The following is a 72,089-nucleotide window of genomic DNA, read 5'->3' as shown; positions in this document are numbered from 1 at the left end:
AAATAGACAGTGAAGAAGGGCAAGTTTCTTATTAAGGCTATTCTAGAGGGGAATTACACTCTTAGCCTTTTAGATTCATAGCATTAAATAATAGTAGGATAAGGCACAACACAAAACAACTAAGAAGGGAGGTAAGCTGCACAGACACACTTACTATCTTGCATACAGACCTCAAGAATCCCTTTTTTCCATCATGCAACTCACTTAGTCTTCCTCTTTTATACTTACTGAGAGCTTAGAGAGTCCCATGATGCTGTAAATCCATAAGAAGGAACCCCAGCGGCCTAGGATAGGTAGTAGTAGACTGAGAGGGAACTCAAAGTCTTTCCTAAACCCTCCTTAGCCATAGGAAAGTCCTTCTCATATTCTTACAAACCAAGTGACAACCTCTCGAGCCTCTTTTATACTTATGTGATTAGGTCCTATATCATTCTTATCCATAATGAACTTTATCAATTCAACTTATCATACAGAAGTCCAATTTTATCCTTATTACTTCTTAACTGTGCCAGACTTATCAGTTTCTCATCAAATATAGTGTTCCCTAGTCAGTTTCTCAGCACGGTAGGCATGATATATATACTTTTAGAGCCAAATAAAACAACAACATATCCAATAATGCTAAATCTACCTTAAGTAAGCAACATCATTTTCAAAGTAGAGGCATAACAATTCAAGGAACAAACACACATTTACAGGGGAAATATTGGTCGAAACTAATGGCATGTTTAGGATTCAAGATAGGGTATTTAACATTATCACAATGCCTAATCTATTTTGAGACTAGATTTGACTTAAACCACAAACATATTTAAGGGGGCATGATAGACTAATAACTAGCATTAGATTGCATTGATATCCCACTTTTAGCATACAGACACCCAGGCACTTCAACACATATTGGCATCTTGCTAGGCTGAACTTAAGTAGCTACCACACAGGGGAGACAACATGCATATTTGAAGATTCATCTAGTTCAGTGATTTTGTTCAACATGATCACAAAGACACGAGATTGGTTTCAACAGGGGCATACTATCTTTAACCAAGATTGATATGACAAATTTATCATATGCAGTCATGGGAGTTCAAGTTGATCTTCCTATATCAAGAGAAACCATTAAATAAATAGACATATTAAATACTAAAACCGACTTAATTGTCAAAAACCAACCAAACAAACTCTAAATTAGTTACGTGAATTTCAACAGGTCATAAATAATATTACAAATCCAATGAAATCTTCAGGTTTCCAATCAGAATATGTTTTCCCAAAATGAACAATTAATCTAAATAATTAAATATCGGGATTTGAAAAATGAAACCTTCACCCAAAGTAAACTAAATGATATCCGTTTGACTTAAAATTTTACAAGCAAATCAAAATAATTATTACGGAGCTTCTGCAATAGATGACACGCAAAAATAGAGTATCAGTTCTCTAAACAACCGATCAGGTCGTTATAATATTTGGTCATTTCAGATTTGTATTAGTATTCTTATTAGCTCTTGTGCACATGATAATTTTTATTTTATAGACTTGATTATGGATATTACTTGTTTTTCAGTTTAATATCTTCTTATTTAACTTAAAATTAATCGGTTGTTAAACTTTTTGTCTTACCTATCAGGTTAGGAATATATGCCATCACGGCTTTAGAATTAGTGTTGTGCATCGGCAATGACAGATCGGATGAGGACATATTTTGAGACCATCGTAAGTAGATAATAAGTCTTTGCCTGCGCCGTCAGGCAGAAGTCGTGCATGACAAAGTACTGTCTTGATGATCCAGTTGAAGTTGTAAAAATGCTTCGAGGCCTTTCAGCAGCTATTGCCTAAATTTCCAGTCCATCAAGCATCTCCAGAAGCCATCACCCAATATTTAGAGAAATACACTCTTTGTGTCACGATCCAAATTACTGATCGTGCGGGCACCAACCGTATTATCACAAGTAGGCAAACCTTTACCCGTTAACCTATTAATAACTAGCCAATTTCAACTTTTTTAATCATTTATACTCTAACAATCAATAAATAAGTGAATGAATAAATAGTCTGACCAAGTCATAAATAATAAATAATATAAGTGCGGAAGTCTTAACTATTACACCCCTAAAATCTGAAAGTCATCGTACAAGGACTCTAAGCAACAATGTCTAAAGAATGAAATATAGGTCAAATAAAATAATGAATAATGTCTGGAATGAAAGTAGGTATCTGGAAAGAGAGATCTTCAGGTGGCATGGCATGGGTAGAAGCTCACCCTCGGATCTGATCGAGCAAACTAACTTCAAGCTAGAGATGTAGTTTGGATGGAATCTCTAGAACACAATCTGCACTCAAAAAAGGTGCAGCAAGGTAGTATCAATACAAACACTATGTACCGGTAAGATAGGCAGTTAATACTCAAATGCAAGTCACAGAATATCCCATAACAGTGTCACAACCTAAGAAGAAGCTTCTAAACCACAAGTCTATCAAGTCTCAATAATCTCACCTGATAATCACAAGTCCAAGTTCCGTCCCTAGGTAGAGTCACTAATCCACAATTTAACTCAGTTAATGGTCGTATGGATATCACAATAGGCATTCAACATCTATATCAAAATTCGAACCAAACTAGCATATAATAAAGAAGAATAAAATGTAATGATGTGCAATACAAAATATGATAATGTGCAATGCAATGCACTGGCCAATCACTCGAACTGTACATACATGCTAACAGGTGTCATTGCCCAGTAGTCATGACCTGCAGGGGACCCATAGTGTCCATGTTCCACTCGTTCCGAATTCAATCCTCGGACTCGAGCCACATTCAAGGCCACATCCCCACCCCCGGTCAAATGTGCCTTTTCACATATATATGCCTCTTATTTCGGAATGAACCTCGGACCACGAGCTCACAACTAGGCCACATCGTCACCCCCTGTCAAATGCGCCATTTCATATACATATATCTATAAATTGTCACATCACTTTTAATGACTGATTATCAAGTACGATGAATTAAATAGTATCACAAGTTCAATAAGAAGATTATATTAACTTCTTCACTAATTTCACATCACAATGTATGTCTCAACGTATTCCAGTTCATTAGTATGGATGGACTATGAAAAATTAGCAATATCAATATCAAACACAAGGCATTATGCCACAAGTCCTTCATGAATCATTTCCGAACCATTTCCATCATGTATGAGTGTATGAATGCATAAACAACTGTAAACATGATAAATCAATGCAAACCAATAAATCATTAGTAAAGGTACAAGCCACAAGTCATAGCAACACTTAGATCAACTCAACCATGAAATGAATTATACAAACCGTCTCAACCAACATAAGAGTCTATGTCTCTCTTTACTTCCACATATAGCAAGTACGCCTCACAACTAAGTCTTGTATCGCCAAGATGCTCCATTTTTCTATTTATTATAATCAACAGTAAATCATATATCAAGTTTTCATCTACGTACTGTCATATGTTTATATCACAATTCAAGTCTAAACTTATTATCCTTTCTTTTTCCGTTGATATGCATCACAATAAGCGAGAACTGAGTACAACACGACAATTTACGTAATAAGTCGAATCACAATAGCAAGGCATCAAGACACCATCAACAACAATCAACCTAATAGAAATCCATCCCTAATCACCACAGTATGAATACAACTACACCTCATATTTCAGTACATAAAGTAATGGCGATGAGCCCACAAAATTAGAAGTCATACCAACCTAGGTAATATCCAACCAAAACACCATGTCCGAAGACCTAATCCTGCTTTTTCCCATCAATTCTACACAATACATATGTTTCGCTAATCAAAGTCTAACTAAAGTAAGCCGTAACCTACTTCGAATGTAGAACATAAGCCACGAACTACTCTACACGAGCCTTCTATTTTCAAAGTGCCTCAAAATAGTCAAAGTCTAACAATATGATGCTAAGTAAGTAACAAACCATGTATTTAAACAAGAACAACAATTCAGGGAAGAAGACCCAGTTACTTCTACCCTTTTCAATGGATGAAACCATCCTTTAATGGTGATTTTATCATAATTTCTATATTTACAATCATTAACCTTCAATTCATGGGTTTCTAATCAATTTTACTCTTTCAAACAGATTTTTGGACAAAGTTCCAATTTTTATTAGAACCCTAAGTCTCAACATGCAATTTCAGCCATAAGAAATAAAATTCTCTTCCCAGAAAGTGATAATCTATACTCCTAAATGATTAAGCAACAATAAAATCAATAACCCATCAATTATTTAAGGGTTTACTAATTCTAGGGTTCTAGAATTTTCACCCACCATTGATGGACCGTAAACTAATCATGGAACTTGAAAAAGAAAGGGAAAGGAACAAATAATGGTGGGGACTTACCCTCCAAGATGCTTTCAACAATGAACGGAATGAAGTTTGTCTCTTTCTCTCTTGAAAACTGACTTTGGGGTCTTGTGGGTAATGGTTAAGAGTTGAGATATAAAAATACGATTTTTTTCCCCCGTCGGTTGCTACGGCGGTCATCATGGCTACTGCAGCGGTCCCGCTATGGCGGCCCTGAGTCCGCTACAGTGGACCTGCTGGAACAGTCCGTACAAAAATAGTCATAACTCCCTCATACGGAGGTGAAACGCGACGATTCGTTTTTCTATAGCTTTATAATTATGATACGGATCTAATGGTTCAAACCTCACACAAAAAAAATATCATTTGATCAATGTGGAGCCCTTTCTAGTCAAAGACCTATGGAGAAAACATCGAATACAAGCGCACAAAACCCAAACCCATCTGGAACTCTTCGAAACCTCACCAAAACTTGTGGACAAGTTCAAAATCATCATATTGACTTGTCGGAACTTTCAAAAGATTGACACGGGGTCATCCTAACTCTAACACCTTAACTTAACTAGTTTCTCCACCAGTAACTCAGATCACACTCAAATCTTTTGGGAACAAAACCAATGACTTCAATAAGTCATAAATCATACTAATGGGGCTCTGGGGAAGGGTCAACAAGGATACATTGGTCAAAATCACTATAACGACCCAACGGGTAGTTACATCAGATACAAATTTACCAATTGTTTGTCCTCGAACGAAGAAGGGGAGTACAAAGGTTGGCGATAACCCAAGAACAAGCATTATAACCACATGGAAACCTCCACGGTACGAAGTGCGCCCTAATCACTATCCGTTCATCTTATCAGTCAAAACTCTTTCTAGCCTTAGCTCAAAGACCCAATTTCCATATTTCTATACTCAAACCTACCACAAGAATTGCAACAACACATATGCGTCATCTAAATATCAAAGTTTGATCATACTAATTCCAATTTATACCTCTAATGATTACAACTTCTCTAGACCCTTATGATCACCAATGCAATCAACAAATCTTTCTTAGATTAGTAAACTAATATTTCATATCTCAACACGCTTTGTCTATTCCCCCAACTCATTTACCCTTTTTCCTCGAGACTAATCCATTAGGAAACTCTTCATAACATCTCATCTTATCGGAACTGTTTAACATCTCTATATTCCTCACATTATGACATTTACTATTTATCAGGACGCCACAACAGTATATCAACTCTCAGACAAGTCTCAACTGCCATCAATTTATTAATTATTCCTCATATCTATCTTAACAAACCAGGACTCAGACACCTGCTTAACTAAGTTCATACTTAACCCTTTTTTGACTTAGTAGCAAGATGTTGTACAACTCGGGAACACCAACTAACAAACATATATTCAAGCTCAATAACCACATAGGTAATTACGAAAATATAGTACAATAAATAATATCATCTCTCACCAGCTTTAAATAACACAATAACCACTAGAGTCTTCGTTTCTGTTATCCAACCGATGTCCCCTATAGCTTATGACATACTAGAACTTACCAATTCATACATAACCCTCGAGTCGACTTCACATTGTACAACCTCAACATAACTCCCAAATTATTAGCTCTTGTTTCGCACGATCCCCCTTCTTATCCTTAATCAATCTTAGTCTAGATTACAGATTCAACCTTATGATTTACTACTGCATGAAATCCCATCTTACTATTGGCAAGACTCACCAATTAAACTAATATTTAAAGCCTATTATTCAATTCTCAATGCTAAGGTAGAAACCCATCTTCTCCAACTAGTCCCCGTACATTTGCACCATTAATTTAAGCCTAAGACGATAGACAATCATAAGACAAGATAAGGGAACTTACCCCCCAGAAGAAACAACTTCACAAACTCTTCAATTCACCCTAAATGCTCTCCAGAACTCCAGTTAATTCAAACCTCATTATTAATTTATCACTTGATGTCCTACTCGTCGAACCAGAACACCCTTAACCATTCACGCAATTTTTTTCCTTTTCATTCTATTAACTCAATCGGGAAGTAACCCCAGTAGTAGTAGGAACTAGCTGAATCATTACACAATAGGTACAAGGCTCTCAAAATCTCTCAAGTATGCTTAAAGAACTATGAAGGGAAATGACAAGGTTTTAAGGGTTTTAACTTAGGAAATATCTAGAACAACTGCCCGTCGTTCGCTACAGCGATCACCACGTCCACTGTGATGAACTCGCTGTGGCGGGTCAGGCCCTGCTATAGCGGATTTTTCCATTTCCCAGATTCCCGCTATAGTGACGTATTGTCCGCTACTACGGTCTGGCCACAGCGATCCCCCTTTAGCTGTAGCGGACCTTTCTAACCAATCACGATTTTTACTCAGTTTTCACTCCACATCCCAACTATTTATCCAAGGCCTTACAACCACAAACTAATCATACAGGTCAATGGAAAAACATGCTATGGACTCACCCATGGCCTTAGAATTCCCAGCGAAGGTCTAATTTATACGCATTTCAATCTAGTACAACTTGCACCCTTAATCTGACAAGCATGTCAGATACCAATTGTTCCCTTCCTAATAGTGGAGATTAATCTATCCAATGTTCTCTTCTTTACAAGATTAACCAAACAAAATAACCGGGTCTAAATTACAACCCATACAACTAAACTTCAAGTCACAACTGAAAACTGAACTTGGATCATGCGTCTGAATCAGGAAGACATATCTAGTACCATACCAGGCCATGCCATTACACAAACCGCTCGCATAAAAGTTTAGGAAAGGGGTTTTTACCATTCGTGGAAGAATAAGAAAAGGAAGTGCAGAAACCAACTGGAATCTTCTAGATACCAATTTGAATGAAGTAGCACAAAAGAATGAAAGAAGTGGAAGTTTCCTAAATGTCCCATAGCCTCTCGCAGATAGGTGCGGAGCTCTTCATACTGATCCGCAAGACTCAACTAGACATGTCCTTATATAACGAGATTCATAAACCAAGGCTCTGATACCAACTGTCACGATCCAAATTACCGATCGTGCAGACACCTACCTTATTATCACAAGTAGGCGAACCCTTACCCGTTAACCCATTAATCACTAGCCAATTTCAACTTCTTTAATCATTTATACTCTACTAATTAATAAATAAGTGAATGAATAAATAGTATGACCAAGTCATAAATAATAAATAATATAAGTGCGGAAGTTTTAACTATTACACCCCCAAAATTTGAAAGTCATCGTACAAGGACTCTAACCAACAATGTTTAAAGAATGAAATATATGCCAAATATAATAATAAATAATGTCTGGAATGAAAGTCGACACCTGGAAAGAGAGATCTTCAGGTGGCATGGTATGGCATGGGTAGAAGCTCACCCTCGGATCTGATCGAGCAAACTAGCTTCAAGCCAGAGATGTAGTCTGGATGGAATCTCTAGAACACCATCTGCACTCAAAAAAGGTGCATCAAGGTAGTATCAGTACAAACACTATGTACCGGTAAGAATCATAGGCCGACAAAAATTAGTTCACGTATAAAAGCATAAAATCAACAAGATAAACAAATAGGAACTTAATACTCAAATCCAAGTCAAAGAATATCCCATAACAAAGTCACAGCCTAAGATGATGCTTCTAAACCACAAGTCTATCAAGTCTCAATAATCTCACCTGATAATCAGAAGTCCAAGTTCAGTCCCTAGGTAGAGTCACTAATCCATAATTTAACTCAATCAATGGTCATATTGATATCCCAATAGGCATTCAACATCTATATCAAAATCCGAACCAAATGAGCATATAATAATGCAGAATAAAAACTAATGATGTGCAATGCAAAATATGATAATGTGCAATGCAATGCACTGGCCAATCACTCGAACTGTACATACATGCTAACTGGTGTCATTGCCCAGTAGTCATGATCGGTAAGGGACCCATGGTGTCCATGTTCCACTCGTTCCGAATTCAATCCTCGGACTCTAGCCACATTCAAGGCCACATCCCCACCCCCGGTCAAATGTGCCTTTTCACATATATATGCCTCTTATTTCGGAATGAACCTCGGACCACGAGCTCACAACTAGGCCACATCGTCACCCCCTGTCAAATGCACCATTTCATATACATATATCTATAAATTGTCACATCACTTTTAATGACTGATTATCAAGTACGATGAATTAAATAGTATCACAAGTTCAATAAGAAGATTATATTAACTTCTTCACTAATTTCACACCACAATGTAAGTCTCAACGTATTTTGGCTCATTAGTATGTATGGACTACGAACAATTAGCAATATCGATGTCATACACAAGGCATCATGCCACAAGTTTTTCATGAATCGTTTCCGAACCATTTCCATCACGTATGAGTGTATGAATGCATAAATGAGTGTAAACATGGTAAATCAATGCAAACCAATAAAGCAGCAGTGAAGGTACAAGTCACAAGCCACAAGTCATATCAAGACTTAGATAAACTCAACCATGAAATGAATCATACAAACCGTCTCAACCAACATAAGAGTCTATGTCTCTTTTTACTTCCACATATAGCAAGTACGCCTCAAAACTAAGTCTTGTGTAACCAAGATGCTCCATTTTTCTATATATTATCATCCACAGTAAATCATACATCAAGTTTTCATCTACGTACTGTCATAAGTTTATATCACAATTCAAGTTTAAACTCATTATCCTTCCTTTCTATGATGATATGTGTCACAACAAGAGAGAAATGAGTGCAACATGATAATTTAGGTAATAAGTCTAATCACAATAGCAGGGCAACAAGCCACCATCAACAAAAATCAACCTAATAGAAATCCATCCCGAATAACCACAGTATAAATAAAACTACACCTCATATTTCAGTACATAAAGTAATGGCAACGAGCCCAAAAAATCAGAAGTCATACCAACCTAGCTAATATACAACCAAAACACCATGTCCGAAGACCTAATCATGCTTTCTTCCATCAATTCTACACAATACATACGTTTCGCTAATCAAAGTCTAACTAAAGTAAGTCGTAACCTACCTCGAATGCAAAACAGGAGCCACGAACTACTCCACACGAGCCTTATATTTTGAAAGCGCCTCAAAACAGTCAAAGTCTAACAATATGATGCTAAGTAAGCAACAAATCATGTATTTAAACAAGAACAACAATTCGGGGAAGAAGACTCACTTACTTCTACCCTTTTCAATGGATGAAATAATCCTTTAATGGTGAATTTATCATAATTCTATCTCTACAATCATTAACCTTCAATTCATGGGTTTCTAATCAATTTTACCCTTTCAAACAGATTTTAGGACAAAGTTCCCATTTTTATTAGAACCCTAAGTCTCAACATGCAATTTCAACCATAATAAATCAAATTCCCTTCCTAGAAAGTGATAATCTATACTCCTAGATAATTAAGCAACAACAAAATCAATAACCCATCAATTATTTAAGGGTTTACTAATTCTAGGGTTCTAGGATTTTCACCCACCATTGATGGACCTTAACCTAATCATGGAACTTGAAGAAGAAAGGAAAAGGAACAAATACAAGTGGGGACTTACCCTCCAAGATGTTTTCACCAATGAATGGAATGAAGTTTGCCTCTTTCTCTCTTGAAAACTGACTTTGGGGTGTTGTGGGTAATGGTTCAGAGTTGAGATATAAAAATAGGGCTTTCTGCCCCCGTCGGTCGCTGCAGCTGTCATCATGGCTGCTACAACGTTCCCGCTATGGTGGCCCTGAGTTCGCTACAGCGGACCTGCTAGAACAGTCCGCACAAAAATGGCCATAACTCCCTCATACAGAGGCGAAATACGATGATTCTTTTTGCTATAGCTTTGTAATTAAGATACGGATCTAATGGTTCAAACCTCACCCAAAAAAAGGTCATTTAATCAATGTAGAGCCCTTTATAGACAAAGACCTACGGCAAAAACATCGAATACGAGCGCGACAAAACCCAAACCCATCTGGAACTTCTTGGAACCGCACCAAAACTTGTGGACAAGTTCAAAATCATCATATTAACTTGTTGGAACTTCCAAAATATTGACACGGGGTCATCCTAACCTGGAGTTGACCATAGTCAACTCTAACTCATTAACTTAACTTGTTCTTCCACCAATAACTCTGATCACACTCAAACCTTTCGGGAAGCAAACCAATGACTTCACTAAGTCATAAATCGTACTAATGGGACTCTGGGGAAGGGTCAACAAAGATACATGGGTCAAAACCACTATAACAACCCAACGGGTCATTACACTTTGTATAGAAAACTTCATAGAATTCAGAGGTCATCCAAATAATCAGTTGAAAGAATCATAGTTGTAGTTGATTCAAGTTCTTAGTTTCAGCAAAATTTACATTTTCATGACCCTTTTGGGAATTATAAATTTAGTCATTTTATGGTTCATTGTTACTCTAAGACTTGCCTGGGCAGTTATATTTAGTGTAGTTACAAGTTCTCAAGGTGATAGTACAATATGTTTTTGTAAAGTTTATAAGTGGCTCATTTGGATCTTCTGCTTAATTTTCATAATCTTAATTTTTTTTTTTAAATCAACTATCTTTATCTTCGGTAAATAAACATGCTTGTGCAAATTGAGGGAATAAGAAAACAATAAAAACTAAAGGCAATTTAGAGTTCAAGCTACATAAATGGATTAACTGATCCTATTGAGATGTGTTTATTATCGCTGTTGATTAGAATAGATGAAAGATTTCCTTAACCACTTTGAGTTATTATTTTTTATGAAGACTGCTTTGTTTTATCATTATTGACTCAACATTATTTGTGTATGATACGTTATAAGAAACTTAGCAACTACAGTAATTGTAAGACTTTCTTTCTTTTTATCATGTATAATTTCGCCAATTCTCATTACTTTATTCACGGAATGCGATCAATTGTTAGTATTCAAGATGGTTAGTATTCATGTTATAGAGTGGTTTCTTTTTACTAATTGTTTTATTTGTTACAATTGGGGTATGAAAATTTTAGAATTTTAGGGGGATAAACTGAAGACATCTTATCAAGCACACTGTACGTACCATGTTCTATGACAAGAACATCTTGCTTAATTTATTATTCTGGTAAAATAATCATTCTTCCTGTTTTGATTTAATTTAACGACCCGTTTAGTCGTTATAGTATTTGGACCCATTTAGCCTTGCTGACCCTTCCCCAAGTCCCTTTAGTATGATCTATGACTTAATGAAGTCATTGGTTTGGTTCCCGCGAGGTTCGAGTGTAAATCGAGTCATTCATGGAGAAACTAGTTAAGTTGACGAGTTAGAGTTGACCACTGTCAACTCCAGGTTAGGATGACCCCGTTTCAATACTTTTGAAGTTCCAACATGTTAATATGATGATTTTTAACTTGTCCACAAGTTTTGGTGAGGTTCCGAAGAGTTTCGGATGGGTTTGGGTTTTGTCGCGCTCGTATTCGATGTTTTCGCTGGAGGTCTGTGGATAGAAATGGCTCCATATTGAGCATCTGACCGTTTTTTAGAGAGGTCTGAACCATTAGATCCATATCGAAATTATGAAGCTATATGAAAAAGAATCGACGTGTTTGGCCTCCGGATAAGGGAGTTATGCCCGTTTTAGTACGGACTGTTCTGGCAGGTCCGCTATAGCGACCAAGAGGCCGCTATAGCGGTCTGGAGACCGCCACAGCAGCCGTCGGGGGCAGAAACCCTATGTTTAGTACTCCAACTTCCACCCATTATTTCTAAGACCCCAAAGTCAGTTTTCAAGAGAGAAAAAGGCAAAATTCATCCCATTCATTGACGAAGGCATCTTGGAGGGTAAGTCTCCACCTTTATTTGTTCCTTTTCCTTTCTTCTTCAAGTTCCATGATTGTTTTAAGGTCCTTCAATGGTGGGTGAAAATCCTAGAACCCCAGAATTAGTAAACCCTTAAATAATTGGTGGACTGTTTATTTTATTGTTGATTAATCATCGAGGGGTATAGATTATCACTTTCTAGGAAAGGAATTTGATTTCTTATGGTCAAAATTGCAGGTTGAGACTTAGGGTTCTAATAAAAAATGAAGCTTTGTCCTGAAATCTGTTTTAAGGGTAAAATTGATTAGAAACCCACGAATTGAAGGTTACTGATTGTAGAGATAGAAGTTATGATAAATTCACCATTAAAGGATGGTTTCACCAATTGAAAAGGGTAGAAGCAAGTGGGTCTTCTTTCCCAAATTGTTGTTCTTGTTTAAATACATGGTTTGTTGCTTACATAGTATCATATTGTTAGACCTTGATCGTTATGAGGCGCTTCAGAAATAGAAGGCTCGTGTGGAGTAGTTCGTGGCTCCTGTTCTGCATTCCAAGTAGGTTATGCCTTACTTGAGTTAGACTCTGATTAGCGAAACGTATGTAATGAGTAGAGTTGACGGGAGAAAGCATGATTAGGTCTTCGGACATGGTGTTGTGGTTGGATATTAGCTAGGTTGGTATGACTTCTGATTTTGTGGGTTCGTCGCCATTACTTTATGTACTGAAATATGAGGTGTAGTTGTATTCATACAGGGGCGATTCGGGATGGATTCCTGTTAGTTTGTTTGATGGAGGCTTGTTGCCTTGTTCTTGTGATTGGACTTATTACCTAAATTGTTGTGTGGTGCTACGGGTTGTACTAACTTCTATCTTATTGTGACATATATTATCAGCGAAAGGAAGGATAATGAGTTTAGGCTTGAATTGTGATATAAACTTATGACAGTACGTAGATGAAAACTTAATGTAGGATTTACTATTGACGATAATATATAGAAAAGTTGAGCTTCTTGGTGATACAAGACTTAGTAGTGCAGCGTACTTGCTACGTATGTAAGTAAAAAGTGACATAGACTATTATGTTGGTTGAGACAATTTGTATGATTCATTTCATGGCTGAGTTGTTCTAAGTCTTGATATGACTTGTGGCTTTGTGAGTTGTACCTTCACTGTTACTTTATTGGCTTGTATTGATTTACCACGTTTGCACTCATTTATGCATTCATTCACTCATGCATGATGGAAATGGTTTGGAAGAATTGTGGCATGATGCCTTGTGTTTGACGTTGATATTGCTAATTATTCATAGTCCATACATACTAATGAACTGAAATACATTGAGACATACATTGTGATGTCAAATTGTGCAGAAGTTAATATAATCTTCTTGATGAATTTGTGAAACAAATTAATGGCAATTGTGGTGAGAAGCTAATATGATCTTCTTGATGAAAATAATATACTACTTGATAATTGCTCCTTAAGAGGGATGTGACAATGTTTCTTGTATAATCGAGTGGCTCCGGGTCCGAGGCTATTTCCGGAACGGAGGGTGTATAAGCTCGAGTCCGAGGTAAATTTTAGGCGGAGGGAAATAAGTGACTCGGGTCCAAGGAGTGTTCCGGAACGAGTGATACATGATATGGATCTGTGACCGAGGTTCTTTCCGGGGCGGAGGATTTATGGCTCGGGTCCGAGGAGTGCTTCGGAACGAGTGGTACATTGACACCATGGGTCCCCTGCAAGTCATGACTACTGAGCAATGACATCAGTTAGCATGTGTGTACAGTTCGAGTGTGTATTTGGTCAGGGAATCGCATTGCACATCATCATACGTTGCATTACACATCATTACATTTTATTCTGCATTATTATATGGCTCGTTGTTTCTGATTTTGGTGTGTTTGTGGAAAACGGTTGTTGTGGTATTGATATGATCATTGACTGAGTTAAATTGTGGATTAGTGACTCTACCTAAGGAAGGAACGTGGGCATGTGCTTATCAGGTTAGATTATCGAGACTAGACAGAATTGTGGTTTAGAAGCTTCATCTTAGGTTGTGACTCTGTTATGGGATATTCTGTGACTTGGATTTGAGTATCAAGTGCCTGTCTATTTATCTTGTTGATTTTATGCTTATATACGTGAACTAATCTTAGTCGGCCTATGATGCTTACCGGTACATAGTGTTTGTACTAATACTACCTTTCTGCACCCTTTTTGAGTGCAGATTGTGTTTCAGAGATTTCATCCAGACTACATCTCTAGCTTGAAACTAGTTTGCTCGATCAGATCCGAGGGTGAGCTTCTATCCATGCCATGCCACCTGAAGATCTCTCTTTCCAAATGTCTACTTTCATCCCAGACATTATTCGTTATAATTGACATATACTTCATTCTTTAGACATTGTTAGTTAGAGTCCTTGTACGATGACTTTCAGATCTTGGGGGTGTAATAGTTAAGACTTCCGCATTTATATTATCTATTAATTATGAATTGTTTTATTTACTCATTCGTTCACTTATATATATATATATATATATATATATATATATATATATATATATATATATATATATATATATATATATATATATATATATATATATATATATATATATATATATTGTTTAGTAATTGATTAAAGAAGTTGAAATTGGCTGATGATTAATGGATAAATGGGTAAGGGTTCGCCTACTAGTGATAATAAGGTAGGTGCCCGCACGATCTGTAATTAGGGTCGTGACATTTAAACTTCAACATCTTAGATAGAGAGAAAAATTGTGTAATACAATGTCATCTTAGTTGTTCTGTTTCCAAGATTATTTTGTCACTGGTTTCAATGATTTGGTTTGGTGATTCAATATACTTGTAGCACTTTTGTGGTACTTGTGTATCTGAGTTGCATGATATCTTAAAGATATTGATTTTTTAATGGCACATTTAAATAACATTCACTCTACGAGCTATGACAAATGGTTATATTCCACCATGTGTATGCAGGGTGTTAGTCACCTTGCAAAATCTATATGTGTTCCAACTTTACCTTTTTCTTAGTGTTTAGTAAGTTTGTCCTATACAACAATTCATCAATATATATTTTATTGGAGATCAACTTAGTTATTATAAAAAAATATTAAACATCACAATTTTATTAGATTTGGAGTTATAAATATCACAATTTTATTCGATTTGGAAGAATCTTTTTGAAGAAATAAATTTATTTGTAAGGACAAAAAAATCGTTTCATATTTCAAGAATATTTTCGTTCTACCAACATTATTATTCATGTTTTTATAATAATATAGATATAGATAACAGAAAAGGGCCAAATATACCCCCCTGTACTATGAGAAACGGTTTAAATATACCCTTCGTTATACTTTAGGCCCAAATATACCCCTGTCGTTATACTATTGGATCAAATATACCCCTCCTCCTTTAAAGTTGTCCGATGTGGACATCCAATCCTGCGTGGCACCAACATTTGATGAGTTGGATGACACGTGACATGCCACCTAAGCACCCCTAACTGATTTTACCCTTCCCCGATATTTGTTCTTTCATCACTAAAATTTTTTCCCCTCCACTACTATTACCACCATTATCACCACTAAAGTTGGAGATGGAAGTAGAAATGAACCCACATTTTTTTTGGGCACGAATTGATTTTAGAGGGGGAAAAAACAATTTCGCTCAATTTCAGAGGATCCGGTTTGAGCTTCACAAATCATAGCAGCTCACAAGTCAGAATAAAGAAGAAGACGAATTGCAGTATGTTGTCAGCAAGGAAAACAATCATATATGATAAATCCTCTAAATACATTCACTGGAACTTGTCCTACGATTGTATAGGGTGAAATGAATAAATAAGAGTGTGATTTTCCACAAATTTAGCAAAACACAGAATAAATTATTGTTAGAATGAAAAGGAACATAGAAAACAACAAATCCATTCGGAAACAGTAAAAATAGAAAATAACAAAAAGAAAGAATGAGCAAAGGGGAAACTGACATGAAGAATACACGAACAAGGGATTTTCCCTTGTCATCTCTGACTTTAGTGGTGGGAATGGTGGCGGAGGGAAGAAAATTTTTGTGGTGGAAGAACAAATAGAAGAGAAGGGTAAAATAGTTAGGGGTGTTTAGGTGGCATGTCACGTGGCATCCAACTCATCGAATGTTGGTGTCACGCAGGATTGGATTTCCACATTGGACAACTTAAATGGAAGAAGGGTATATTTGATCCAATAATATAACGGAAACGGTATATTTGGACCCAAAATATAATGAAGGGTATATTTAAACCTTTTCTTATAGTACAGGAGTATATTTGGTCCTTTTCCGTATAGATAAAGATGATTCCAATTTGATAACTGAAAGAATATCCAACAATAGTTTACATTGAATTAAAGTCAAACTGGATCAGAAAATATTATACTTTGGAATAATTAGCACGAGTAATCAAATGAAATAAAAGTGTTTTGATAAGGGTTCATACCTAGATTTAGCATCATAAAATCATTAAAATTCTAGGAAAGGTTGAAATGAAGTAATTTTTCACTTGTATAATGTCGTTGGAATAAAATCTATAATAATTTGCACTAATACACGTGTAATGCACATGTCTAGTAATTAGTAAAAAGCTTGATTTCAGAAAATTGGTTGTATTTTTAAGAATATATTGAGACAAGATAGAACTAAATTTACTATTTAAAATGGTGTAAAAACTTAATACACTTATCCATATAAGTTAATTAGGTTGGATTTTTAAGAATACATGCCAAAAGAAAAATATATAATCATTCATATTCATAAAAGGAAAGAAACTAGATTACATCCTATGCAAGTCATTAAATTTGGTCATAATAATTGTCATTGATTTTGCTATAAAAACCCCTAATTGTGAACATTCTCATTCATCAATCATTGAATACTTTACTTTCAAAGAGAGAAGAAGAGTTGATAGAAGTGATCAAAATATACAATCAACATATAGTTTTAGTTCATAATGGTTGGGTTTAGTTTAGTTCTCTTCATTATTTTCAGTTATGATTTCATTTAGATTTTGCCCAATTTTTCAGTTGAAGTATTGTTTTTGTGTGTGTATTTATGGTAGATAATGAATACCATTAGTGATATTCGGCCTCCACGGGTCAAGCCAATTATTTCTTTAAGCCACCAAATTATATTCCTTTCTTGGCTTTTAGGATCTTGTTGCCCTAGATCTACCTAGAATAACTTTCGTTTAAAGCGCATAGTTTTGTGTTATCAATGAAAATTTAGTCTAGTATATATTGATTAATTTTATTACATGATATCTAGGCTCAATTTACATTGATAAAATAAAATTATGTGTTTTACACAAAAGCTATTCTAGTTAGATCTAGGGCTACCAGATCCTAAAAGTCTAGAATGAAATATAATTTGGAGGCTTAAAGAAACAATAGCAATGGAGACAAAACTGTAAGATAATATTTGCCGTAATTATTCTCATTCCTTCAATAGGTTAATATACAGCATTTACAACATAATTGTAGGCTACAAATTAGGAACTAATTTGACTAATTTAATTCTAACATATGCTATCCTAAAATAGAAGATTACAAAATATATTTGACTAAATATTTACATAATCTAACACACCCCCGCAGTCGAAGCGGTAGGTTTACGAACGGTTAGACTGTCTCGAAAATAATCAAATAGTACGCGCGGAAGACCTTTGGTGAAAATGTCGGCAATCTGATAACGGGACGGAACATGTAGGACATGAACCTCTCCACATCTAACCTTTTCACGAACAAAGTGAATGTCCATTTCAATATGCTTGGTACGTTGATGTTGTATCGGATTTCCAGACAAATAAATGGCACTCACATTGTCACAATAGACCAAAGTTGCTTTACGAATAGGACAATTGAGTTCAAGCAACAGATTACGAATCCAACAAGATTCAGAGACAACATTAGCAACCCCTCTGTATTCAGCTTCAGCACTAGACTTAGATAGAGTAGGTTGGCGCTTGGAAGACCAAGAAATCAAGTTATCCCCAAAATATACACAATAACCCGATGTGGAGCGTCGAGTGTCTGGACAACCCCCCCCCCCCCCCCCCCCCAGTCAGCAGCTGTATATGATAGTAGTGACTGTAGAGAGGTTTTGTATAAATGTGTACCAAAGTCAATCGTACCTCGAATGTAACGCAAAATGCGTTTTAATGCTTCCATATGCTCAACTTTGGGATCATGCATAAACAAGCAAACCTGTTAGACTGCGTATGATATGTCTGGCCGAGTAAATGTCAAGTATTGCAAAGCACCTGCCAGACGACGATACTTCGTAGGATCTTCATACGGGGCGCTCGAAGTAGCGTTGAGTTTGCCTTTTGTATCAACTGTAGTGGGGCAAGGCTTATATTGTGACATGCTTGCCCTATCAAGAATATCCTCTGCATAAGAACTCTGAGACATGAATAGGCTATCTTTGCCGCGGGAGACGGCAATCCCCAAAAAATAGCTTAACGGACCCAAGTCTTTCATTGCAAATTTCATAGCTAACTTGGACATAATACCGAGTCTGAGAGATTCTAAAGATGCAGTTAGAATAATATCATCCACATATAACAAAATGTAAGCAGTATCCTTTCCACAACAATAAATAAAGAGAGAGTTGTCAGATGTACTATGCGAGAAACCAATGGTTGCCACATGTTCAGCAAAATGCTGATACCATGCCCGTGGTGCCTGTTTCAAGCCATAAAAAGACTTACGCAAGAGACAAACATGAGCAGGACGAGCCGGATCCCGGAATCCTAGAGGCTGATACATATAGACGGCCTCATTCAAACTGTCATGTAAGAAAGCATTCTTTACATCAAGTTGGTGAATAGGCCAAGAGTGAGATAAAGCAATAGTAAGAACCACACGGATAGTTGCCGACTTGACCACCGGACAGAAATTCTCGTCACAATCAACACCTTCTCGTTGAGACCTGCCATCACCTACAAGACGGGCTTTCTGCCTCTCAAAAGAACCATCAGATTTCTTTTTATGCCGAAAAATCCATAAAGACCGAATAATATTAGCATTGGGAGGACAAGGGACCAACTCCCAAGTCTTACTATCAATAAGAGCATTAAATTCATCTTGCATAGCATTTTTCCAATTCGGGTCATTAAGCGCACCAACTGGATTCCGGGGAATAGGGGAGATGGAATTGTTGGTGGCACTTAAGGCTTGATTATGGTATTTCAAGTTCGGCTTAAATATCCCATGTTGACTATGTGTAGTCATGCGAGGGGTGGGTGGGGGACTGGCAGGGATGGGGCTGCTGCCGTGCTGGGACAGCGAGGGAGAAGGGGGGGTTGGCAATGGCGAGACTGCTGGTTGGGCCGCGCCAGGAGCGGGAAGGAGCTGGCGGGCAGCTGGGGCGGTGGGAGTGCCCTGCTGGACAGGCGACGAGGAAGGGGGAGGGGGGCGCATTTGCGAAGCAGTGGCCTGGTCATGCAACAAATGTATTCTCAATGGGGAATTATCATCACCCAAAAACTCATATGAGGTAGGAGATGGATTATTTATTTGTGAAAATGGAAAGGAACTTTCATCAAACCACACATGCCGGGCTATGATTATTTTTCGGCTTGATAAATCATAGCATTTGTACCCCCGATGATTGGAAGGATATCCTAGAAAAGCACACGGAGTGGACCTAGACTGGAGCTTATGAATTTGTGTGGAAGGAAAGAGAGGAAAGCATAGACAGCCAAAAACTCGGAGATGAGAGTAGGATGGATTCTTTTGATAAAGAATCTGAGTGGGTGTCTTATATGTTAAGATTTTAGAGGGGAGAAAATTGTGTAGGTAGTTGCCATGGCCAAGGCGTGATGTCAATAGGAGGGGGGCATAGATGCATGGACAAGGAGTGTACGAACAATGTTATTTATGGATTTAATTTTCCGTTCCGCCTTACCATTTTGGGGTGAAGTGTGCGGACAATAAAATCGGAAAAGCATCCCGTTTTGTTCACAAAATTTATGAAAAGGACCATTATCAAATTCACGCCCGTTGTCACATTGAAAAGTTTTGATTTCTTTTTCAAACTGAGTGCGAATGAAAATCCGGAAAGACAAGAAACAATCATAAACTTGGGACTTTGTTTTGATGGGAAAATTCCAAATAAAATTAGTATAATTGTCAAGAAATAAAACATAATATCTGTGACCAGAAGAGATAAGAACAGGTGAAGTCCATAAATCACTGTGAACAATGTCAAAAGGCATAGTAGTAGTTGAAAGAGAGTCATAAAAAGGCATTTTAATTAATTTCCCCAAAGGGAAAGAATGACAAAAATTGTTTCGAGCCTTATTACATTCAATCAAATTACTACTACGTAAAGTACTAAGAATTACATCCCCGAGATGACCTAAACGGGAGTGCCAAATATGAGGAGAAATGACAGTAAAAGCAGATGGTGCGGAAGACGAGATGACTCGATAATTTTTGAAGAATGGATAAAGATCACCCGAACTCTCACATCTCATTAGTTTGCTCCCCGTCCGTATATCCTTCACAGAAAAGCCAAAACGATCAAATTCATCAGAAACCATATTATCGATAGTAAATTTACGAACGAAAATAAGGTTTTTGATGAGTTTAGGTGCATGTAAAATATTTTTCAGGTTTAGGGAGGGATTTACTTGAAGGGATGTATGACTATAACCACGAATCAGAATCATGTTACCATTACCAACAACAATGCCATTGATTTTGCTCAATTGATAGTAAGACGAGAGAGTGCCTTGGGAGTTGGTCATGTGAGATGTGGCGCCGGTGTCCATGTACCAATTGTTGTCATCGGGTGGATTCAAAGACATTGTGTGCATAGCCTGATCAATATCCATGGGCGCATACCCACCATGTGATGACGGGGCTGCCGAATAGAACGGCTGTGGAGGACGAGCACCGAGAACGCCCTGCTGTGACGGGGCTGGACGTGGCTGTTGCCAGCAGCGAGACTGCTGCCACCCTGCGGTGGGGTAAGGGCACGGTGGGGTGGCCCACGGCTGTGGCCCCCAAGCAGCCTACGGTGGGAAAAACCAAGACAGGGCAATGGCCCCTTGGTGCTTGGACGCGGCGGGCTGGTTGGCCTGGGCGTTGTTCCGGCTGCCCCCGCCGCTGCTCTGTCCATTGCCCGCGCCACCGCGGTTGCCGCCGCTGCGACTGCGGTTGTTTTTGTTTCCACGATTGTGAGAATTTCCTCAATTATTGAAGGTATTTTCAGAATTGTTGGGCTGCCCATTACCAGAGAAATTATGAGGATTAATATTGTGGGAAACGAGAGCAGCATTTGACCCGGAGTCGTGAATGGCGTCCTCGCCATGGCTGTCTTCCTCAAGTTCGAGCATCGAACGGACAACGTCAAAAGATGGGAGAGGAGTACGGTGCTGCACCGTTGTTCGAAAAGTTTTATATTCTTCCGATAACCCACGCAGAAGACGGAGCACAAGTCGTTCGTCGGAAACTTTGTGGCCGACGTTGGCGAGATTGTCTGCAAGAACCTTTAGCCTGGTGCAGTATGCTTTCACATTCGGAAAATCCACCAATTTGGTGTTGGTGAATTTTGCATCAAGAGCAAGAGCCCTAGCCGATTTGTTGTCCTGAAAGATGAACAAGGCGATTCCAAGCCTCGGCTGTGGTGTCCTCTTGATGAATGATCGTGTTGAGAAGATCATTCGATATCGTACCATATATCCATTTCCGAACGATGTCATCTAGCCGTTCCCATAGAGCCTTTGTAGCAAGTTTCTCGGCAGCGGTTGCCGGGGGTGGCACGGTGGGGGAGGCAGGGGGTAAGATGTGGTCGATCACCAAGTTTGCTCGGCAATGGAGCTTGAAGAGGGTAGCCCAGTTATTGTATTGGCTTCCTTCATAGTCAAGAACAATAGGAATGCATGATTTGATATTGGTGACTGTAGTCGCAGGATGCAACTTGAACGTGTCAGCCATGGAGAAGAGAAGGAGGAAGAGCCGAGGAGGAGAAGAACGAAAGGGGGTGGGCGGCGGCTAGGTTGCTAGGGTTTTCGGAGAGACCTAGTCTGATACCATGTAAGATAATATTTGCTGTAATTATTCTCATTCCTTCAATAGGTTAATATACAGCATTTACAACATAATTGTAGGCTACAAATTAGGAACTAATTTGACTAATTTAATTCTAACATATGCTATCCTAAAATAGAAGATTACAAAATATATTTGACTAAATATTTACATAATCTAACAAAAACTTTCACCAACAAAATTCATGCTCTAATATATTATACACAACGAAAATACTTCAACTAGAATATTGGGAAAAATCTGTATGAAAGCACAACTGAAAATACTAAAGCAAACTACACTGAACAAAACCTAGTAGAGCAGCCATTATGAAATAAATTGCATGCTGATTTCACCACATGTATCGAGAAGGATCGGGGAGGAGTGGTTTTGATACATATTTTTTTAATTGTTAGAATGTAAACTTTGAATTTAACTAAGAGATAACTAGGTGATGGTTATTCTTATTTTTTGGGCATAGAATGCGTTAATATAATTATTAACTTGATAATATTGTAGTTATAATTTACTTGGCTAGAAAGAACTAGAATACATACTCTATTGTCAATATATATTTTAACTTATTGACCGTATATAGACAGTGTGATATTCCATTTTTTCTTTAACTCTACCCTTGTATATGAGTATTTCAGAAAGATCAAGGATATACTTAACAATTGTGTCCTCAATCTATTTAGCTGCACACACAATATGGCATTCTCCAAAAGCCCTTATTCAAGCAAAAACTTTGTGACAGCTTGGTGACTCATCGATCAAATATTGATTAACTTATGATATTTACAATGGCTTTAAAGGGTTCCTCGTCATCGACTTCCTCGCTCCATTATAAAAAAAGATAGTGACGATTATTATTTTTGCTTAATAACTCACCCAGGAAATCGGTAAGGATCTATTTTCTTTACGGAACTTCTTTTTTCCACAAAAGTCATTTTCTTTACTTTTAAGGACCTATTTTTATAGAAAATGTTTTTAAGAATAGTTAGATCAACCAATCATAAAAAATTTAAACCAATGACAATTATTGTGACCATAGAGTCATTTTGTTTTCTCTTTGAGTCAATTCACATTTTTTACGTTAGCTTTGAGTCTCTGCCTTAACTTAGTTATTATTTATTAGTTTAAATGAATTTTTAAAATTATTCAGAATATTCTCAAATAATAAGCTATATCTACATCTACATATATTAAAAGCACGAATAATTTTCGTTAAATGGTGAACGACGAAAATGTCCTCTAAATGTTGATCGATTTTTATGCCCTTAAATATTTAAGTACATTAGGATAAAAGTGTAATATTTTACCTAATACCTAGGAATTTGAATTAAACTAAAAAATTGAATCCTAAAACTCTATGGTGAACGTACCTGCCTCATGTTTTACCTTTTCTTATTGTATTTATGTAATTCTACATCAATCAAACCAACATATTCTTGAGGTTCAAATCCATAACAATTCCACATGGATAAGAATCCTTAAAGCCCACCCCTTTCATTATAAAAAAATAAAAATAAAAAATAAAAAAAAACGGTGCCTAGCTATTTAATTACAGAGATGAATTCTGAATTGCATATCAGGTGATGTTTTTACATCTTTTAGGGTTTAACAGTTTTGTTTTGTTTGCCTCTAATTTATACTGCTATGATTTATAGCTTCTTCCAGCGTTTTATCTCATGATAGTGAATTTGTCTTGCAGATGACTTTATTGAAAATTTCGTGTTCAATTCACAATGATCTCATTCAACTAAAATCATTGTGCTTGAACAAAAATAATTATCTTAGACAGGTAAAATTCTCTTTCTCTCTCTCAGAAAACACTCACATTGACGGTAGCAATGTAGCCAAAGAGTCGCTACAGCATCAAGTTGAACATATTCCGATGAATGTATGAGAAAAGTTAAGAGTTTTGTTTTTAGTCTCATGAATAAGAATATAATAATGTTTACAACATGGAATTAGAAGATTTTAGTCTTCCTAGGCGCATGTGAAAGTTTTTCCTGAATTAGCCGGCCAACACTTCAACTACTTTATCTTTCTTCGACTTGAAAATTTGATTGCCAACTTTAAGTACTGCATGCCATTTAGCATTGTACAATTTTCATGTTACTTTATCTTTCTTCGACTTGAAAGTTTTATTACCAACTTTAAGTACTGCATGCCGTTTAGCATTGTACAATTTTCATGTTAGTTTGGATGTATTCTATCAGAAAATATTCATGGTACGTATTGTAGACTGCATGAACTCTTGTTGGATCGTTTAATTTCATAATTTTATCCTAATCGTCCGGAAATATTTTTAAAAATTATCTATCTGGAAGACGAATCTTACTCCAGGGGTCTGAGTAATATCCGATCCTAACTGAAAAAGTAACTGACCGTGACTTTTTGAGTTGTAGCAATAAAAATTCTATAGTTATTATTAATCGTAAGTTAATTTTTGTTGGATAAATCCAGCCATATCAGAGCTTTTGTAATTGTAAAAGGTTCCTTGAAGGTATCAATAACTAGAGCAAAATTTATGAGTAATATTTTATATAATAATCTTTTATGAGAATAGATTAACAATTAACTAATAATAAAAGATAATCTGAGATTTGTATCACTAATAATACGTTATTATTATTCTTGTGGAACTCTGTCTCTACATCCATCCACTAATAACCGATCTCGTGTGTTTTTAAGAAAGTTTCTTTAAATTATTTTGATTTACCACTCATTGAGATAGAGAAAATAATAGATGTAAGTAGTAAAAAAATTTGACACTAGCAACAACAAAATGTGTTTATTACCATGCGTGATAAACACCATGAATAACAAGAATATGAAAAGCTATTTTTGATTTAAATAGTTAAAACCCTAATTTTACATTAACATGTGTAATTAGAAGGCCTGTGGTAAAGCTTAAAATTGTATTTGCAATATATTTTTGCCAAATAACAACCAACGAAGCTGCATCATTTATGGGAACTTCCACCTTTTTATACTTTATTTATAATTTATAATTTATAGAAATAACATAAAAGAATTTTTTTGTGACATACTTAGTAATAATATAGATTTAGATTATTAGAAGAAGAGTTGTTTAAGCGTGAACTGGAGTTAGAGAAGGAATTTAACATGACCAAATAATTTTAAAATCTACCATTACAAATGAAAAAGAACTTAACAATGATAAAGAGTATATGATTTTAAACTTTTTTTTTTAAATAATAATGGACAAAGGATATTCGTGTAATGCATGTCCTTACAAATTTAATTCAAGTCAGGATAAAATCGTAAGATAAGAGATGCCAATACCTATCAAGTTCCGACTTCTGAGTTATTTGCGAATTGCGATATGATGTCCTACTTGTGTTGAAAATTTATTCGTTCTAATCTCATAGGAACAAGAAATCCTACAAATGTTGAAATTCTAGAACCATTTCAATCCGGTAAGGACCAGAACAGTTTGAAGCTTTGTTGTCTTTATATACCTGAGGTCTCCAATTTGAGTGTGATCTTATCAATGTTGATGGTGGGGATATATTGTGTGCATTTAGTCCTATAATTTGTACACATCTAAATTCATCAACGTCTTGAAGCACAACTTACATGTTTTCTTTTTGTTCATGTTAGATATGGATGTTATTATGTGTGGTGTATGATCGGGTCATGAAAAATCAACAACTGCAATTTGATTATGGAAATTTCTTTCTCTCTCTCTCTTTTTTTTTTTTTTTTTTGAGTAAAACCACCCAAAGTGGTGGGGATTTTTTCCATCAAAATATTTACAGAAAGGAATCAAAGTATTTACGGAAGCTATCTAAAAGTGGGGAAAAGCTAATTATGATCAAAATATTAATACTACATAAACCTACATCATACTAAATAAGCCAGGGACCTTGATTTGTATCCATCTTTCACTCCATCAAGTCTCACAGGTGGAATGGACCAAATCTCTTGAAGTTAACTTCAGGTAATCCTAGATGAAGTAGAGTTCAGTTGCAGTACTTATTAATCCATGATCTTAGCTAGCATGGCATATGAACTGAGTAACAGATGCAGTTGCTGAGTCTTTTGCTTGCAACCTCATGCATCTGAATCAAATCTGATGAAGTTCCCAACCATAAATATCAATGTTTTTTAGTAGAATGAACCAAAGTTAGTACCACACACTAACAAATAAGGTTATTTTCAGTTGTATTCCCTCCCCTTCATTCATTGTATTCATGTACTATTGTTGCCATGTTGGTTGTTGAGAAACTGGTTGGTTGCTAATCTAATTCTGAAGTTTGGTATTTGACTTTTATCCATGTGGATGAATCTCCTTCCATGAGTTGGAATATCTTGAAACTGATTGTATTGAATTGTACCTGCAAAATCAAAAACCAAGTTAGTGAAATAATCTGCCACACAGTTTCCTTCTCTGAGCACATACACCACTGATACATCTTTGTCTTTCATCCATCCTTGTATACTCCTCACTGTCAAAGCAACATTCCATGGCACCTCCCAAATGCCATCCAATGTATTTTGCATTGTAAGTGAATTGGTTTCCACTATTAATGGCAATAAATCATGCAAAACACGATACTTAATCCCCTCCTCAATGGCTACAGCTTCAGCAATAAGATTTGTAGTATCAAATAACAATCTTGCCATTGCATATATAAACTCTCCTGAACTGTCTCTAATACAAAAGGCTACTGAACTGGGCCCTGGATTACCTTTAGTGGCACCATCAGTGTTGTATTTAAAGCATCCTCTCTCTGAAAAATTCTACTTCACCTATTTATAATTTCATGGCATCCTGTAGTTCTCTAAAAATTAAACCAGAATAGGCTAGCTTTTTGGCATATTCTATAGCCAAGTATATCTTTTCTGTGCTAGCATATATATGTTTATGTTGATCTCATGAATGACCTTAGTATGAGAAAATATTCCTTCATGCCTCATGGTATTCATGTCCTTCCATATTTTCCATAAAACCAAAGCAGGAATTGCTTGATATAAAGGTTTCAACCTTGCAACAGTTTGAACATTCCACCAACGCAAAACTGTCTGCTTAATCTGTAGAAAAGGGCCCAATACACCTACTGCAGCTGAAAATAATGCCATACTTTAGTTGCAAAAGGACCTGTAATGAAGATGTGATCCATGGTTTCCTGCTGAGTTTGACAACACCAACATCTTGAGACCATGTTGATTCTTATTCTCATCAGCACTTCATCTATAGGTAGCTTCCAAAACCAAGCTCTCCATAAGAAAAAAGAGATTTTGTATGGCTAACCTTTAATCCAAAATTTGTCATAAAGTGATACTTGATTCCTTTGTCTCAACTTCTCCCATGCACTCTTAACAGTGAACTTACCAGAACTTGTAAGCAGCCATCATGGCCTATCTATCTCAGTTGTTCTCGCAAAATGTCCCAGCTCCTTTCTCACATGATCAACAATATCAGCCGGTAACATATCTTGTAACTTTGCATAGTTCCATTGACTTTCACTCATCAACTCTTCAAGCTCTTCTCCTATAACATCAGTCTGTGGTTTAATAGGTATCAGATCATGCAGGGCACGTAGTTTAGACCAATTATCAAACTAGATTGAAGAAGAACCATTCTTAGGTTCCCACCAAATACAATGTTCCATTTCATCTGTAGCTTGCAGCATCATTTTCCAAGTCTGAGATCCCCCTTTTCGCTGAACCACAGTTGGCCTAAACCTCTCACAATATTTTCCACATAAATTTGGACCACAATGTACTGCTTGTCCTTAATCTCCACCAAAGCTTAGCAAACAATGCTTTGGATATGTCATATAGTGATCTGAAGCCTAACCCTCCTTCATTCTTTGGATAACATAAATTTTCCCATGAAGACTAGTGCTTGCTTCTTCCTTCTTCCTTAGTTTGCCAAAAAAATCTATCGAATAGCTTGTGTAGATCCTTAATGACACACTTTTGAGGCACCATAGCAGACATTAAATAAATTGGGATCCTTTGTAACACACTTGATATCAACACTGCTTTCCCCCCAAAGGATAATAATTTGTCTCTCCAAGCCTGCAACTTGTCCCTTACTTTCATCATCATGTCTTTATAGAACAGTTTCTATCTTCTAGTATGAAAGATAGGACATCACAAATAAGTAAATAGGAATTCTCCTTTGCTGAAACCTGTTATTTGCTCCACCTCCTGATTCAGTACAATAGCCACCTTCTTATGCATATAAAAGAAGATGTTTTCTGCATTGATCTTATGTCCAGATACTCTCTCATATTCATGCAAAATGGATATAATCATCTCTAAGGAAGCTTTATCTGCAAATGCAAATATGATAGTATCATCTGCATATGAAAGATGATTCAATTTTGCACTTCACTATGGCATTCCATATCCTATAAAGCTGTCTTTTTCAAATAAAGAATTAAGAGCCATAGACAAGACCTCAGTAGCTAGAATAAAAAGAGCAGGAGATAGAGGATCTCTCTGTTTGACCCCTCTTGTGGAATGGAAAAAACAAAATGACTGTTCATTCATGAGAATGGGATATCAATTATTAGCAATTAATCTCCATACCATGTCTACATATACTTCTGCAAATCCCCTCTTTCTGAGAACTTGTACTAGAAAACTCCAAGAAACTCTTTCATAAGCCTTTGCCATATCAAGCTTTATGATAACATGTTACGCCTCTCACTTTCTTCGTAAGAAATTCCTTGGCTACCTAGCGGTTTATACCACGGAGATCCGTACCCAGGGTTTTGAGAAAATAAGTACTTTACCAAACGTATACCGAAGTATAGGTATATGTTCCTTTGTAATACGATAGGATTAGAAGTGAAATGAATCTAATCGACGCGAGTCAGAGCAGCTCAGGGAATCTGCAGAAACCTATCCACTTTGATGAGCAAAGGGATGGGCCGTCGATGAGGCATCGTTCCCTGCCGTTCATATGCCTCAGCCTCTTAACTTTCAGGTGGCAGAACGACGAAGCAAGTCAACGAGCCATCGACCCTCTCGTCACCCCGCATCGCTGGAACCTTTTTGTTCCACTTATATATGTATACCCCTTACGTTTTATTTTCTTATTTTTCATTCCCCAACAATAGAAAACCCTAACATATTTCCTCTTAACATTTTCAATCATATTAGAGAAGTTTTAGCAAGATACGAGCACCGTGAACCCGAGCTAGTGAAAAGAGAGTTGTTCCTAGGGTTTTATTGAAATTGTTAAGTTTAGGAATTGGAGTTGAAGTTTGATTCTTTGAGTTATACTCCCTTCAAGGTATGTATATGATTCTTATCCTTGTTTTTGAGTTAATTATCATGAGTTTTAGTGATTTAAGGTGAAGAAGATGGTGTTGTGGAAGCATAACCTAGGTTGTTGATATGGTTGCCTTGTGGGCTGATTTTGATTAGATTTTTGGAGAGATTCTTACTTGTTGATGTTTCCATATGATGTTGTTGTTGTTGTTGTTGTTGTTGTTGTTGTTGTTGTTGTTGATGTTTGGGTTGAATTGGAAATTAAGGGATTGTTTAGTTTACAAAGGAGATGATGTCCGCAATTGTTAAGTTCCTTTCGTACTTGAGTTGGATAGTAAGTGATGTAAATGGTCTAATTGTGGCATATGTTATCTTGATTATAGACTTACAAGTTCGAGAAGTAGGCGCTGGTCGATTAGATATGCTTCAAGGTATGTTAAGGTCGTCCCTTTTATTCTTTTGGCATGATCCTTATCATATGAACGAACAAGCGAGTTCCAAAGACTCTACTCCTAGATGGTATAGGATTCATCGTATCCTTGATTTCTTATGTTTTATATCTATGGCTTCCAGAGATCTTATGTTGCCCAGAGTAGTCCAGAGTATTCTTCTCCGAGTCTCTTATGTATTTATATATATGTACATCTATTTTCTTACACTGTACCGCAATATGGTCGACCGGGCAGGCACGTAGTGCACACCACTACAGTGGGCAGCTTATCAGATTACCCTGGACGCGGGATGACATGACATATGGATCGGGTTGTACGTTCCACAACATCAATAGATATACTATATATATACATATGATTTTAAAAGAGAGCATGGATATCAACCGCCACAGAGGCACTCTCAGATATTGAGTTTAGCTTTCATGTTTTAGATTTCTTTCATGATTCTTATGTGCCTGTTGTTCTTATGCCTTACATACTCGGTACATTATCCATACTGACTCCCCTATTGCTCAGGGGGCTGCGTTCATGCCCGCAGGTTCAGGTAGACAGATAATCGGTTCAGCTCTGTAGGACTTCCGCTCAGCGGTGGTCAGTGCGCTCCTTTTGGTCCGGAGCTGCAGTACATTTTTGGTATGCTATTTTTGACATGTATATATAGGTATGATGGGGCCCTGTCCCGTCCTTTCTACATCTTTGTATTCCATTAGAGTTCTGTAGACTGTTGTATGTAGTTGGCATGTGATGTAGCCTTGTCGGCTCCTATTTTTGTTCTACAGTATATGTGACAGCCTAGTCGACCTGCGCTGTTATTTCAGCATATATATATATATATACACACACACACATATATAATATATATATATATATATATATATATATATATATATATATATACAGGTAGTTGTGAGTTCTTGATGCCGAGTTCATGATGTTGTTCTTGCAAGAGTCAGTATAGTTCAGTTATAAGTCATATATGGGCCACCCTGTTATACTGTGAGCTCCAGGTACGAGTATAGGGGTTGGTCAGTAGAGGTCAGGCACTCATCACGACTCATCATTTTGGGTCGTGACAGAAGTGGTATCAGAGCAGTTTCGTCCTAGGGTTGTCTACAGACCGTGTCAAGTAGAGTTCTGTTTATGGGTGTGTTGTGCATCACACTTATAGACAGGAGGCTGTAGGACATTTAGGATGTTGCCATCCTTTCTCTCTCAGATCGTGCGATAGAGCCATGTGCTAAGAGTTCGCCTTCTAATGATTTGTTCTAATTTCAGCGATGCCTCCGAAGGAAGCTACAGCTCCCCAAAAGGGCAAAAGAGTGGCTGGTGAGGCTACTAGCCGTATTCAGCGGACTACTAGGGCTAGGGCCGAGTTTCAGAGTGATACCCTGCCTGTACCAGAGAAGCTTAGAGGGGAGCCAGCCCCAGCTCCAACACCTGCCCCTGTGCCTCCAGTCACTCAGCCAGATGCACCGGGCCAAGATTTGAGGGATGCTATAAAGTTGTTGACTAGATTGGTAGTCGCTTAGGCTCAGCGTCAGAGAGTTGGTGTTGATCAGGCAGGCCGAGCTAGTAGTGCGAGGGTTAAGAATTTTCTTGGTTTAGATCCCTCAGAATTCTCTATGTGGAGGCAGAATATGGACCCCCGGGACTTTATTGATAGCATGCAAAGGACTCTGAGGGTCATGCATGCTAATGAGGTTTAGTCAGTGGGGTTGGCTTCTTATAGGCTCTGTGATGTTGCAGCGTAGTGGTACCGGGCGTAGGAGCTATCTAGGGGAGAGGATGCCCCTTCAGCCATTTGGCAAGGGTTTTCAGATGCCTTTATTCGTCATTATTTACCGCCTGAGGTTCGGCGGGCCCGAGCAGACAGGTTTTTACACATTCAGTAGGGCAGTATAAGTGTTCAGGAGTACAGTGTATATTTTGATTCGGCTAGATATGCCCGAGCTATGGTGGCTGAGATGGAGGGTTGAGTTCATCGTTTCGTGGCTGGCCTAGGGCCACATTTGATTGATGAGTGTACGATAGCTGGGTATGGATATTGTTTGTATACAGGCATATGCACAGGATATGGAGGATTGTAAGCGTCAGCAGAGGACAGAACGGGAGCGTGACCGGGGCTATGGAAAAAGGGCAAGATCTTTAGATATTGTTGGTGAGTTCAGAGGAGGACAGAGGTAGCAATATTCCCGATATCCATTCCATTCAGCAGCGAGTGCACCTCCGCGGTTTCCAGGTCAATGATTTGATCGTCCTTTTTATTTCGGAGCGGGTCAGAATGCTAGAGCTTCAGGTTCTCAATCTAGATAGGAGTCAGGTCAGATGAGTTTTCACCCTTGCCACGGTGTGCCCAGTATGGTAGATTACACTCTGGACAGTGTCGATTGGGATTAGATGCTTGTTATGCTTGTGGCCAGCCAGGTCATGTGATGAAGGAGTGTCCGCCGAGGGGTGGTGTCGGCATAGTTCAGCCTGCAGGGTCCGTAACTGGTTAGTTCGAACGGTCCTCAGAGCCGCATCTATGTATTAGCTGGTAGGCAGGATCGTGAGTCGTCTTCTGATGTTGTTACATGTATATTATCAGTTTCCTCCTATGATGTATACGCACTGATTGACCCAGGTTCCACCTTATCATATGTTACTCCATTTGTTGTTGGCAAGTTTGGGATAAAGCCTGAAGTGATTAAACCTTTTGAGGTGTCTACGCCAATGGGTGACCCAGTCATAGCTAGGCGAGTATATCGAGGTTGTGTAGTCATTGTTTGCAATCGTCGCACCATAGCAGATTTAATTGAGTTAGATATGATCGATTTTGATGTTATTATGGGTATGGATTGGTTGGCTTCTTGCTATGCTAATGTTGATTGTAGAATGAAAGTGGTTCAGTTCCAGTTTCCAGATGAGCCAATTTTAGAGTGGAAGGGTAATGCTGCTTCGCCGAGGGGTAGGTTTATTTCCTACCTTAAGGCAAGGAAGGTGATCGAAAAAGGGTATATCTATCACCTGGTTCAGAATGTACAAGCAGAGTCACCGACCCTTCAGTCTGTTCCTGTGGTTAATGAATTCCCAGAGGTGTTTCCAGATGAGCTTCCACGCGTTCCGCCAGAGCGGGAGATTGATTTTACTATTGATCTATTACTAGATACTCAGCCAGTATCCATTTCTCCTTATAGAATGGCACCTACAGAATTGAAAGAATTAAAGGAGCAATTGAGGAATCTACTTGAGAAGGGCTTCATTAGACCCAGTATATCATCGTGGGGAGCGCCAATTTTATTTGTAAGAAAGAAGGATGGCTCCTTGCGAATGTGTATTGATTACAGACAATTGAACAAAGTGACTGTAAAGAATAAGTATCCGCTTCTGAGGATTGATGATTTAATTGACCAGCTGCTGGGTGCCAGATATTTTGCAAGAATAGATTTGAGATCGGGGTATCATCAGGACAGTGTGAAGGAGGAAGACATTCTGAAGACGGCATTCAGGACTAGGTATGGGAACTATGAGTTCCGTGTTATGTCATTCGGGCTAACTAACGCTCCAGCTGTATTCATGGATTTGATGAATCGTATATTCAGACCCTTTCTAGATCTGTTCGTGTTGTGTTTATAGATGATATTCTGGTTTATTCTTCGTCAGCGGCTGAACATGTAGATCATCTACGTGCAGTACTTAGAGTTCTTCGAGATAGAGAATTATATGAAAAGTTTTCTAAGTGTGAGTTCTGGTTGAACTCTGTGGATTTTCTTGGTCACATTATTTCAGATGAAGGCATTAGGGTGGACACCCAAAAGATTGAAGCTGTGAGGAATTGTCCAAGGCCTACGACACCAACAGAGATACGTAGTTTCTTAGGTCTGGCAGGATATTATAGAAGGTTCGTAGAAGGATTTTCTTCTCTTTCAGCTCCGTTGACTAAGTTGACTCAGAAATCAGCCAAGTTTCAGTGGACAGATGCATGTGAGCGGAGTTTTCAGATATTGAAGGACAAGTTGACCTCAGCATCAGTCTTGACTTTTCCAGAGGGAACAGATGGCTATGTGATATATTGTGATGCATCAGGTATTGGATTGGGATGTGTATTGATGCAACATAGCGAGGTTGTTGCTTATGCCTCCAGATAGCTGAAGAAGCACGAAAAGAATTATCCAAACCGTGATCTTGAGTTAGTTGCAGTGATCCATGCTTTGAAAATGCGGAGGCACTACTTATACGGTGTCCACGTTGATATCTATATCGACTACAAGAGCCTCCAGTACATCTTTAAGAAGAAGGACTTAAACTTACGTCAGATGCGATGGCTAGAGTTGTTAAAAGATTATGATGTTGATATTCTGTACCATCCTGGAAAGGCTAACGTAGTAGCTGATGTTCTTAGTCGTAAATCCATGGGTAGCCTGTCATATTTGCAGCCAGAGAAGAGAGAACTAGCTTGTCAAATTTGTCGACTAGCCAGTCTTGGAGTTCGATTGATAGATTCAGGTGATACAGGAGTTACAGTTCAGGATAAATCGATGTCATCTTTGGTAGCAGAGATAAAGGAGCGTCAGTACGAGGATCCTATTTTAGTTCATTATCGAGACACGGTGCCTCAGAAAGAAAAGACACCCTTTGTGATTACAGTGGATGGAGTACTCAGGTATCAATGTATATTATGTGTTCCCAATGTTGCAGGGCTTCGTCGGCAAGATAGGGGGGAAGCCCACTATTCTCGCTATTCTATTCATCCGGGAACAACAAAAATATACCATGATATCAAGGAAGTTTACTAGTGGGATGGTATGAACAAAGACATAGCGGAGTGTGTTGCTCAATGTCCAAATTGCCAGCAAGTCAAGATAGAGCACCAGAAGCCCGGAGGCTTATTGCAGGCTACTGAGATTCCAACATGGAAATGGGAGGTAATTAATATGGATTTCATTATAGGTTTGCCCCGTGCTCCGCGGAAGTATGATTCAATATGTGTCATAGTTGATAGGCTTACAAAGTAAGCCCACTTTCTGCCTGTCAGAACTACTTATTCAGCTGAGGATTATGCGAAGCTCTACCTTAAAAAGATTGGACGACTTCATGGTGTTCCTACATCCATTATTTCAGATAGAGTGGCGTAGTTCACAGCTAACTTCTGGAGATCTTTTCAGAACGGATTGGGGACTCAGGTGAGTCTTAGTACTGCATTTCATCCGCAGACAGATGGACAAGCTGAGCGTACTCTACAGACACTCGAGGATATACTAAGAGCTTGTGTAATTGACTTCCGAGGTAGCTGGGATGATCATTTTCCTCTTATTGAGTTTGCATACAATAATAGTTACCATTCTAGTATTCAGATGAATCCCTATGAGGCTTTGTATGGGCGGAGATGTAGATCACCTATAGGGTGGTTTGATGTTGGAGAGAATCAGCTAGTAGGCCCAGATTTAACTTACCAAGCGGTTGACAAAGTGAAAGTGATTCAAGAAAGGTTACTAGCGGCACAGAGTCGACAAAAATCCTATGCAGATAATTAACGACGTAAGCTAGAATTTGAGGTAGGCAATTGGGTCTTCCAGAAGATCTCACCTATGAAGGGAGTAATGAGATTTGGCAAGAAGGGTAAGTTAAGCCCTCGATACATTGGGCCATATAGAATCATTCGTACAGTGGGTAAGGTAGCATATGAGTTAGAGTTACCTTCTGATCTAGAGTCTGTGCATCTAGTATTTCATGTGTCCATGCTCTGTAAGTGTATAGGAGATCCCTCGAGAGTTGTACTGGTCGATGATGTTCAAATGACCAAGCAATTATCATACGAGGAGACCCAGTGGATATGTTAGATAGACAAGTTCATTGATTATGAACTAAGGATGTGGCTTCCGTTAAAGTGCTATGGAGAAATAATAATACTGAAGAAGTAACATGGGAAGCATAAAATGATATGAAGACTAGATATCCACACCTATTCTCATTTTCCGAGGAGGTTCAGACTTCAGGTATGTGATATACTTATGGCTATTTATTTGGTCGTGTGAGGCCATGGTTCTTGTTTCTTTGTGTAGCCCTGTGATTGGTCGTGTGAGGCTATAATGCGGGATATTTTAGCATGTGGCCCTGTGTAGCATTATTTTGGGTTGCTATGTATAGGTTGGATTGGTATATTTACAGAGGAGACTCTGCCAAAAATTTTGTAACCCATGACTTGTATGAATATTCGAGGACGAATGTTTCTTGAGGGGGGGGGAATGTTACCCTTCTCGCTTAAGAAAGTCCTTGGCTTCTTAGCAATTTATACCCTTAGTACGGAGATCCGTACCCGGGGTTTTGAGAAAATAAGTGCTTTACCTCGCGTATACTGAAGTATAGGTATATGCTCCTTGCAATACGATAGGATTAGAAGTGAAACGAATCGAATCGACACGAGTCGCAGCAACTCAGGGAGTCTGCAGAAACCAATCCACTTTGATGAGCAAAGGGACGGGCAGTCGCTATGTCAATGAGGTGTCGTTCACCGCCGTCGACATGCCACAGCCTCTGAACTTTCAGGTGGCAGAACGACGGAGCAAGTCGGTGAGCCGTCGACCCTCTCGTCAACCCGCATCACTGGAACCTTTTTGTTCCACTTATATATATATATATACCCCTCACGTTTTATTTTTTCATTTTTCATTACCCAACCAGAGAAAACCCTAACATATTTCCTCTTAAAATTTTCCATCATATTAGAAAAGTTTTAGCAAGATCCGAGCCCCGTGAACCCGAGCTAGTGAAAGGAGAGTTGTTCCTAGGGTTTTATTTGAGCTTAGGAGTTGGAGTTGAAGTTTGATTCTTTGAGTTATAGTCCCTTCAAGGTATGTATATGATTCTTACCCTTGTTTTTGAGTTAATTATCAAGAGTTTTAGTGATTTAAGGTGAAGAAGATGGTGTTGTGGAGGCATAACCTAGGTTGTTGATATGGTTGCTTTGTGGGCTGATTTTGATTAGATTTTTGGAGAGATTCTTACTTGTTGATGTTGCCATATGATGTTGTTGTTGTTGTTGTTTTTGTTGTTGATGTTATTGTTGATGTTTGGGTTGAATTGGAAATTGAGGGATTGTTTAGTTTACAAAGGAGATGCTGTCCGAAATTGTTAAGTTCCTTTCGTACTTGAGTTGGATAGTAAGTGATGTAAATGGTCTAGTTGTGGCATATGTTATCTTGATTGTAGACTTATGAGTACGAAAAGTAGGCGTTGGACAATTAGATACGCTTCAAGGTATGTTAAGGCCGTCCCGTTTATTCTTTTGGCATGATCCTTATCATATGAACGAACAAAGTAAGCGAGCGAGTTCCAAAGACTCTACTCCTAGATGGTATATGGTTCATCGTATCCTTGGTTTCCTATGTTTTTTATCTATGGCTTCCGGAGATCTTATGTTGCCTAGAGTTGTCCAGAGTATTCTTCTCTGAGTCTCTCATGTATTTATATATATGTATATGTATTTTCTTACACCGCGCCGCATTATAGTCGGCCGGGCTGGCACGTAGATGTGCACACCACTGCAGTGGGCAGCTTATGAGATTACCTCAGATACGGGATGACATGATATATGGATCGGGCAGTACGTTCCTTAGCATCAGCAGATATACCATATATTTACATATGATTTTAAAGAGAGCATGGATATCATCGGCCGCAGAGGCACTCTCAGATATGGAGTTTAGCTTTCATATTTCAGATTTCTTTAATGATTCTTATGTACATGTTGTTCTTATGCCTTACATACTCGGTACATTATCCGTACTGACTCTCCTATTACTCGAGGGGCTGCGTTCATGCCTGCAGGTTCAGGTAGACAGACAGGTGGTTCTGCTCTGTAGGACTTCCACTCAGCGGTGGTCAGTGCACTCCTTTTGGTCCGGAGCTGCAGTCCATTTTTGGTATGCTATTTTTGACATGTATATATGGATATGATGGGGCCCTGTCCCATCCTTTCTACAGCTTTGTACTCCATTAGAGGTCTGTAGACTGTTGTATGTACTTGGCATGTAATGTAGCCTTTCGGCTCCTATTTTTGTTGTACAGTATATGTGACAGCCTAGTTGGCCTGCGCTGTTATTTTCAGCACACACACACACACACACACACACACACATATATATATATATATATATATATATATATATATATATATATATATATATATATATATATCGGTAGTTCTGAGTTCTTGATGCTGAGTTCATGATGTTGTTCTTTCAAGAGTCAGAATAGTTCAGTTATAAGTCATATATGGGCCACCCTGTTATTCTGTGAGCTCCAGGTACCAGTATAGGAGTGCTTGGTCAATAGAGGTCAGGCACTCGTCACGACTCATCGTTTTGGGTCGTGAATAACATTAGCAAGTTTCCCTCTCTTTCTAATAGCAGGAACCAATTCTTGAGTAAGCAGCACATTCTTAATAATATTTCTACCCTTCACAAATCCAGACTGATTTGGAGATATTAGAGAGGGCAAGATTACTTCTAGCTTGTCATGCAACAGTCTGGAAAAAACTTTGTTTATGAAATTGCTGAGGCTGATTAGTCTCAAGTCAGAAAAAGTTTTGATTATTTCTTTCTTAGGCAGGAGGACCAGATTTGTATGAGTTACTGCCTTTGGTAAAGTTTGTCCCTCATAAAAACTATTTATCACATTATACACATCAACACCAACTATATTCCAACACCTTTGGTAAAAGACACCAGAGAAACCATCAGGTCCACAAGCACTATCACCTGATAATGCAAAAAGCATTTTTCACCTCTTCAAGAGTTGGCGTAGCACATAAAAAAGTATTTTGCTCTTCTGATATTCTCTCATGAATGTTCACCAGTAAGTTTGAATCAACGGCACCAATCTCTTGAGAAAATTGATTCTGGTAGAATGAAATAGCTTCAGTAGCAATATCATCCATATTATCAACCCATTCTCCATCAACATTTTGTATTCTGGTAAGCAACAACCTTTTTCTTCTACCTTTTACAAGACTATGAAAATATCTTATATTTCTGTCTCCTTCTGAATACCATTGGATGCCTGCTTTTAGTCTCCAAAACTCTTCCTCAAAATGCAGATATCTTTTGAATTCAGCCTATGCCCTCTCCAACACCACTCTATTCTCTTCTGATGGATCTTCTTCAAACAGTTGTTCCTTGATCTATACAATATCCTCTCTGATTGTCAGTTGTTTGAACAAGTCTCCAACAGTATCTTTACTCCACCTAGACAATGCAACTTTTATACTTTTCATTTTTAGTTTAAAGGTGATGAAAGGATCACCTATAAACTCATTTCTCCAATGTTGTTCCAGTTCATCCATGAATGAATCATGATCCAACCATAATTTCAAAATTCTAAAGTGGTTCTGATATTGTTGAGCCTGTTCACTTGCTGCAAGCAGAAGTGAAGCATTATCTGAGCTAGTTCTTGACAAATGTTCCATGCATAAATTATTAAACCAATCCTGATATTGCTGATTAACCAAGATCCTATCCAATGTTTTGAAGATGCAATCTTGCCCAACTCTACCATTCCACCATGTAAAAGAACTTCCTCTAAATTCAACTTCAACAAGTTCACAAGAATTCATGCAAAATAAAAAATCTTCATATTCTGAAGGATACACTAGTAAACCACCTATTCTTTCCTCCTCATTCATAATGACATTGAAGTCTCCTCCTACCATCCCTGACAAATTCATAAGACTTGCCAAGGTATATATACTATCCCACAAATCTAGTCTTTCAACATAATCACACTTTGCATTCACCAAGGTGGAGATAAGATGCTTACCACTATCTTGAAAGAGAAGCTTAATAGTCACCTATTGGTCAGTGTCCATTAAGACTTCTACATCAATACCATCAGCAATAAAGTACCAAATCTTACCATTACAATTATGATTAGCAGTATTCATACCCAACCTTCTCTTATATCTGTTAATATGCCTTGATTAATGAAAAGTCTCCAATAAAGCTATGAGGACAAACTTATGATGTTTGTGCAACATTTGAACTCTATGAAAAGCCTTCTGGGTATTGACTGACCTGATATTCCAAATGAAGTTTTTCATCATTGGAAATTATATTTACTAGCAGCATTTCTCTTTGGAAAAATCCTAGATGGCTGCAAATCTCCATCACCTTTGGATCCTGGTTGAACTTTCTTTCCTTGGACTTTAGCAGACTCAAATTCTCCACCATTCTTGATCTTCCTACCTGTTTTAGACCTTTTGACTTCCTTATGAATCACATCAGCCACTTTAGATATATCAGTCTTATGCTGCTGTAAATCCTCTTCTTCTATTCTGTTAGAATCTGAATCCTTGCATGCATGATTTTTCAAAACCTTCCCTTCATTGCTTCTATCCATACTATTCAAATCATGAGAGATTAAAGCATGTAACTCTTTAATTGGAGAAGATTTTGTAGTGACAGACACCAATTTGATTGTTTTCCTTCATCACCAGAATAGCAGTATCACACATCTTGACACTGTCTTCTTTAGAAGGTGGATAACAACCAGTAGCACAAGCTTTCTCTATTGGACTTCCTTGTGACTTCTCAATGGCATCATCTGTACTTACTAGTCTATTCTCCTTCTTTACATCTACTGATACCTCATCAAAAACTTCATCATTAAAACTGGCATTTTCAACAATATGGTCATCCTTGACAAGAATAGTATTGCTATTCTCCATTCCTGTTACATCCATCATTTCATTGTCAATGTGAACTGCTGGACTACATCCTTTCATCACTACTAGATCCTTGCTCACCTCTTCATTCACTTCCTTCTGATGAAGGACTAGATCCATCCTTGAGGAAACCAAAACTTCATGTTCAGGCTCCTGTTCATCATGATTTTCTAGTTGAATCACACCTGATTCTTCTTTATCTGTTGTAATCTGATCAATAATGATCTCCTCCTCTTTCTCACCTACTTCCTTTATGGTATCAACCTCACACTCATCAGCATTTACCTTACATTCCAGTTGAGCACCATCTTCAACTTCTTGAATATCCTTCCCCCTCTCCACATCACTTGGCCCTGAAATTTGCATTGCTTGTACTGCTAAATCTTCTACCATTTCAATTGGAAAGGATGAAGAACTTTCAATAGTAGCACCCACCCCTTTCTCCTGCCCTTCACTAATAGATTGAGAACATTCAAAGATGTCTACAACCTGATTAAATTTCTTTTTCACCCAATCCTTTGTACTCACATCAGTATTTTGCACTACCTGATCATCAACACCTTCTTTAGCACCATATTCTGTATTGCAAATAAACGCTTCTGCTTCATTATTAACTTTGCTTGATTCCTCCTCCTCATTGATTATTGTTAGAACATCAAACTTGTTTGTGCTAACCACTAAATCTTGAATCTCTTCTTTGTTACCTTCAGCACCAATTTGACTACTATTTTCAACTTTGTTATCCTCCCCATTTGATTCTACATAACTCTTTGAACCGGGATAAGTCACAATCTTACCACTAGATAACACCTTAGGAACAAACTTCTGAATAGGTTTATGCCATCCTCTATATCTACGTCTATTTTCCTGACTCTTTTGCTCTTGCCTTGTTTCCTCCATCTTCTCTTTATCAATAACTTGATCAGCTGTTTTATCAACAACTTGATCAGCAGATTTGTCAATAGCAGGATGTAAAACTCGACATTCATCAGTAGAGTGACCTAGTAACAAGAATTCAGTACAATATTTGGCAAGATGATCATATTGAATTTTCACTTTAACACTGCGACTGTCCTTAGTATCTTCATCTTCCATATCCATCATCACAAACTTAGGAAGATCTGCCAATAAATTGACTTGCACTTTAACCCTAGGACAATTTTTGTTCTTGTTTTGTTAAAGTTTCCAGATCCAATTGTAAAGGTTTTCCAACAGTAGAAGCTAGAGAAAACAATGACTTCTTTAAAAAGAAAGTTGGAAGAAGATTTGAAACGAGAACCAAGACATAGCAGTCGTGGTTTCCTCATCAATCTTAAAATTTGAATCATAAATTAATGGTATCATTTGGTAAGAAAATCCATCCCTCAACTTAAGCCAAAAAGCACTCTTGGAAGAGATTGTAATGAAATCTTCCAAACGAGTACATCTTATTAAAACATGGTTGTTCCTAAAAAAACCCTACCTGACGCTTTCCTTTAGCACCACATTGAATAGGAATGATGGTTCTCAACTCTCCCAATTCAGGCCAACCATACGAGAACTTGCCAACAATAGCATATTGTAAATTCTCAATCACTTCCATTATAGAAACTTCACTTGATGTCCATTTTATGTAAGGAATACCATCAATGTATGTAATCTTCTTCAAAGGGATGGGATCACACATGCATGGACACAGCATCAGGTGCAATCAAAATATTCGCGTAGGAACTAGTAGGAACAACATGAGGAATCGGGAGAGAAGGAAGGTTATCAGGTATGGTTGGTAGAGATGGGAATTGGGATCACAAAGAGGTATCAAGAGGCTGGCCAACAGCCATTGATGGCTGGCCAGTAGGCAGCACCACCATGTGACTACGTTAGGGTTAGGGTTTGTATGAGAGAGAAGAGAGAAGAGAGCTTTTTTCTCCTTGACTGTTGGTCGTTGATTATGGAAATTTCACTTCGTTCTTGAAAAACAAAAAAGACATGAAACTAAATGGGTACTGGTTTTAAAAAGTAGGGAGTTGTTCCTATAGATGAAACACATAACTGAAAAGGACTACCATACTTGGAGTACTTTTGATTTGCAGTGAACCACTCAAGCTAACTTAAACTGCTTTTTTATTTGTTTCAAGGAACTGGTTATTAAACTTCATACTATGTATATATTCAATAGTATATGCAATAAAGTTTATTATTTTCAATAAGCATTTCTCGTGCAACGCACTTTCATAGAGATAGTTATATTAAAAGCATATACCCTTCCTACAAAATCTAATTATCCTATTCATTTTTTAAAAAAAGTTTCGTAATGACTCATGCTTAGATACAAACGGATGTGTTCTTTCTTGCTCACCAATACAAAGGAATGTGTTCCTTCCGAACAGTTCTCTAACTTAAACTACCTAATCGAGAAGCTATAATTACATGCACGATGGAGATTCACTGCCTGTTAGTATTCATATATCAAATATTCTGTGGGACCAGAACACCAAATATTAGGTGTTATCTTTTTGACTATTATAAAATATCTTGTCGGATACCAAGCCTTGGAAGAGATACGTTTTTTTAATAAAAGTTAAGCCAAGATGAGATTAAAAGATTGCTTTAAAGTGCTTGAGGGGGTATTGTTGGAAATGTGAAAAAGGGTGACCTGCAGCAAAATCTTGGTGGTGAAAGAATTATAATTCGACGCAATTTTGCAATTTTCCAATATTTCTCCCGATGATTTCTTAGAAAATTTGTACAACTATTGTCACAAGACGGCTTCCCGAGGGTATTTCTACTACTGCAAAGTATGTTATGGAGTATGATGCACTTGTACACTTTCACGTACGACCAATGATTGTACGTAATATTGTTCTTGAGAGTATACAAATGTTTAGAGTATACAAATATTTGAATCAGATTAATTACTTAACTTTTTTAAATTCAGATTAATTAACTTAATTTTCAATTCGGTGCATGATAATAAAATCTTCTTACTTTTTCCTTCCAGAAGACCGCAAATTTCAGTTGGGTTCATGCTTTTTCTCCAAACTATCACGCACTATTAGCACATATAATAAGCAATTATGTTTCCTAACAATGCGTACGGTTGTATGTATTCTATATATTCTTTGAATGCAGATTGCCCGACCACTATATACACCACTTTAATTAATAGAATAGAAAAAAAAATGCACCAAGGATATTGATGAATGAAGATGACGCATCTAATAGACTTATTATAGGTTTGCATCCAACTTTGTCTATCAGATTATTGGTATTAATAACTGTTTCCTCGGTTCACTTTTACTTGTCCGCTATACTAAAAATACATTTAGCATATCTAGAGAAAAATATATTTTTTTCCTTGTTTTATCTTTAACATTAATTACTTATTCCCCAAATCATTTTTCAAGACCTAAGACTAAATATCAATTAATATGGATATTATGGTAAAATACGCATATTAATTATTATTTCTTAAAGGATCAGCAAAGTTGGAACTAGACAAGTAAATGTAAACGAAGTATGTTTTAACATAAAATGTTTCTACCTAATTTGTCTTCCAACAAAATGCGCTTTTATTGATTGTTCTTCTTTCTGTTATTTCTCCAATCTATTACTACATGATTTGGTCCAAATTCCAATTATCCTCATTCGTGATGAAAAAGGAAAATATGTGGATATCAATGTTTTATTAATCTTGGTTCTAACTTTTCAGTCGTGCAATGGAATCATGCTATGTAACAAAAAAAAATCGGTGCTACGATTTTATTAAAACCACATATAGTAAATTATAGCACAAGGCACAAATAAAGAGTGCAATTTAGTAGTACCGTAACAACAACAACAACAATAACAACAACATACCCAGTTGAATCCCACAGTGTGAGGTCTGGGGAGGGTTAAATGTACGCAGACCTTACCCCCACCTTGGTAGGGAGGTTGTTTCCAAAAGACCCTCGGCTCAAAAGAAAACAAGAAAACAAGGGGAGAAAGTTCAGATACCGACAGCAAATCAAAGCAATGCGAAAATGAGAAGAAAAAAAAAGGGCAAAGAAGTCATGATAAAACAGCATGGAGAGACAAGACCCAACACATAAAAGCAGGAAACATAGGGCAATAAAAACTAGAGCAAAGCTACGCCTACTAGTGCGACAGAAAAGCAAGACTACCTACTAGTCTTCTACCCTAATCTGAACCCTCCACAACCTCCTATCTGAGTTCATGTCCTCGGTAATATGAAACAACACCAAGTCCTGCCTAATCACCTCTCCCCAATATTTCTTTGGTCTTCCTCTACTACTCCTAAAACCGTCCAAAGCCAACCTCTCACACCTCCGCACTGGGGCATCTATGCCTCTCCTTTTCACATGCCCAAACCATCTCAACCTCGCTTCCTGCATCTTGTACTCTACCGATGCCACTCCCACCTTGTCCCTGATGTCCTCATGCCTGATCCTATCTCTCCTAGTGTGCCCACACATCCACCACATCATTCTCATTTCCGCGACTTTCATCTTCTGCACGTGAGAGTTCTTGACTGGCCAACATTCTGCCCTGTACAATAGAGTCGGTCTAACCACCACTTTGTAGAACTTGCCCTTAAGTTTTGGTGGCACTTTCTTGTCACACAACACTCCAGAAGCGAGCCTCCATTTCAACCATCCTGCACCAATACGATGTGTGACATCATCGTCAATATCCCCATTTTCTTGTAAAATGGACCCAAGATATTTGAAACTTCCTTTCTTTTGAATGACCTGGGTACCAAGCTTCACTTCCACGTCAGCTTCCTGAGGGACACCACTGAACCTGCACTCCAAGTACTTTGTTTTGGTCCTACTCAACTTGAATCCTTTAGACTCTAACGTTTGTCTCCAATCCTCTAGCTTAGATTTGACTCCACTGCGAGTCTCGTCTATCAAGAGTATGTCATCCGCAAACAACATACACCATGGCACCTCACCTTGAATTTGTCGCGTCAATCCATCTATCACCAAGGCAAATAGAAATGGGCTAAGGGCTGATCCATGACGCAAACTCATCAGAACTGGGAAGTGCTCCGAGTCTCCTCCTATAGTCCTCACTCTGGTCTTGGCTCCATGATACATGTCCTTGATCGCTCTAATGTACGCCACAGGTACACCTTTAGCCTCTATGCATCTCCACAGAACCTCTCTTGGCACTTTATCGTAAGCTTTCTCTAGGTCGATGAATACCATGTGCAAGTCCCTTTTCCGCTCCCTATACTACTCCACCAATCTCCTAACAATATGAATGACTTCAGTAGTAGAACGCCCCGGCATGAATTCGAACTGGTTCTCTGAAATAGACACGTCTCTCCTCACCCTCATCTCTACCAACCTTTCCCACACTTTCATAGTCTGGCTTAGCAGCTTGATACCTCTATAGTTGTTACAGCTTTGAATGTCGCCCTTGTTCTTGTACAAAAGGATCATTGTACTCCACCTCCATTCTTCGGGCATCTTCGCCGTCTTGAAGCAATTTAGTAGTACAGTCTAAAAAATAAATCCAAACAACTGAATAGACAAAAATATTGAAAATATTACAATTAAGTAGATATATATTGTTTAGTGTGACTGTGTGAGTAGATGGGCAATACATCATTTTTTTGTGTGTTGTTTATTCTAAAAAAATCATTTTCTTTAGTCAAACTGTTGTATATGGGAGATTTTACTTGCTTATGGAATTACTAATGTATTTATAACTCACTCTAGATTTGACATATCTTTTCAAACAGATAATCCAATCATGATAATATTTTAAAATTAATGTTATTTCTAAATTGATAAGAAAAGAAGAACTAATAATTTGCATGGGATAGGGCAACCATCACCAAGCGTCATAAAATGGATACAATTAACAAGAGCTAATTTAAAGATATCATAGACTCAATGGACCGTTTGGTGGAAAAGTTATGCTCTTTGAGGAGACTTTTTTCGAGTAATTTTGTTTTTCTAAATCTATAAGAAGAAAGATGTTAATACAAGTTTGGTGACATCACATTTGATATGCTTAATTACGTGTTTTTACCTCATAAATTCAAAATAATTATAAAAATCACATGTATCTACTTAACTTTGTTATTCATCTTGGGAGATTGATTAGACGATATCCAATATATTGATCTCGACAAACACATCACGATGTGATGATCCACATTGACCATCATAGAAATTTTACCTAAAGCTTTGTTTTAATAATATTGACATTTCTTTAAAACGTACTATTACAAGACTTGGAATGCAGGCGCAACGCACGTATCGAGAAACTAGTTAAGCAAAAATGAATAGTGACATTTATTGTATACTAATAATCCTGTTTGGAATCAGTACTTTTTTATACCATTTTTGACGCAAGATCAATAAAATTTTATTCATACGTTTTTGCGCTCATAAATGCTGAAACCTTTGCAGTTTGTAAAACAATTTGACAGATAATAACTTCAAGAACATCCAAATACTCAAACTGGGTTGAAACAATGTTAAGCTACATATTGATCAGTGTCATTACATACAATATATCAAGTCTAAAATTACATTGATAAAATCAAAACTATGCTTGACACAAATGTTATTCTAGGTAGATTTGTGTCAAGACTCAACTAGTGGGTCGAGCAGGCACCCACACTAACCCTCCTGGTGAGCGAACCCTTCCCTTAATCAACATTCATTTAACCATACAAAAAGGAAATACAATAATTTAAGCAGTCTCAATATCATAACATAAATATCTAAGTGTGGAAGTACAAATGAATCCCCAAAAATCTAGTCAAGTACAGTACAAGAGCCACTAATAATACTCTACAAGTCTGCAATAAATACAAGTCTCATAATAGGAATACTGTCTCAGTATCAAGAAAAGACAAGTAAAACAATCTCCGGGCTGCGGGATCCATCAAGTAGCTCACCCTAGAAACTCAGCAAATAGGCCACGGGATCACTCACGAGGTCTAGAAGTAGAGCCTGTGGAAAACTCTGCACTCAGAAAAGAGTACAGCAGGGTAGTATCAGTACAAACAACTAGTACTGGTAGGTATCATAGGTCGACAACAATTAGTTCATCTATATGAAGAAAGAAATCTATAAGTAAACATGTAAGCAATCAAGAATACTCACAATCCAAGTCAACATAAGGTAAATCCAAATATCAAGAGTCAAGTACAAAGTCAAGCAATAGGAAATGTACGTAAGTGTGAATGCATATGCAATGCACCGGCCAACTGTCAATACCGTACACACATGCTAAGGACGGAAACCTCCATGTCTCAATAGTCATGACCCATGGGGGACCCGCGAAGTCCATGTACACCCTTGTCCCAGCAAGAAACCTTGGGCAGCGAGTATAACATATTCCGCTCTAGTAATAACCTCGGATCATGGATTCTCATTTCTCTATTACACGATCCGTCAAAGACCTCGAAAGTTCCTTTGTCTCACTTATCATCATCATTACCAAGTCAAAGTTCAAATCAATACATTGTATGAAATGAGAGTGTATGCCATGCAAGATATCATAATCAATAATAAATCATAATCAAGATCTCATCTGTGTATTATCATAAGCACACATCACAATTCAAGCCTAATCTCATGATTCTTTCTATTTTCGGTGAATAGTGATATAACAAGAGAGAAATGAATGCATAAACAAGTCACAACATAGAAATTAAGGGGAGAAGCCCAATCGCAACAACAAGGCGACAAGCCCACAAACAACAACAACCAACCAAATAAAATTTCACCTCAACTCCATACCCGAAGGCTTAGCATGCTTTCCTTATCAATATCTAACTCCTACATATGCTTCACTAATATAAACCGTAACCTACTGAAATATAAACCGTAACCTACCTCAATGTCGAGCGAGTGCCATGAACTATCCAACACGAGCCTTGCCTTTCCGAAGAGCTTCCGAATGATTGAAGTCTATTCAACAATGTAATATACCTTAGAAACGAAGACTATCGATACCCATATTGCTACAATACTATTCAAATAAAAAATAACCCCTTTTAAAGAGGAAATCGGGACCACAAGGGAAAAATAGGAATTTCAAGTACAAATCGATTAATCAACACTTAGAAAGTCCATTATTATCCCTCAATTACAAATTAAACCCAATTAATCAACAATTTCACCCTTTAATAAAAAAAAATACAAAGAAGCCCTAACCTTCCATATTCATAATCCAAGAAATAAAGATAGATTCAACTTAGTATCAACTTGATCTAAGTAATTCATGACTATATTAACAAGATTTTCCAATCAAAACTCACTTTCAAAATATATGATTCAAGAAGTCAAACCTAGAGTCTACAAGCTTTCTTTCCAGCTAAACCTCTTAATTCCACCATAAAATCCAAGCTTAATAATTAAATAAAACACAAGGGAATACTTACACAATGAAGATTTAACTTTAATTTCTCCTCAAATATCCTTTAGAACTCTCTAGGTTTCAATTTGGTAAATGGAAAAGGAATGGTTCAAATTGGGAAAGTATAAGGGAATTTTGTTCAGCGATCTCCGCTTACATGGAGCAAGGATCCTCTTACACGCTCCCGACTTGGCGGATAATCATCTACTGAGGTGGGCCACATTAATGACTCAGCTTCTCATGTCTACGGGCCAAGTCCAGCATAGGCGGACCCACAGAGTCGGAAACACACCCGCGGAAGCGTGACATGAGAAAAACTAGAAAATCTAGTTTTCACCAAGTTCCACCCAAAATCCCGACATCCATCCAAGACCTCTCAAATACAAACCAAATAGGCAGACACGTGTAAAAACATTCAACTCAACCGTGGCCTCGGAATTCCCAACGGAGGTAACCTTGACACGGTCAACCCCCAAACAGCCCAAATCAGGTTTCCAACCATGGGTACAAAACTCTCCCGAATGCCTCGGGAATCGAACTAACCATCCCACCAAGTCATAAAAAACCCTCCAGACCTCATGGAATTGATGGAATTCTGAAAACGGTCCGCTTATCCAAAAGTCAACTATCGATCAAACATTTTTCACTTTAAGGTTCTAACTTCCTCAAATCCTATCAAAATCCGCCTGATGACCTCGGGAACTGTGTTGCCCATCCCCGTGGGTCAAAAACATTCTAATAGGGCCAGGGGAAGGGTTAACAGGGGTAAAAGGGTCAAAATGCACATAACGACCAAATAGGCCGTTACATCAAATACCAATTAAACAACCGTTCGTCCTCGAATGGAGAAGGAAGGAACGAAGGGAAGGTACCTGAGTCAGTGAAAAGTTCGGGATATCTCTGTTGCATATCTGCCTCGGTCTCCTAAGTAGCCTCCTCAATTGGACGGTGCTTCCATTGCATCATAACTGAGAAATGTCCTAAGACCTTAACTTTCTCCCCTCCCTATCAAAAATCGCTATCGGCTTTTCCTCGAAGACCAGATTCTAATCGAACAAAACCGAATCCCAAAGAATGATATAAGAGCCGTTTCAATGATACTTCTTCAACATGTAAACATGGAATACTAGATAAACACCTAACAAATCTTGTGGGAAAGCTAACTAATAAGCCACCTCACCAACCCGATGGAGAATCTGAAAAGGACCAATAAACCTTGCGCTTAACTTTCCTTTCTTTCAAAATCACATCACACCCTTCATAGGTGAAACCTTCAACAGAACCTGCTCACCCACCTTAAACTCTAAATCACAACCTTCCGACCCACATACTCCTTTTGCCTACTTTGATTTGCCAAAAGCTTTTCCTGAACCAACTTCACCTTATCCAAGGACTCTCTCAATAAATCTGTACCCAAAGGTCTCACCTCAATAGCATCGAACTACCCCATCAGAGAATGACATCTCCTAACATACAAAGCCTCAAACAGTGCCATGTCGATACTCGAGTGATAATTGTTGGTGTACGTGAACTCTGTCAATGGTAATAAATGGTCCTAATGACCATCAAAGTCAATAACACAAGCTCTTAACCTATCCTCAAGCACCTAAATATTCCAGTCGGACTGACCATCAGTCTGTGGATGAAACGCGGTGCTAAGATCCAACTAAGTACCAAACTCCTTCTGGAAAGTCCTCCAGAACTGGGAAGTAAACTGAGTGCCACTGTCTGAAATGATGGAAATGGGCACTCCATGCAATCGGACAATCTGTCTAATGTAGATCCGTGCTAACTTCTCTAAATTGTAAGTCATCTAAACTAGGATGAAGTATGCAGACTTATTCAACCTATCCACAATAACCCAAATCGAATCAAACTTGCCCAAGGTCTTTGGAAGACCAACCATAAAATCCCTACCTATCCTCTCCCATTTGCACTCGGGAATGGGCATCCTCTGAAGCATACCACCTGGTCTCTGGTGGTAATACTTAACGTGCTAGCAATTCAAATACTGAGAAACAAAATCTGCGATGTCCCTCCTCTTCTTACCCCACAAATAATGCTGCCTTAAATCACAATACATCTTTGTAGCACCCGGATGAATAGAATATCTGGAACTTTGAGCCTCCTCCAATATCAAATGAATCAATCCACCCACACGAGGAATGCAAATTCGCCCCTTAATCCTCAAAACATTCTCACTATCAAGCATGGCCTCCTTGGCCTCACCACTCAACACCTTATCCCGAATATACAACCCAAATCGATGCGAGAAGCATCACAATATACAGTGAAATCCTTATCCTTCACGAGTAATGCCAAACTCAAGGCTGAAGTCAACAAAACCTTGAGCTTTTGGAAGCTCTCTTCACACTCGTCGGACCAATGGAAAGAAATATTCTTCTAAGTCAACTGAGTCAAATGCGAAGCAATCGATGAAAACCCATTCACAAACCGACACAAATAGCTCACAAGGCCCACGAAACTATGAATCTCAATAACTGAAGTAGGCCTCACCTAATCCCAAACAGCCTCAATCTTCTTAGGATCAACCATAATTCCGTCCTTAGAGAACATGGCCCATTTCATAGCCTAGAAATGCAACAGAACTAAACTAAAAGTCACACTTAGAAAACTTGGCATACGACTTCTTTTCCTTCAATAGACCAAGCAAAATCCTCAAGTGCTTCTAAAGCTATCAAGTGCTACTCATGCACCTCCTTACTTCGAGAATATACCAAGATATAATCGATAAACACAATCACGAACGAATCCAAATATGGCTTAAAGATCCCATTCATCAAATCCATGTATGTTGGGGGCATTGGAAAGCTCAAAGGACATAACCAGAAACTCATAATGACCATCACCGGTCTTAAAGGCTGTCTTCAGAATATTCTCCACCCTGATGTTCAACTGATGATACCCTGACATCAAGTTGATCTTATAAAAGACCGACACACCCTGAAGCTGATCAAATAACCCATTTATGCAGGGGTATCAGATACTTGTTCCAAATAGTAACCTTGGTCAATTGTCGATAGTCAATACGCATCTGCATAGAACCATCCTTCTTCTTCAGGAATAGCAAGGGAGCACCTTAAGGTGAAACACTAGGACAAATGAACCCTTTGCTCAACAGATCCTGCAACCGTTCCTTTAACTCTCATAACTCAGATAGAGCCATAAAGTAAGGTAGAATAGAAATAGGCCGACTGCCTATCTCATAATAGAAATACTGTCTCAGAATCAAGAGAAAACAAGTAAAATAAAGAGAAATCTCCAGGATGTGAAATTCATCAAGTAGCTCCCCCTGGAAACTCAACAAATAGGCCTCAGGATCACTCGCGAGGTCCTAAAGCAGAGCATATGGTAAACTCTACACTCAAAAAGAGTATAGCAAGGTAGTGTCAGTACAAACAGCTAGTACTGGTAGGTATCATACGCTAACAACAATTAGTTCACATATACGAAGAAAGAAATCGACAAGTAGACAAGTAAGCAATCAAGAACACTCATAATACCAAGTCGACATAGGGTAAATACAAATATCAAGAGTCAAGTACAAAGTCAAGCGATAAGAAATGTATGTAAGTGTGAATGCATATGCGATGCAAAGAAATGCTATGCACTGGCCAACTGTCAATACCATACACACATGCTAAGGACAGAAACCTCCACATCTCATCCTGGAAAGAATCCTCGGGCAGCGAGTATAACACATTCTGCTCCGATAACAACCTCGGATCACGGATTCTCATCTCTCTATTACCCTATCCGGCAAAGACCTCGGATGTTTCTTTGTCTCACTTATCATCATCATTACCAAGTCACAGTTCATATTAATGCATCATTTGAAATGAGATTGTATGCCATGCAAGATATCATAATAAATAATAAATCATAATCAATATCTTATCTGTGTCTTATCTTAAGCTCACATCACAATTTAAGCCTAATCTCATGATTCTTCCTCTTTCCGATGGATAGTGACATAACAAGAGTGAGATGAATGCATACATAAGTCACAACATAGCAAGTAAGGTGAAAAGCCCAATCATAACAAGTCGACAAGTCCACAAACAATAACAACCAACTTAATAGAATTTCACTTCAACTCCATACCCGAGCCTAGCATGCTTTCGCCGTTAATGTCTAACTCCTACATATGCTTCACTAATTGGAGTCTAATCGAAAGGTAAAACGTAACCTACCTCGATGTCAAGCGGGTGCCACGATATATCCAACACGAGCCTTGCCCTTCCGAAGAGCTTCTGAATGATTGAAGTCTATTCAACAACGTAATCTACATTAGAAACGAAGAGCCTTCTTTTTATCATTTTCCAAAAAGTTGATAAACTTGGCAGGTATATAAAAGATATTCTTTGTTTTCCATCACTTTTACATGTGTCAAAAAAGTATTGTATCGATACCCACATTGCTACAATACTATTCGAATAAAAAATAACACCTTTTAAGAAGGAAATCAGGCTCACAAGGGCAAAACAAGAATTTCAAGTAAAAATTTCTCAATCAACACTTAGGAACTCCATTATTATCCCTCAATTACTAATTAAGCCCAATTAATCAACAATTTCACCCTTTAATAAAACAAAACCCCAAATTACAAAGAAACCCTAACCTTTCATATTCATAATCCAAGAAATTTAGCTAGAATCAACTTAGTATCCACTTAACCCAAGTAATTCATGACTAACTTAATAAGATTTTCCAATCAAAACCAGCTTTCAAAACATATGATTCAAGAAGTTAAACCTAGAGTCTATAAGCTTTCTTTCCAACTAAACCTCTTAATTCCACCATAAAATCCAAGCTTAATCATTAAATAAAACACAAGGGAGTGAAAATAAACTTACCCAATGAAGATTCAACTCTAATTGCTCCTCAAAGCGCCTTTAAAACTCTCTAGGTTTCAATTTGGTGAACGGAAAAGAAATGGTTCGAATTGGGAAAGTACAAAGGAATTCTATTTAGCGATCTTCGCTTACGCAGAGCAAGGATCCACTAAGGTGAACCTCATTAATGACTTAGCATCTCATGTCTGCAGGCTAAGTCCCATATGGGCGGATCCGCAGAGGTGAAAACACACCCGCTTAGTTTCTACCAAGTTCCACCCAAAATCTCGACATCCATCTGAGACCTCTTGGATACAAACCAAACAGGAAGACACATGTAAAAATGCGCTACGGACTCAATCGTGGCCTCGAAATTCCCCACGGAGGTCACATGGTCCTGTAACGATCCGTTTGGTCGTTACGACTATTCTGACTCGTTGACCTTTTCATGAAATTTATTAGTGCATAGTTGATCCACGGGGATAGTTGGCTCACATCCCGAGGTCATTGGACATGATTTGGAAAAAATTGGGCTTAAAGTAAAAAAGAGTTGACTCAAAGTTGACTTTTAGGTAAACAGACCTTTTTCGGGAATCCGTCAATTTTGAGAAGTCCAGATGATCTTTTATAACTTGTGTGTATATTCATTTTGGTTCCCAATGCACTTAGGTGCATTTTTAGGACTTGGGTTGGGAAGTTGGTTTTGAGGTATCAGGGGTTGACTCGGTCAACAAGACCTTGGAAATTTCAAGGCCACGGGTGTGTTCGTAGCGTGTTTTAATGTATTTTTTCATATATGGTATGTGAGCATATGGTCTCGGGTGATAGTCGGGATTTCGGGTGAAATTGGTGAAAACTTGGGAGTTTTTGATGTCTGGTGCCTGCTATGGCGGCACCAGGACCGCGGCAGCGGTACAACTTTAACGGTTACCCTACCGGTGTAGCGGCTTGTGTATTTTAGGCAGGACCGCAGAATCGGTCATGGGACGGTGGAAGTGGTACTATTGAAGCACTGAAAGGGGTGCGAAAGCGGGTGACGGGCAGTTAGATTCATTAAATGTGTGTTAAATTCCCTAAGTCTTTCATTCAATACCATTCTGACTTTATAGCTTTTTGGGAGCATTCAAGGTTATTATTAATAGAAAATCATTGTCGTAAGTTCTTTGACCTTCATTTCCATTCCTTGTTTCATTAATCGCCTTAGGAATCCATTAATCATGCTAGTTTCATTAAGAGCTTGAGGATTAAAAGAGGGTTCAATGGGGTTTTCATTCTAGGTTATTAAATCTTCATTTATTGATTGGGTTATCTTCATTAAGCATGGAATTGATGATTAGAAACTATTGTTGCTTGATTCCTTCCTTATTAGTGTGTAATTTATGGAATTGGAAGTTAGGGTTCATATCCAAATTTGGGGATTTTGGCTAGAATCCGAATTTAAGTGGTTTGTTAGTTCTTCTAGCTTATAATTGATGGGAATTGATCACCAAGAACATTAATTTCATGTTGAGACCGATAGATTCCTAATTTCATCTTTTTAGTTCCTAAACCCCATTCCATAGGTTGGGATTTCGGTCTTGAATGGTAGTACCGTTGAATGATGTTTCTTCTTGATTCTAATTTCATGATTTAGATATGATTAGACTTCTATTATCTCGAGGCTTAAAGTAAGGGAAAGACTAAGGTTTGACTATTGGAGACTTTTCTGTTCGGCTCTCCAGGTAGGTTATGGTTTACCTTATGGTGAGACTTCGATTAGCGAAGCGTATGTTTAGATGCTATTGTTGGCGAATGCATGTAAACCTTCGGGTATGAAGTTGGGTTGGATATTGTCTTAGGTTAGGCCTTGTTGTATCATTTAGGGGCTAGCCACCCCATTGTGTTGTTGACTTATCTTGATCTATTTACTTATTGGCTCGTTGCCACGTTGAGACATTGGATATTGGGGATTAGTGATATATCATGACTATGATATTATGGTACTTCACTTAATTTGATATTGAGATGAGAATTGTGATTCCTTTGTGGCTTATTGCGTAGCCTTATTATTGATATTACTTGTGCCATGTGTGGTACTGTTTGGGATTGAATTGGTTGTTGATATTACATTGCATCGTATTCATACTCATTTCCTTGATACATTGATATTGCATGGTTATGGTATTGATGATGATAAGTAAGAGAGTGTAGCCTCCAAGGTATTTTTCGGAGAGCATAAAAGAGAGATGAGAGTCCATGATCCGAGGTCATTTACGGAGTGGAATGAGTGTACGTTGCCCGAGGTCTCTTGCCGGGAACAAATGAGTACTCGATGCCCGAGTTCTCTTGCCAGGATTGAGAGAGTGCTCATCGCCGAGATTTTTTCCGGGATGAGTGGTACATGGACTTCGCGGGTCCCCTATGGGTTGTGCTGTCGAAATGTGATGTTCCATTGTCGGAGTATATGTGTACGGTGCATATGCAGTGCATTCGTCATACATACATTTTTGCATTGCATTGTACTTTTTGGTTTCCTATGATAAGGTTGTGATGTACTGGCTCAGAATGGTTATACTGAAACTTGGCACAGTTGGGTTTAGACGCTATAACATAGGTGATGACTTGTTCCGATGATATGGATTCGTGTTAACTTATACCTTGTTGTTTTACGTGTTTATCTTGCTTTGTTGTCTTTATATACGTTAACTAGTCTTAGTCGGCCTATCATACCTACCAGTACTTGTTGTTTGTACTGACCTGCACTTGCTGCATTTTTTTATGAATGCAGAGTACCAAGTAAGATCCACTTCTACCCCTCGTGGCTGATATTCGAGGATTGCTAATTCGAGTCTCTTCAAGATGAGCATGAGGACGTTCGCTCCCCGAAGACGCATCCTATTATTATGTCTTGCTTTTCATTCTGAGACATGATTTTGAGACTATTTATGTATTATTATTCAGACTTGTAGTATTTAGTTTAGTATTTAGTTTAGATGCTCTTGTATGACCAAAACAGATACTGGGGTGGATTTCTTTTACTTCAGCACTTATTTATATTATATTGTGAGACTTCCATTATTTTACTTTCTTCCGCTATGTTCTATTATTGTGAATGTTGAGTTAAGGGTTTGCCTACCGAGGTGGGAAAGGTAGGTTCCCGCACAACTTAGTGAAATTGGGTCGTGACAACAGTCAACACTCAATCGGCCAAAATCAAGTTTCCAACCAAGGGTACAAAACTCTCTTAAATGCCTCGGGAACCGTACTAACCATCCCACCAAGTCATAATCAACCCTCCAAACCTTATGGAATCAACGGAATTCCGAAAAAGTCGATTTACTCTAAAGTCAACTATCGATCAAATATTTTTCACTTTAAGGTTTTAACTTCCTCAAATCCTATCAAAACCCGCCCAATGACCTCGGGAACCATGTCACCCATCCCCGTGGATCAAAAACACTCTAACTGGGCCAAGAGAAGGGTCAACGGGGGTAAAAGGGTCAAAACGCACATGACGACCAAACTGATCGTTACAATTTACGACAAGAAGATCCTAAAAGCCACGAAATGGAATTTTGTGACTTAAAATTTATCATGACCCAAAATCCCAAAAATGGCTAAGTCGCGAAATAGAAATAAATTGCGGAATTAAGTAAAGGAATCATAATAAATCTCAATATACGTCTAAATAGAAATAAGGGCCATAAGTAGTCTAAATCAATAATCACCCCCAAACCTAGAAGTCACAGTACATGAGCAACTAATCCGAATACAAGTTTGGAAATCTACATAAACTGTCTGAAATGAAGAAAGGCAGAAAATAAATAATAGAGTGAAGTATGGTGTTGTGGGACCCTCATCAGCATACCTAGACTCCAAGATGCGCCTCAACAATCAATAGAATCACAACCTCTACTAGCGGTTGGATCCAAACTTGCACACTAAAGGTCCAGCAAGAGTAGAGTGAGTACGGGAAGCACATATACTTAGCAGCATCGGAGACCGACCATAAACTATAGCGATGAAGTGGGTTGGTAATCCCGATACTTCTCTTCTTGCTTATTTAGTTAAAGTATATAGTGTGTAAGAAGTTCAACCATTACACTAAATATTCTACAATCAACCAACTCACAAAGTCCGTCACATTTCAAGAATCATCATAGAGTTTCTAAGTTTACTTCAATTAGGACAAGTACAACCATTAAGTTCCAACTTTTACCTATATCGGCATCTAATCCCGCAAAGATCCCACCTTTTCATCAAATTAAACTAGTTTACTCATAAAGGTCCAACCTTTAAACTATTTAAGACCTTATATTAGCAAAGGCTAAGCTTTCCTATCATTTAGAATGAATAAACCATAAAGATTACGTATTTATATCATCCAAAGCACATAATGGCATGAAATCACATCAATAAGTATAAATAGTATGCAATGCAAATGAAATGTATGCAATGCAATGGCCATAGGCAACCGGTACACACACGCTTATGCAGTAGGTTTAACGTGACCCATGGGGGACTTATGAGATCCATATACCGACCCGGAATACCATATCTTCAAGATCACATCGGGTCTCCGCCATAATAATATCATCATCATCACTCCATCCATTTACCATATCCAAATCCGGCCTCCTAGGCCCCTGTCCTGTATTCTCATCAATGAAATGCTAATAGTATCATGAAAGTATTAATGGATATGTGTACACTATGACAATACATAATAACAAGTCCATGTCAAGTATACTTATGTCCTTTTCATAGTTCAGATGAGATGTGGAGTGATGAATACAAATCAAGTCATTATTCCCAATCATTCAACCAATGGTGGCCATCATATCCCAAATAAACAACAATCATACAAACATAAAGGGATTTATCCACCATTCCTCGTGGCCCGAAGGCTAAACATATAGTCTCCGTCACAAGTCATATTAGTTCATGTTTTAATTACCCATACACTATACCCACATAAGTGCTTGTCACCTCATGAGTAAGGGACCCTCAATACCTCGTTACGCCCCTTGACTAGATTAACCAACACATAACACTACGTAAAGGGTCTATCAAGTCTCAACTTGCCTAAATCTGAAGTCGAAAAGGCACTTCGCAGCCTTCCCCTTCCTTAGAGCTTTCGAAGGAGCCCAATTTTGTCTACATGAGAATATGAGTCTAAGGATACCCATAAAGCCATACAAGGAAATCGGGTCCAAAAAGTCAACCTAAAACCTCAAAAGTCAAAACGATAATTTATCTTGAAATTGAGTTCAACATCATCAAAATAGTACTCTACAAGGTCGTAAGAACCCAATGATTCCCATATTGCTATACTTTAGTCTAAATCCCAAAATTGAACCTAAAATGGTAACCCCGACCCCACAAGGGTAAAACTAGAATTTAAGCCTAAAATTGACTTATGCCTAGTCTAGATAATGCATATCCTGAAAATCATCAAGTTTTAAATGAACCTTCAATTTCATGAAATCTATCAAACCCACTTCTATGGAAAACCCTCATTTTCTACTTTAGAAATCATGGATAGAAACTAAACCAATTTAATAAATAAATTTAAATCACTTAGATTTAGTCTTAGGTCTTACCATAATGAAGAAACTTGAACTTTGCACTTGGAATCTCTTAATTTGAAGCTCTATAGCTTCTAAAATGGGTTTAGGAAGGTGAAACACGAAATGGGGGTTTTCTTCTGTCAAGGTTAATTTGTTCTTAGTGAACGCGTCTGACCCGGCCTGACTCATCGCAACCGCGGCATGGCCATCATGATGGGTCAACCAACCTATCCTAGACCCAAAAACTTCTACGCTAACGCAAGACCCATCTCGCTAACGCAACCCCTCTGGTCCCCACCTCTCACGAATGCGAGGCCTTCTTCGTGAACGCAAAGAAGGAAACCAGAAAAATCTAGTTTCTCCAATTCCCGATCCAACACCTGAAACTCGCCCAGGACCCCCTGGACACAAACCAAATATGCACTTCTATCATAAACACGCTACGAACTCGCTCACGCACTCGGAATTTCCAAAAGAGGTCATCTTGACCCGGGGTTGACGAAGGTCAACTCCAAAACATCAAAAACTCAACTTTCCAACCAAAGACCCAAATCACACCGAATGCCTCGGGACCCAAACCAAAGGCACGACTAAGTCAAAAATCACCTCACGGACCCAATAGAATTGATGAAACTCCCTAAATTATGCATTTACCCCTAATGTTATATTTGGTCAAACCTTCCGATTTCATTAAGTTAGAAAATTCTAATTCTACTAAAACCAAACCAAAACCCATTCGATAGCCTCAGGAATCGCGTCAGCCATCCCCGCAATTCACAATACCTGAACGAAACCACGGGAAGAGTATTTTTGGAGGATACAATGCAATTAGCTCAAAATGACTAAATGTGTTGTTACATCAGATACCACTTAAATAGCGCTCGTCCTCAAATGATAAAAGATAGAAAGATACACGGATCCTCAAAAAGCTGAGGATATCTAGATAGCCTATCAGACAGAGTCTCCTAACTCGCATCCTCAACGAGGCGACACCTCAATTGCAGAACCTGTCTATCCAGAGTGGCTATTAGCTCCTCCTTAAAAGTCAAATTTTGATCCAGTAACATCGAATCACACCGAATTACATGAGAGCCATCCAAATAATACTTCTTTAGCATCGAAACATGAAAATATGGGTGAACACCCGAAAGGCCCGGAGGTAAAGCCAACTCATAAGCAACCTCCCCAATATGCTGAAAAATCTCAAACGGACCAATAAATCTCAGACTCAACTTTCCTTTCTTCCCAAAGCTCATGGGTGAAACCTTCAATAGAACTTGCTCCCCAACCATAAACTCCAAGTCACGAACCTTCCGGTCCGCATAACTCTTTTGTCTACTCTGAGCAGTGAGAAGTTTGTCCTAAATCAACTTAACCTTATCCGCAGAATCTTTCAGCAAATCTGTACCCCAAGGCCTAACCTCAAAACCATTAAACCAACCAATTGGAGAACGACACCTTCTACCATACAATGCCTCAAATTGTGCCATCTCAATACTCTAATGGTAACTGTTGTTATAAGAAAACTCCGCCAACGGTAGAAACTGATCCTAATGACCACTAAAATCAATCACACAGGCTTGCAACGTATCCTCAAGAACCTGAATAGTCCGCTCAGACAGGCCATTGATTTGAGGGTGAAAAGTTGTACCAAGCTTTACTCTAGGACCTAACTCTTTCTACATAGACCTCCAGAAATGCAATGTAACTGAATAACTCGGTCCGAAATGATAGAAATGGGCACCCCATACAATCGAACAATCTCTCAAATATAGATCTTGGCCAATTTCTCTGAATTGTAAGTAGTCTGAACTGGAATGAAATGGGAAGACTTGGTCAATCTGTCCACACTGACTAGAATAGCATCAAACTTTCCAAAAGTACATGGCAATCCAAGCACAAAGTCCATGGTAATCCACTCCCAGTTTCACTCGGGCATGGGCATCCTTTGAAACACACCACCAGGCTTCTGGTGTTTATACTTCACTTACGGCAATTCAGACACCGAGACACAAACACCACTATGTCTCTCTTCATAGGACACCACCAATAGTATAGCTTTAAATCACGATACATCTTTGTAGCTCCCGGATGAATGGAATACGTAGAACAATGAGCCTCCTCCATGATCAATCGAGTCAAATCTCCCACTCTAGGAACATAAATCCAACCTTTGATCCTCAAACCACCATCACTATCAATAATTGCTTCCTTAGCCTCACCTTGTAACACTTTGTCCCGAATCTGGCACAACTTTACATTATCAAACTGGTGAGCTCGAATTTTCCCCAACAAAAAAGATTGTGCCTCCACACAAGCTAAAACTATAACAGGCTCTAAAATATTAAGTCTCACGAAGCGATTAGCCAAAGAATGATCATCCATAGACAAAAGATGCTTTCCCACATGCAATAATGCTAAACTCTCCATACTCAACGCCTTCCTATTCAAGGCATCCGCCATGACATTAGCCTCGCTCAGATGATAAAGAATGGTCATATCATAATCCTTGAGCAACTCCAACCACCTACGCTATCTCAAATGGAGGTTCGTCTAAGTGAAAATATACGTAAGGCTATGATGATCGTTGAATACCTCACAATGCACCCTATAAAGATAATGCCTCAAAATATTTAAAGCGAACACCACCACCGCCAACTCCAAGTCATGAGTAGGGTAGTTCTTCTCGTGAGTCTTTAACTGCCTCAAAGCATAAGCTATCACTTTACCTTTATGCACAGACCCACTCCAGCAGCATCACAATATACCGTAACTCTCATATGTAACCGGTATACACACGCTCTTGTAGTAGGTTTCACGTGATCCATGGTGGACTCATGAGGTTCATATACCGACCTGATATACCAGATCTTCCAGATCATATCGGGTCTCAGCCATCCGGCTATAATATCATCCTAATTACTCCATCCATGTACCATATTTAAATTCGGCCTCCCAGGACCCTGTCTTGTATTCTCATCAATGAAATTCCAATAGTATAATGAAAGTATAAAAGGATATTTTTACACCATGCAAATACAAAATAACAAGTCAATGTCAAGTATACTTATGTCCTTTTCATAGATCAGATGAGATGTGGTGTGATAAATACAAGTCAAGTCCCTATTCACAATCATTCAACCAATGGTGGCCATCATATCCAAAATAAATAGCAATCATACTATCCTAAATGGATTTTGTCCACCATATCTCATGACCCAAAGGCTAAACACATAGTCCCCGTCACAAGTCATATTAGTTCATGTTTTAGTTGCCTGTACAAATACATCGGTACCCTCATAAGTTCTCATCACCTCACGAGTACGAGACCCCCAATACCCCATTACGGCGCCTATGATTAGATTAACCAACACATAACACTACATAAAAGGTCTAGTAAGTCTCAACTTGCCTGAATCTGAAGTCGAAAAGTCAATCGCTTCCCAACGAGCCCATTTTGTTCAATTACAATATCTACATGAGAATACCAGTCTAACGATACCCATAAAGTCATACAAAAACATTGGGTTTAAAAAGTCAACCTAAAACCCCATCCAAAACCCTGAAGGTCAAAATGGTTATTTATCGTCAAAACGTTACTCTACGAGGTCATACAAATCCAATGATACCCATATTGCTATACTATAATCTGAATTCCAAAATTGAATTCAAAAAGGTAACCCCGACCCTATAAGGGTAAAACAAAAATTTAAGCCTAAATCGACTTACCCATAGTCTCGAAAGTTTTTTGTAACAATCTGTAAACATTACCATACCAAAAAAAAAAAACTAATTACTCCTAAGGATCATCTGATGCACCCATCAGACCTCAGTATCTAGTTATATTGTTTCTCAATAAGATCCTCACGCTTCCTAGCCTTTCTAGTGCCTCTCAACATCTATAATCTTTCTCTAATTATGATTTTCATTTGCTGGACTACAAAATTTATATTAACAGTCTGTCCTCTAAAAAATTTCCAATTCCTAGTTGTCCATATGTTGTAAACCAAGGCTTCTATCACAGCTGTAGCTATTTCCTTCTTGAAACTGGTCCAATTCTTGTGTTTGATCATATGCAAGGCTTCATGTATGTCCAAGTGAGGCAGTTGGATTCTAGTCCAATCACTTACTGCATTCCATACTTCCACTGCCCAAGGGCAGTCCAGGAATAGGTGTTTACTGTCTTCAGGATGTTGCATATCACATAGAACACATTCATCAGAATCACAATCAAGTCCCATACTTATTAATCCCCTTCTGGTTAACAGTCTTCTTTGAGCAGCCAACCACAAAATGAATCTATGTTTTGGCTGCAGTACCTTATGCCATATAAGTGCATTTGCCTCTAAAATAGGTCCTATCCCTACCATGGCCTGGTAACTTTTAGAGATAGAATACTTTCCATTTATGGTAAGATTATACGTATTATCAATATACCAATTCCTTATTCCCAACTTGAGTTTATTCAGTCTTTTTCAATACCAACTACAGTCCTTAGGTGTTGTATAATCCCAAAAAAAGTCTTGTTCCTTCATATATATTCCATGGATCCATTTAACCCATACCAAATCCTTCTTATTCAGTAACACCCAAATCAGTTTTCCAACAGCAGCCATATTCCAGATTCTGCAACATTTAATGTTCAGACCTCCTTGCTTTTTCGGTTTACATATCTTTTCCCATGCTACCAATTCTAATTTCCTTTTATCTTCAGAAGCATCCCATACAAAAGTTCTGCATCATCTATCTACTTCCTTAACAGCACTCTGAGGCAAGATGAATACTGCACCCCAAAAATTATGCAAAGAAAATAAAATGGAGTTGATTACTTGTAGTTTACCAACACAAGATAGATGCCTAGTTGAGGTCCATCTGATTTTGGCAGTTATCTTCAAACATAGTTGTTGGCGGTCAATCTTGTTCCACTTCTTAGGAGATAATGGGTGCCCAAGGTATCTCATAGGAAAGGATCCTATAGAAAATCCTGTTAGTTCAAGCAGTCTGTCCTTCATAGAAGCAGTGATCCCAGCAACATATAAATTGGATATATCAGTGTTAGCCTCTAGTCTAGTTACTTTAGAAAAATAATCCAATGTTTCAATGACTCTCTTAATAGATTTCTCATTTCCTTTGCAGAAGATCATGAGATCATCTGCAAAGGTAAGATGGGTGAGTTTCTGTTCTTTACACATAGGGTGATACCTAAGGTCAGACAATTGACTCATTTTCCTCAAAATTCTAGACAAGTAATCCACGACTAACACAAATAGGAGAGGGAAATTGGGCCCCCTGCCTCAGCCCTCTTCTTCCTTCAAAATATCCCCATCTCTCTCCATTTACTTTAACAGAGAATCTTGTCGTAGTTACGCAGACCATGATCATCAGAGTAAACTTTTCATGGAAACCATAACCTACTAGCATTTCCTGAATAAATTCCCATTTGACCATGTCATTGGCCTTTCTCAAATCAATCTTCATTAAACATCTAGCAGATGACTTCTGTCTTTTATAATGTCTCAGAATGTCATGACACATTAATACATTATGGACTTGTGATCTACCTTTCACAAATGCAGCTTGTGTGTGACTGCCTAGACTAGGCAGCATAGTAGTTAATCTTACACATAGAATTTTGGATGTGCATTTAAACAATACATTGCAGCCGGAGATGGGCCTGTATTGGCTAGCATGTTCAGGACTGGTTACTTTTGGGATCAAAGATATCATGGTGGCATTAAGTTGTTTCAACATTTTCCCATTCTGCATGAATTCCAGGATTGCATCACATATGTCTTCCCCTATAACATTCCAAGCAGCCTTGTAAAATCCACTCCCATATCCATCAGGACTAGGGCTTTTGTTTTCATTTATGCTAAACAATGCATGTTTAACATTCTTTGCAGTATAAAGTTGGAACAATTGGTATTTTTGTTCTACTGTTAGCTGAGCCTCTTGAGAAAATATATCAGCAGATGCTTTCCTTCAACCACACCCATCCTCACCAAGTAGCTTCTTGTAGTATTTCACAAACACATCAGCTATGAGATCAGCATCATTCTACCATTGGTTGTCTTCATCCCTTAACTGAGTAGTTGACTGCATTAGTTTCTTTTGTTTCAACACTGAGTAGAAGTATCTTGAATTATCATCACCCAACTTGATCCAAGTGGCCATGCTTCTTTGCAATAAGAGAGACTCAACCAGGTTTGATGACTATTTAAATTTGGCACTTCGTTCCTTCTCTTCTATTTGCAGATTCATATCAGTAGGATTTTGTTGCAACAGACCCTGAATTCTATACAGTTCAGCTCTGTCTATATTTGCCTGGTTTAAGACATTTCTAAACTCGATAGTTCATATACTAAAAATCATCAAGTTCTAATCCTAAATGAACATTCAATTTCATGAAATCTATCAAACCCACTTCTATGGAAACCCGTTTTTTTTTTCCTACTTTAGAAATCATGGATAGAAGCATAATCTAATAAAAGAAATCAGTGAAAATCACTTAGATTAAGTCTTAAATCTTACCACAACGAAGAAACTTGAACTTTGCACTTGGAATCTCTTAATTTTGAGCTTTATAGCTTCTAAAATGGGTTTAGGAAGTTGAAACACGAAATGGGAGTTTTATCTGTCCAAGTCTGATTTGTTCTTCGCAAACGCGAGCTAGTCTCGCAAACACGAAACCTGACCCGGCCTAACTCATTGCGATTGCGACATGGCTATCGCAAACGCGATGGGTCAGCCAACCCAGCCCAGATCCAAAACCTTCTACGCAAACGCGAGACCCATCTCGCAAACGCAACCCCTCTAGTCCCCACCTCTCGGAAACACGAGGCCTTCTTCGCGAATGCGAAGAAGGAAACCAGATCAGCTAAAACCAAAAAAATATTGTTTCTCCAATTCCCGATCCAACACTCGAAACTCGCCTGAGACCCCCAAAATAAATCAAATATGTATTTCTATCATATAACATGCTAGGAACTCGCTCGCGCACACAAAATTCCCAAAAGAGGTCGTCTTCACACAGGGTTGACCAAGGTCAACTCCAAAGCATCAAAACTAAACTTTCCAACCAATGACCCAAATCACACCTGAACGCCTCGGGACCCGAACCAAAGGCTGGACTAATTCAAAAATCACCTCCCAAACCTAATGGAATCGACGTAACTCCCAAAATTACGCATTTACCCCCAATGTTGACTTTGGTCAATTCTTCTCATTTCATTAACTTAGAGAACTCTAATTCTACTAAAACCAAACAAAAATCCACCCGATAGCTTCGGGAACCCCCAGCGCGGGGTTTTGCTGTTTAGGTATTTTAGGGATTTTGTGGAGATGAAATATTTTAGCAGCTAAATGAGAGGCAGAATTTCACTGACAGGATTCACGATATAGTATATACATATACACAACAAATTGACTTTATATATTTACACTGTGATTTTCAAGATCCATTTTGTTACACGCCCAACAAACCATTCTCATGAAACCCTTGTTTGAGCACAAAGGCTACATGAAAACTTGTTGACTCATTGATTCAATATTGATAAGTTAATGATACAATGGACTTACGGTTCCTCGTCATTGAATTCCTCACTTCATTACTAAAAAATAGGAACTAGCGATGAATAACTTTAGTCACTCAATGGGTCACCTAGGAAATTGGTAAACATCTCTTTTCTTTACGGAACTTGTTTTTCCTATCCACGAGAAAAGTCAGTTTCCTGATTTTTCCAAAAAAAAAATGTTTGTCACAATACTTTTACCAACCAAATATGAAAAAAAGAAAAAAAATACACAGATTTTAGTTCATAAACAAATACTAAGAAAAGTATCTTACCTTTACTTCTATCACCTCTTGTTCTCTCTATATGAATGCAAATTTTCAGTAATTGATGAAGAAATGTGTTTATGGTTAAGAATTTTTATATCAAAATCAATAATAAACATTGTGTCCAAAATATAACGACTTGCATATGGCGTAACCTCTTTTCTTTCCTTTTATCAATGATTCTTGTAATATATATTTCTTTTGACATTAATTCTTGCAAATCCAACCTAATCAACCTATATAAGTAAGTATATTAAAACTTCTACACCTTTTTTTATTAGAAAACTTTTAGTAACACCTTACCTCTATGTAGTTTCAAAATAGAAAGAGCTAAATTTGAAAGTCTGTGGTTGCACTGCAACCGCGTGTGAAGATTTGAAGTGACAAAAACACTGAAACTGTCACTATCCAGACGCGATCGCATGAAAGCAAATCGAGCCCAATTTTTTTAGAATTAATGCAATTTACACTATTTTTTATTTATTTTAGAGTGGTTCAACTTTTTGAGGCGTATTCTACTACTATTATTGTTATATTATTTAGTTTCTAATGCAGTTGTTGTTGCATATTTTAGAATTTGATAAGACTTTCTTGGTGTATATGACTAAATCTTTTTTTTTCATAGTTCCAAAAAAATTGAACAAATTGAATCCGTCAAATATTTGACAGAGACTTAAAATATTAACTTTTGGGAAACTTAAAGGACCAAAACTACTTATTACATACTTAAGGGACTATTTTGGACATACCCATAAGGTACCATTTTTGTCATTTGTCGAGAAATTTCCCCTACTAATTTATGTGACACAATTCAGATTTCGAGAGTCAAACTTCTTTATATCTATTGTAAATTTGGACATACAATTTGGTATATACCAAAGTGTGGCATTCAGACCAGACTATACATTGAAATTGCACAAATACCCTTATCATGACACCGGTATCCGATACAAGTGCTCGTCACCTCACAAATATCGAAACCCCCTTTTGTTACCCCATTGTCCCCTTTTATTAGTCTAATTTTAACAAACCATGACACTTAAGTTAAGGTTCATAGTCTCAACATGCCTGAAATTAGAAACTCGACAATCACAACGCTGCCTTGCCCTTCCGCAGAGCGGCCATACTATCCCAATCTGTACAATCACGGATTATAGTATGAGTATGAGTCAATCGATATCCATAATGCCCTATAAAAGATTTGAGTCTAGAAAGTCAACCCAAAACCCCCGTATTAGTATACTTAAAATCTGAACCCAAAATAGGATCCCGAGCCAAAAAGGGCAAAATAGGAAATTCGACCCAAAATTAGTTTACCCAACATCTATGGAGTCTATTCCCCAAAAATGAACCAAATCTAACATCAAAGTCCATGGAAATCCGCTCCCACTTCTACTCGGGTATGGGCATCCTTTGAATCACACCACCAGGTTTCTGGTGTTCATAGTTCACTTGCTGGCAATTCAGACACCGAGACACAAACTCCACTATGCCTCTCTTCATACGACACCACCAATAGTGTTGTGTTAAAGCACGATACATATTTGTAGCTCCTGGATGAATGGAGTACTTCGAACAATGGGCCTCCTCCATGATAAATCAGGTCCAATCTCCCACTCCAGGAACATAAATCCGACCTTTGATCCTCAAAGCACCATCACTATCAATAATTTCTTCCTTAGCCTCACCTTGTAACACTTTGTCCCGAATCTAACACAACTTCACAACATCAAACTGTTGATCTTGAATCTACTCCAATAAAGAAGACCGTGCCTCCACACAATCTAAAACTCTACCAGCTCTGAAATATCAAGTCTCACGAAGCGATTAGCTAAAGACTGAACATCCATAGACAAGGGACGCTCTTCCACATGTAATAATGCTAACCTCCTCATACTCACTGCCTTCCTACTCAAGGCATCTGCCACGACATTGGCCTTGCTTAGATGACAAAGAATGGTCATGTCATAATCCTTGTGCGACTCCAACCACCTACACTGTCTTAAATAGAGATCCGTCAGATTGAAAATATACTGAAGGCTACGATGATCCGTGAATACCTCATAATGCACCCCACAAAGATAATGCCTCCAAATATTCAAAGCAAACACCACCACCACCACCTCCAACTCCAAGTCAAGAGTGGGGTAGTTCTTCTCGTGAGTCTTCAACTACCTCGAAGCATAAGCTATCACTTTTCCTTTCTACATCAACACACAACCAAGACCCACTCCAGAAGCATCACAATATACCGTAAAGCTCTCTCCCTCGATAGGAAAAGTCAGAATCGGAGCGGCAGTCAACAAAGTCTTGATCTTTTGAAAGCTCGCCTCGCACTCCTCGGGCCATTGAAATGCCACCTACTTCTGATTCAATATGGTCAATAGGGATGCAATGGATGAAAACCCATCTACAAAGCACCGATAATAACCTGCAAGACTTACGAAACTCCGAACCTCATTAATCGAAGCATGTCTGATGCAATTACGGACCGCCTTGATCTTCTTAGGATCAAGCATGATACCATTCTTAGTCAGTACATGACCCAAGAATGCCACCGAAATAGGCCAAAACTCTCACTTCTAAAACTTGGCATAAAGCATATTCGCTTTCAAACCCCAGTCACAATCATCAAATATTGTTCATGATCCTCTCTACTACGGGAGTAACCCAATATATCTTCAATGAAGACAATCACAAAGGAATCCAAGTAGCGTCTGAACACCCGATTCATAAAATCCTTGAAGGTTGTGGGAGCATTAGTCAACCCAAAAGACATCACCAAGAACTCGTCATTTCCATAACGCGTTCGGAAAGCGGTCTTGGGAACATGCTCATCCCTAATATTTAGCTGGTGGTAACCGGATCACAAATCAATCTTAGAAAAGACATAAGAACCTTGAAGCTGATCGAATAAATCATCAATGCGAATACTTGTTCTTCATAGTCACCTGATTTAACTATCGATAGTCAATACACATGCACACAGATCCGTCTTTCTTCTTCACAAACAACACGGGAGCACCCCATGGTTAAACTCTAGGCCGAATGAACCCTTTGCTCAACAAGTCCTGTAACTGTCCCTTTAACTCCTTCAATTCGATCGGTGCCATCCGATATGGCAGGATAAAAATGGGCTGAGTGCCCCGCTTCGGTTCAATACATATATCGATATCATAGTCAGGAGGAACGCCTAGAAGATTCGTCGAAAAAACCTCTGGAAACTCCCTCACCACTGAAACTAACTCTAATGGAGGAGTCTCTGAACTAGTATCTCAAACATACACTAAGTAGGAGCGACACCCCTTCCCCGCCATCTTTTGAGCCTTAAGAAATTATATAACCCTCTTCGGATACTTACTAAGGGCAACCTTCCACTCCAATCTAGGAATACCCGACATGACTAAAGTAATTTTCTTGGCATGAAAATCTAAGATTGCGTGGTACGGAGATGACCAATCCATCCCATGAATAGCGTTACAAACCACTACATATATCGAACACCTTCAAATCTACCTGGGTATGGTACCCCATCAAAGTTACTACACCACATATATATACTCGGTCTGCCATCAGATTCGTAAACATGTGTAGAAACATGAATAGGAGAATCTAGCGAATCACACATCAAATTCAAACTCAAAGCAAAGTATGCAGACAAATGTGAGTAGGTAGAGACTGGATCAAATAATATCATAGGGGAACAATGGAAAAACCAAATAATACCTATGATAATTGCATTGGAGGCCTGAGAACCACCTCTGCAACCATGAGAACTACTTCTAGCCAGTCACGCCGCTATTCTAGGCACGGGAACTTGAGAACTCTAGGGATGACCACCACGCCTAAATCTAGGACCTCTTGAAACGCCTAAGGTAACCACACTTAAAATAACCTCTAGGAATTATTGCTCGCAGCGAAGAAGAACTGACACCTGAATGTCCACCACGATCAGACGGTCTATAAGTACTCGGAGTCGACTGCCCTGAAGCGTAAGAAGTGGGCGAGGGCTGGCCCCTCTCAGCTACTAGCATAGCTGCATAAACTGGCATGCTGGGTGGACAGTAATGACCACAATCATGATGTCCTCTATCTCCAGAGTAGGTACCAACACTCTAGGCAAAGCGGTGCCTCTTGACCACCCGCTCCTCATAGTCTTCACATTTAATGAACTCAACTTCTCGAACTGTATCAACAATTTGCTGAAAGGAAGACCCTGTGGCAACCATCTATGTTGCAATCAAGTGAAAGGGACAAATCAACCCATTGGTGTACCTCCTAACCCTATCGGCCTCATCAGGAAGAATCATCAAAGCATGGCAAGATAAGGCATCAAACTAGCTCTCATACTCTATCACAGACATACGCCCCTAGCGTAACCCCTCGAACTGAGCCCTCCTCCTCTCTCTAACACTGCAAGGTACAAACTTCTCCAAGAAAGCCTAGGTGAATGAAGCCCAAGTGAATGGAGGAGTTCTATTGGTCTAGTCTCAACAAACGACCTCCACCACTGCTTGGCAGAGCCAACCATATGGAAAGTGGTGTAGCCCATACCATGGGACTCTACTAACTCGAGGTTATGCAACCTCTCATGACAACTGATCAGAAACTCATACACGTAATCCTCGAGTTCTTCATCATACTTGGCAGGATCCATCTTCATGAAACGCTTAAACATCTTCTGCTCCTACACGGACATCGTGAGATGAGTGGTCAGAGGTGAAGCAAACCTAGGCACTGGCATACCTATGAATTGGGGAGCCA

The 72,089-nt window shown here is 38.3% G+C and overlaps 3 protein-coding genes across 3 annotated transcripts; all 3 read right to left on the bottom strand.

The window, feature by feature from the left end:
* Nucleotides 1-21,458: 21,458 nt before the first annotated feature.
* Nucleotides 21,459-21,932, bottom strand: LOC132607727 (uncharacterized). The gene has a single exon (XM_060321806.1). It carries the CDS (start codon nt 21,930-21,932, stop codon nt 21,459-21,461), a length of 474 nt encoding a protein of 157 aa, XP_060177789.1.
* A 16,416-nt stretch (nt 21,933-38,348) lies between these two features.
* Nucleotides 38,349-38,931, bottom strand: LOC132607726 (uncharacterized). The gene is made up of 2 exons (XM_060321805.1): nt 38,753-38,931; nt 38,349-38,703 (listed from the first exon to the last, which is right to left on the bottom strand). The coding sequence occupies exons 1-2, from the start codon at nt 38,929-38,931 to the stop codon at nt 38,349-38,351; spliced, it is 534 nt and encodes a 177-aa protein (XP_060177788.1).
* Nucleotides 38,932-63,387: 24,456 nt separating this feature from the next.
* On the bottom strand, nt 63,388-63,858 carry LOC132607725 (uncharacterized). Its single transcript, XM_060321804.1, has one exon. The coding sequence runs from the start codon at nt 63,856-63,858 to the stop codon at nt 63,388-63,390; it is 471 nt and encodes a 156-aa protein (XP_060177787.1).
* Nucleotides 63,859-72,089: the final 8,231 nt, after the last annotated feature.

The sequence above is a fragment of the Lycium barbarum genome, chromosome 8, assembly GCF_019175385.1.
Source record: "Lycium barbarum isolate Lr01 chromosome 8, ASM1917538v2, whole genome shotgun sequence".
Classification (NCBI taxonomy): Eukaryota; Viridiplantae; Streptophyta; class Magnoliopsida; order Solanales; family Solanaceae; genus Lycium; species Lycium barbarum.
This window is presented reverse-complemented; position numbering and strand designations above follow the sequence as displayed.

Excerpts from the sequence above, each read along its gene's own strand:
- LOC132607725 (XM_060321804.1), bottom strand. The coding sequence starts at position 63,858 with ATGGTAGGGATAGGACCTATTTTAGAGGCAAATGCACTTATATGGCAT.
- LOC132607727 (XM_060321806.1), bottom strand. The coding sequence starts at position 21,932 with ATGATCTTCTCAACACGATCATTCATCAAGAGGACACCACAGCCGAGG.
- LOC132607726 (XM_060321805.1), bottom strand. The coding sequence starts at position 38,931 with ATGGATGATATTGCTACTGAAGCTATTTCATTCTACCAGAATCAATTT. Across the intron at positions 38,704-38,752 it reads AATGCTTTTTGCATTATCAG|GTGTTGGAATATAGTTGGTG; the intron begins GTGATAGTGCTT and ends CTTTTACCAAAG.